The 52,372-nt window shown below is 47.4% G+C and overlaps 1 protein-coding gene across 1 annotated transcript; it reads left to right on the top strand.

Annotated features, from left to right (window-relative positions):
- Window positions 1–16,674: 16,674 nt before the first annotated feature.
- On the top strand, window positions 16,675–38,245 carry Bmf (Bcl2 modifying factor). Its single transcript, XM_051183707.1, has 5 exons — window positions 16,675–16,813; window positions 17,180–17,306; window positions 19,282–19,578; window positions 21,101–21,261; window positions 34,334–38,245. The coding sequence occupies exons 1-5, from the start codon at window positions 16,691–16,693 to the stop codon at window positions 34,433–34,435; spliced, it is 810 nt and encodes a 269-aa protein (XP_051039664.1). The 5' UTR covers window positions 16,675–16,690; the 3' UTR covers window positions 34,436–38,245.
- The last annotated feature ends 14,127 nt before the right edge of the window (window positions 38,246–52,372 follow it).

Raw genomic sequence — 52,372 nt, forward strand, 5'->3', positions numbered from 1 at the left:
TCAGCTTTCTCTATTTTTTATCTTTCCATGTTTTTATAGTACAAAACTTACAAAACTTGCAATGTTATTATTGCTTAGAGCTTTTCCTATTTACAGAATTCTTAAGTAAAAGCCAACAACTGTATCTCTAAATTTGCTGTGACTTTGTCTTTTGACAAGAACTAAGCTGTAGATTTTGCTGCTGTTTTAGTTCCTAAGTAATGTCCTGGAAATGTAAATTGTAATTTCGAGTGAATGATACGTTAATTTCCTTTGCTAAGAAATTATTGGAGAAGTAGTTGACATGTAACTCTTAGCTTGTTTTCATTAGTGTGAGTTCTGAAAGGCACAAACAGTTGTAAGGACACTGGTGGCTCTAGGGTCAGCCGAGGTTGTCCAATTATGTTCCCTTTTTGGGGAAGGAAAGAGAAACTAACTTTGCATCTACACCATTGGCATCATGCAGAACACATCTATATTCCTCATCTCTTTAATCCCTACTTTGAAAAAAAGATTAGAAACTAGGACTCAAAACGTAAGTGACCTGGGCTGACGCTGTAGCTCAGTTGGTAGAGTGCTTGCCTAGCATACAGGAATCCCTAGGCTGGATCCCCCTGGATCCCCCACGCTGCATTAACCAGGCATGGTGGTGCACACCTGTAATCTCAACACTCAGGAAGTGGAGGGCCACAGGGTAAAGAGCATCACTAGTTACATAGTGAGTTTGACACCAGACCAGGAGACATAAGCATCTGTCTTTAAAAAACAAACAACAAGAACAACAAAACATACAAGGTTCAAAGCATGATCTCCATTGCTGCTGAGAGTCCCAAAACCACCTTTCACTGGTTACTATTTTCTTCCTCTGCGTTTTCAACAAGCAGGTGGTCATTCCCTCTAACCAGAAGCAAGGAGGTTAGAAGCAAACATTCAGGTTTCCACGGATTGGGTCTTACTCAATCCATCATGTGGGTACTAGGTGATCTGTCTTCCATTTCACTTCCAGCAAACTATCCCAGACTTTGGAAATACAGGATATACCAGGTGGATAAAGTGTGTGTGTGTGTGCACGTGCGCGTGCACGTGTGCACCACCATGATCTGGGTTCAGGCTCATTCAGTGCATTATTGAGGCTAGGTAATATGGCATCTTTCCTATTTCTCAGATAATTCAACTTGTCTTCTAGGGGGCATTTGCCACTGAGTAATTTAAAATGGACTGTACACTTGGGAGGTGGAGACAAAAGTTCAAGGTTGCTTGGTGGTGGTGACACACTCCTTTAATCCCAGGACTTGGGAGGGAGTAGCAGGTGGATCTCTGAGAGACTGAGGCCAGCCTTCTACAGAGAGAGTTCCTGAACAGGCTCCAAAGCTGCAGAGAGACCCTGCCTCAAAACACACACACACATACACACACACACACACACACACACACACACACACACACACACACTCCTTTAAAACAAAACAAAACAAAAAATCCCTTCAAGGTTGCCTCATATACATAGTGTGCTTCAGGCTATCCTAAGCTATAGGATACTCTGCCTGGAGTGAGGTGAGGGTTAGGGTGTCAAAATTCAAGCACTTGGAGGGTTTCTTTTCAGGGTTGAAAAGCCTTCTGAGAGACAAGAACCCTGGTTCAAGCTGAAGTTGGGTAATGCTCATCCCCTTCCTGGGTCTCTCATCTCTCAGGCTGAGTTTGGAAGGAGGATGGCAAAATGGAAAGGGCACACTATAGGGCCTTTTAGAAACCCGCATTAGAAAATTTATCAATTTTAGAATTAGAATAGTCTATTATTATAAAGCTCTACTTGGCTGGATGGTAGAGTTGCACACCTTAATTCTCAGCATTTGAGAGGCAGAGGCAGGCAGAGCTCTGTGAGTTTGAGGCCAGCCTGGTCTACAGACTGAGTTCCAAGACAGCCAGTTATACACAGAGAAACCCTGTCTCAAAAAAACAAGAACAAAGCCGGGCAGTGGTGGCACACATCTTTAACCCCAGCACTTGGGAAGCAGAGGCAGGCAGATTTCTGTGAGTTTGAGTCCAGCCTGGTTGACAGAGCTAGTTCCAGTACAGGTTCCAAAGCAATACAGAGAACCCCCCCCAACAAAAAAGAGGAACGAATACAAACAAAAAGCTCTACCTAGAGGTATATTTTTTAAATAATTTATTTTTATTTTGTGTCTATTGTTGCTTATGTCTGTGTGAGATCTCTGAAACTGGAGTTACAGACAGTTGTGAGCTGCTGTGTGGGTGCTGGGAATTAAACCTGGGTCCTCGGGAAGAGCAGTCGGTTCTCTGAATCGCTGAGCCATCTCTCTAGTCCCAAGAGATATATTCTTAAACCCTTGATATATATATAAGCTTTAAGAAATTCTATGACAGGTCTCTGTCCCTCAAATGATGACAACTGATCTCAATGGACAGTGGGTAGGTATCTCTCTCTCTCTCTTTAATTTCCCAGGCAATTTTTTTAACCTTATTTTTTTTTTAATTTTTACATGTACTTATATGCATGAGCCCATGCTGGTATATCATGGCATGTGTATGGAGGTCACAGGACAACTTGTGGGAGTCAGTTCTCTCCTACCATGTGTGTTCTGGAGATCAAACTCAGTTCATCAGTCTTGGTGGTAGGTATCCTTAGCTACCAAGCCAGCCACTGGCAATCTCCAGGCAATTATAATGTACAGCTCTTCTGAGAACACATCTTTATCATCAGGCAGGCACAGGAAAACCCTGATTGCTGGGTCCCACCCTCCATATTAACAGTGAGGGGGTCTGGGAGGGAGGTTGAGAATCTACTCTTCTGACATTCCAGGGTGCGGCTTAGAGTAGAGAACTGAAGTTCAGTAGAGTTTGTTCTCAGATAGATAGATAGGATAGGATAGGATAGGATAGGATAGGATAGGATAGGATAGGATAGCATAGGATAGGTATGTAGATAGGTAGGTAGGTAGGTAAGCAGGTAGGTAGATACTACAGCTACTGTGCTGCTAATTTTATGTAAACATGATACAAGCTAGAGTTAATTGTAAGGAGGGAACCTCAATTGAGAAAATGCCTCCACAAGATCCCTCTGTAGGACCTTTTCTTAATTAATGATTTGTGTGAAAGGGCCCAGCCTGTAGTGGGTAGTGACATCCTATACTGGTGGTCCTGGGTTCTCTAAGAAAGCAGCCTGAGCAAGCCATGATGAGAAGGCAGTAGGCAGCACTCCTCCATGGCTCTGCACCAGCTCCTGCCTCCAGGTTCCTGGACTGTTTGAATTCTTGTTCTGACTTCCTTCGAGATGAACAGGGATACAGAAGTATAAGCCAGATAAACCCTTATGTACAAAAGCAATCTGCATAGGTACTTGGCATTTACTTATACTTATTTGTATTTGTATATTAACTTATGAGAGTTTATACTCCAACATTAGGCAAGGACCCTGTCTTAGTTAGGATTTCTGTTGCTGTAAAGAGACACCATGAGCATAGTGATTCTTGTAAAGGGAAACATTTAATTGGGGCTGGCTTACAGGTCAGAGGTTTAACACGTCAGGGAACATAGGCAGACATGGTGCTAGAGAGGTAGCTGGTAGTTCTCTGTCTTGATCTGCAGATAGCAGAAGAAAAACATTGGCCGTAGCTTGAGCATGTGAGATCTCAGAGCCCACCTCCATAGTGACACACCTCCTCCAACAAGGCCACACCTCCTAATAATGCCACTCCTCTGTAGGCCAAGCACTCACACATATGAGTCTATGGGGGCCACACCTGTTCAAGCCACCACAGAAGCCGTCTGATAGGTGATGTGACAAAACTTAGAGACTACCATATAACAGGTGCAAGGCATGAATCTCCATGTGCCAGACTTTTAAGCCAGCTCTTACCCTTTTATATTGGCTATTGGCTCTTTTTTTTTTTTTTTTTTTTTTTTAAGGCTTCCTTTTTGGGACAGAGTCTCTGTCACTGTAGTCTTGGATGACCTATAATTTACTAGGTAAATCTTGTGGCAATCACCCTGCTTTAGCCTCCCAAGTGAGAGGATGAGAGGCATGGGCCACCACATCTAGTTAAACTAACTGCTCTACTAGATAAGAGCACTGTCCACACAGTAAGTACTGTCTGTGCCTAGCACATTAAATCTCCAGGGATCCCAGGCTTCCCCTATGGCTGCCAGGCATGACTGAAATAGAAGAGACACTCACCCAGTTGCCTTCCTAGTTGTACCTGAGTGTCTTGAAGCACAAAGCCTGTGCTTAACAAATACTGTAAAGGTTTCTTTTTAGAGAAGAAGTGATAATTATCTCAGTTAAACCCATTGGGATTGTGTGAAACTAGGAAGTAACCTTATTGCCAACGACAAAGTGAAACAAGGTTCTCAAAATAAAACACAAAAACTTTAAACTAGGTGTGGTGACACATTCCTGTAATTCTAGCTCTGGTAAAGCTGAGACAAGGCAACTGTAAGTCTGAGGCCATCCTGGGCTATATGGTGAGACTGTCCACCCAAAAATACCTAATTTTTTTGGTTAGCATGATTTGTATTTGTTCTTTGAAAATTTCATACATATGTACAGTGTACTTTGATCATATCTACTCCCTCACCTCCAACTTCCCCTGGACGTCCCCAGACATGTGCCCTCCTCATTTCATATCCTCCTCTTCTTTTAAAAAGACAAACAGCCCACTCAGTGCAATCACACATGGGGGCAGAGGGACCCACCCACTGGAGCATGGGTACCCAACAGTAGCCACACCTCTGAACAAAGACTCTTCCTCAAGCTCCCATCAAATGCTAATGGCTCCTCAGCTGGGAGTAGAGACACATGAACTCCCCTTATGCAAGCTGGGATTTTGCCTGGCTTGGTCTTGTGCAGTAACTACAGCTGCTGTGAGTTAATCAGTGTGTGACAGGCCTGTCATGCCCCGAGGATAGCCTTTCACAGCCTTTTACAGCAGCCCTTTCCTTCTTCCTGCTCTTTACATTCTTTCTGCACCCCCTGCCCTGAGCCTGAGGCCTGAAAACTCACAGCCTCTTAGTCTCAGCACTTTGACCAGAAGTCTCTGTGTTAACTGAGAGGCCCACTGCAAAAACAGGCTTCTCTGACCAAAGTTGAGATTAGTGCAAATCTAGGTGCATACATACACTTAAACATTCAGAACGGAGTTTGACAACATGATCATTTAACAAAACATTGTAGGCTCCCTCTAGTGTTTATCACGTCTTCAGACAGCTTTATAGTACTAGACACGAATTCCCTCCTGTAGAGCAAGCCTTAGGTCTGGTCAGATAGCAGTTGGTTGCCCCACGACCGTCATGCCACTATTGTACCAGTGGGATGTGGATGAAGGTTCCCGGAGAAAAGTTACACCTTCCATTACATCTTCTACAAGGCCAATCAACTGATTAAAAATTGAATGACTTTAGAGAGGCTGGAATGTGGCAGGTCCAGAGCCGAATTACAGTTTATCTTGGGCTGTCTTTAGCCCCCTAAGCAGCCATCCCTTGTCCACCTTTGACTTAAAACCTTTTAGGATGTAACTAACTTAATAAAACCCAGTTTCTACCAATCCAAAAAAGAAACTAAGAGCATCATCAGTTAGCATTTGAGGCCTGTTGCTGAGATTTCTCCACTTTGCTGCAATCACTTACTATTCCCACCAGTGTTTTTGGAAAGCACCTTGATTTATGACTTCTTTGTTCTTTTACTATGAAAAATCATGAAATTTGGGGTAATATAAATCTGTGGTCATTCATATTTGGCGTCAGAATAATCTCATCCTGTTTGGGGTGACAGTTATGTTGATAGGGAACATTTTGAAAAACTAAACTTTCTTTTCTTGTTTTTTGTTTCTTTCTTTCTTTCTTTCTTTTTTTTTTTTTAAGACATAGTTTCTCTGTGTAGCCCTAGCTGGCCTAGCAGTCACTCTGTAGTCCAGGCTGGTCTCAGACTCAGAGATCCATCTGCCTCTGCCTCCTGAGTGCTGGGATTAAAGGTATGTGCCACCACTACCTGGTGAAAAGACTTAGTTTAAAAAAAAAATAAATAAAAAACCTCAAAATAATTTTTCAGAATAAGTAAATATTCTTATTTATTCATTATGATGATGTGTGTGATGTGTATCCCATGGTCCATGTGCAGTTGGTACTCTCCTTCCCTACGTGCCAGGACTGACCTGAGGTTGCTGTGCTTTCCTGGCAAGCATCCCTACCCAGGGAGCCATCTCCTGGACTCTAAGACTTTCTTCTAAGTGGCAATGAAATATAGCTGGGATGAAGTATCTGAGTGGTAAAGCACTCGCTTAGCATTTGAAGGGTTCTATTCCTTCCTAGAACTGTAAAGACAACAGCAAGTACCCCCAAAACCAAAGAAATGAAGTAGGAAGCATTCTACTTACAGGGAATATTTAAGCAATAAACACTAAAGCAAAAACATCCTTCCCATAGCTAAGAAAACTAACAAACATCAGGGACACTTACCAAGGAACTGGACTCCAAAACAAGATTCTTATCTCTGAAAAGTTGCCTAGTCCAAAAACACAGTTAGGGACATTCTTACATCTGGTGGATACTGGAGAAGTCAATAGGAATTTATACTAAGAATTTATACAGGGGTCAGAACTAGACCACTCCGTGGGTAGAAACAAAGTTTTTTTGTTGTTGTTTTGTTTGTTTTTGTTTTTGTTTTTTTAATCAAACAGCCAAGACTATCTCTGGGTGGATGCGTGAGTGCTGCAAAATGGCAGAAAAGCAAGCCAACTTTATATGACAATCAGTAGGGTGGGGGCTTTGAACTGATAAAGGTTGTTTGAGTTGATCTGGAACCAGATGCCCTTGTCTGAGATAGTTGACCTTTGGGGTGTATTAAGAGAGGTTCCTGGTAAACAGAAACCCCCCTTGTGAGATTCATGAGGGATGCTGAATTTAGGCTTCTGTTATCCAGTAACAATCCTACTGTTTCCCCATCAGAGTTCTGTTGAGGGCATTATCACTAGCACTGACATTTGGGGAGCCCAGTTTGGACCAGCAGTCTTACATACTTCATAACCTCATTGTAGGAGAGGCCAGAGCTGAAAAACAATTCCACTTTAAAACATTTGTGATGTTTTTCTTCAGGTGTGAAATCCAGGATTGATCCTAGTGTTTAGTTTCTTTATCAAAAGTCACATGGCTGCTGGTAATGACGTTTGAAGCAGCCTCAGAGCCTTGTCTGATCTGGGGGAGTAATTCAGATTCCTGGTATAGTTACATCTGGAAAGGACTTGACTATCTCAAAGCCTAAAATGACCTTATCGCTGTTCAGCTTCATTGTAGACTGACATTTCTTTAGACCAGTGATTCTCAAAATGTGGGTCACAACCCCTTGACAAACCTCTATCTCTAAAAACATTTACATTCCGATCCATGACAGTAGCAAAATTACAACTATGAAGTAGCAACAAAAATAATTTTATGGTTGGGGGTCACCACACATGAGGAACTGTATTAAGCATTAAGAAGGTTGAGAACCACAGCTTTAGATAAAATAATACAATAATGGCAATTGTCCAAAAGCTTGTCCAAAAAGATGCTTTTGTACTATTTCAAAAACTGAACCAGGCTAGGTGTGGTGATATACACCTTTAATTCCAGAACTTGGAAGGCAGATCTCTGTGAATTCAAAGCCAGGCTGGTCTCAATAAATTAATAAATTAAATTAAATACCGAACCAGATAACCTTAACACTCACCATAGATTAAGTCAACTTGGGCATGCAAGAATTGGGGGACTGGCAGAGCTGTCACCAGTGGAGAGTGGCACTCTTGGGAAAGATTGTGATAACTCCATTTAAAGTGTCACTTGGGCTGGGTATGGTAATGTACCTCTAATGCTAGCACTGAGGTGATGAAGATAGGAGGAGCCTAGCGCTTGTCAGCCAGCCAGTCTACATGAATGTGTGGACTCCACGTTTAGAGACTCTGTCTCAAAAATATGAGGTGGAAAATGATAGAAAAAAAAAAAAACCACACCCAGTCCCTACCTGTGACCTCCACACATGTATACAAAGGTGCACATACCCAAACATATACACACATGCATATAACACACATTAAGTAACAATAGTAATTAGTGAAACAAAATCTTACCTGGCTGGGTGTGGTAGCATTAAACTGTAAATTCCAAAGTTTGAGAGGAATCAAGATTACCATAAATTTGAGATCAGTTTAAACTATACAGTGAATTGAAGGACAGTCTGTCATATATATATATATATATATATATATATATATATATATATATATATACACACACACACACACACACACAAACAAGAAAATAGCCATTCGGGCATAAGCAAGCCATTTTTTTAAAATTTGTTTTTCTTTTGAAACAGGGTTTCTCTGTGTAGCTTTGGAGCCTGTCCTAGAACTCACTTTGTAGGCCAGGCTAGGCTCAAAGTCATGTAGATCTTCCTGCCTCTGCCTCTCCGAGTGCTGGGATTAAAGGCACTCAGTGCAAACCATTTTCAAATGGAGAAGATAACCTTAAAAGTATTCACTCCAGCACATGCCTAACTCAGATTCTCGCCATGTCTTCTCACAAGACTTTCAGAATCAAGCGATTCCTGGCCAAGAAACAAAAGCAAAATCGTTCAATTCCTCAGTGGATGAAAACCGGTAACAAAATCAGGTATAACTCCAAGAGAAGACACTGGAGGAGAACCAAGCTGGGCCTGTAAGGAAGGATTCACACAATGGCAAGACTGAAAGTTTGTACTGAACCATGGTCAACATGATCTATCTGCCAAATGGATGGAGATCAAGATTATTAACCTACAGATTTGGTCATGTTTAAATTGGGAATGATTTGTTTGCTGGGTGTGGTAGCACAGTCCTATAATCTAGCACTGAGAGGGCTGAGGCAGAAAGATCTTGAATTCAAGATTAGCTTGATCAACAAATGGATTAAAAAAGCAAAAGTCATGGAGTATTTTGAGTTGATGAAGAGCTGACTGCCATTGTGGCTCAAGGTGAGGCACCAGATACAGGAACTAACCAGAAAAGAGATGGGGAGATTAAGTGGTAAAAAGAACTGTGGGAAAAGAGAAAGAAATTTCAGGGTGGGCAGAAAGAACCATCTATCCTCAGTTCCAGAAGATTCTAGAAATATAAAGGGAGACTGCAAAGCCAAATGTGGTTCCTACTGGATACCATCCCAGAGACACCTACCTGTGCTGACAGCTGTCAGTGTTCACCTGATAGCAGGACATGACCCAACATGTTGGCCATTGATCCTTGAAAGGTAAATGTAAGTGGACGGTAACTACCTTAGAGTTCCTTCCCTTTTGTGTCTCTTGTCCACAGAAGGACTTTTCTCCGAGCCCACAGATCCCTAAGTAGCTCTCAGCTAGGAAAGTCTCTTTAGCCAGAGTTTACTCCCCCATCAGGCCATGCTCAGAACAAGACTACTGGTCCTGTACAAATTCCACCCTTTGATGGACCATACAGTACTTACACCCAGTAGCCTGAAACCTTAGAGTCAGGGCAGGGAGTAGGAAACAGGGTGGCAGACAGGAGGATGGAAGTAGGAAGTGAAAATATGCCTCAGAGAGGAGTAGGCTGCTGGGCTGCTTCCTGTGGATGATGCAACAGCTTCTGCCACAGGTGGTGTGGGGGTGACCGTGGGAGTGTCTGCAACTGACAGGCTGGGATTTACCTCACTAGGCTGCCTCAGGCAGGGTTCGCCTATTCTAGACGCAGAGGGGTGGTGTATTCTGGGTGGAGGCAGGGCTTGGGTGCCTTCAAGGTAGTAGATAGAGCCAACAATTTAAACCAGGGTTTCATTGTTCGCCTGCTGCTGGAAAGAGGACCTTAGCTTTCCTAAATGCAAAGCAGCTTAGTCTTGGGTTGTCTTGACACCCATTTTGTAACATCAGGTCTGACTATCTGTAAGTGCTCCACCATGGTGAGGGTTGGCTTAGCTCTACTGAAGGACCTAGGCCGGGCTGATAGGATGTTGTCAGCCTTTGATTTGAACCCCTGCTGTGGCAGACTACTCAGAGGTCAGCCTGACAAGGACTTAAGAGTGGGTGTTGAAGGTCATCCTTTGGCAGAACTCAGATCTGATGTTTGGCATAGGCTTCCTTTTAGTCTCCCTAATAACAGGTGGGCTTGGGGAACACCTAGGAATGGGACATTTGCCTTTCTAGATATCTCCATTCATGCAAAGGCAAAGCCACCAGGGAAGAAGCCCGGCCTCCCTAAGAAGCGTATTGTTCTCTTGCTTGTCTAGTACAGTGTATGGGATTTTTTTCCCCATCACCTGCTCCTGTCCCTAGTGTCTCTTTGATCCTGTGTGTAGTGTATAAAATGTCATAAGTTATATACATCCAGGGTACCCAGGGATTGATTACACCTGTACCTTTAGTACCCCTAGATCCTGGCTTGGAGCTTAGCACTAAGCATCATTACTTGTTTGATAAACTCTCATCTCTCCCTCATTGCTTGAGACCTCTACCTACTTCAGCACAGTGGGGGCAAAGGGTTGGCTGGGAAGCAGATGTTCTGTCTAACTTGACTTCTCAACCCTCCTGAGTATGGCATTCAAAATCTAAATGTCACTGGACTAGTTATTTTTCTGTTGCTATGATAAAACACCATGGTCAAAATCAATGTATGGAAGGAAGAGTTTACTTGACTTATGCTTACAGAGGGATAAGAGCCCATCGTGGTGGGCAAGCATGGAAACATCAGGCAGCTTGGCGGCAGGGACATACAGCTGAGAGCACCTTTCTCCAACAGCAAATGCGAAAGACAGTAACCCGAGAATGGCTCCAGGATTTTAGTTCCAAAGCCTCCTGGGAAGCACTGTGAGAACCAAAATTATGTTTTTGAGTTTTAATTGCTGTGCCTAATAGATCCATAAAGCAAAAATGCCTCTGACCTGTAAGCCTCTTACTCAAGGACAGATACTTCCTGAAATGCTGGAGGCTATTGTTTGTTTTCATTCTCTTAAACAAGTTTGTTTGACCCAACTACCCTGAATGTGATTGATCACATGTATATGGGAGGTACACAGGCAGGCAAGGCACTATGTCAGGATGTATCCTGATCCCATTGGACCTGATGGAAAATACAGTGGCCTTGTTAGGTTGCCCTTTTCTGCCCCTGCAAAACCGAACTCATCTCCATTTTCTAGCAACCCAGGAATGGACTTGGCCAGTATTTAATTAAAGCTTGCTTCAAATTTGGTTCAAATTTATAGTAGTGTTTTAGTTGTTTGGGTTTTTGTTTTGTTTTGTTTTGTTTTGTTTTTTTTGTTTATTTGTTCGTTTTCCTTTTTGGAGACAGGGTTTCTCTGTATAGCTTTGAAACCTGTCCTGAAACTTGCTCTGTAGACCAAGCTGGGCTTGAACTCACAGAGATCTATGGGCCTGCCTCTGTCTTCCAATTGCTAGAATCAAAGTCATGTGCCACCATCATCCAACTATGTGGTCTTATTCTCACCTGGTGGGGTTAATGGTACTTCCTTAGCAAGGCTGTACCCCAGACCCTCACCAGATGGAACCACCAACTGGGGACCAAGCATCCAAATGCCTGCAACTATGGGGGATATTCTTGTTCAAAATATCATAGACATTGTCAGGAGGGATTGATTGGTCCCTACCCCTTCCCAGTGTCAGGATTCCTTGATTGCCGTCCATGTCTTTGGTCTTCTCTGAAACTTCTTTGCTAATCCCAAAGAAAAGTATGTAATGACACATACCAACACACTTTTGTCCAAAAGAGGCTGCCCCTTTTGGCATTAGTGAAGCAGAAGGAATATACTTTGATTGGCTCTCTCTGGCCCTTGGGAACATAAGGCCAGCTCTTTCCCTTGGGTCTGGGTGGCAGGTGGGAGAGCAGGCCAGAACACTGCCCTGGTACTTGGCCTGAGATATTATTCAGTAAACTGTCCGCTTGGACAGGGGACAATTGACATCATCTCTGTTGCCTTGAGGGGTTCCCTTTGCTGATGAGAACATAAGGAAGGCCAGGTGTTTCAAAGCCAAACACAATTTAGACAAGACTTAGTGAAAATTGCCCAAGGCTGCTTTTCTCTAACTTTGAAACACTTGTTTCTGTTTCTTTTAAAATGGGAAGGTGCACTTGTATTCACTCTGAAAATACTAAAGCAAGACTGAACGCACAGGACCTGAACTCCGCACCATCTTTGAGGTTGTCCTGGATCTAGTGTACCTTAGTTCTTGCTTTCGGAACTCCCAGATGCTGCCTCTTCAGCCCATAATAGTGAGTAGTGAGCACAGTTTGCAGAAGCCAAATTGTTCTGATGTAGTCTTTGAACACGGCAATCCTCCTGCCAGTGCTGCAATGGGATGCAATGGGATTAAAGGTATTGCTTCAACATTTGTCTAGTATATTACTTTTTTCTGTCTGTGTTTGTCAGTTTCTCTCTCACACACTGCAACTCAGAAAAAAAGAGGTGTGTGTGTGTGTGTGTGTGTGTGTGTGTGTGTGTGTGTGTACAGACAGAATGATCCATAGAGAGAAAATCTGTCTAGGCAAAGGAGAGGACCCCTAACGTTGGAGGTCCCTAGTCTCCTACTTGCCCCACCCTCTTCCTGCAGGGAGCCAAGAGGAAAGCACCACAGACTTCCCCAGCCAGACCCTGACTTACATAAATCAGTTTCCCATCTATTCCTTTTCTGGAGGTTACTACAAACCTCATTAACCCCAGGACAGCTTGCCTACTAACTCCTAATAGCTTTAAAAACCACACTCCCCAGTGATCCAGTTCCTGGAGCTTCAGAGCCCACCCATCTCATTCCGCTTTCCAGGTGCAACAATGTTGAGGGCTCCTGCCTGCCCCCTGCAGAAGGCTGGTGCTTTTCTTTGCATCTTCCCACACTGTCCAGAGGCTCCTCCTCCCTCTCAGCCTCCTGGATAGCCCTTTTCTCTGGGGACCCTCTTTGCAGTGCCAGCATCAGTCAGCAGAGAATAAATTGGAGTGGGGAGTGGGAAGGTAAGGACAAAATTGTCCAAAAGGGAGACTGTGACTCATATTTGCTCAGAGTCAGATGCCTCTGCTCCTATGCTGCTGCTGCTGCTGTATCGCTGGAGTCTCAACCCAGATCCCCAGTTGGTAGGTCCTGACACTTGCTCTGTCTCTGAGCTGCAGAAGGAGAAAGGGTCAAGAGGGGGAGGGGGTCCGCTTTGACAATGGTGAGTGGGGGGAGTGAGGCTCCTGACCTCTCCGGCCTCTTTATCCCAGACATCCCTTCTCTGGTCCCTGCAGCTGGGAGGCTGGGCCTCCTGCTCTTTGACCCTAAAGGTTGAGAGTACCAGAAACCAAGTCACCAGTGTCCTTCAGAAGTAGCTTGAGGGAGAAGGCTGGGGAGAGGTCTGAGCTTCCTACAGTCTAACAAGTTCCCAGGCTCACTAAGACTGTCATCTGGGTCTCCAGCAACATTCCCCTACAAGGGTGATGTTTAACTTTTTGTCCTTGAGTTCGGGTCTCCCTGAATAGCCCTGGCTGGCCTCAAACTCTTGATCTTTTGCTATAGTCTCCCTAGTGCTGGGATTACAGGTGAACATCACCATGACTTTTAACCCTTTGAAGGAAGCAGATTCCTTTGCTTGCGACCACCAACACCATTTAGACACTTGGGTGGTGGGTTCACAACTCTAACAGAGCTCAGGTGTAAATCCTGGCTTTTTTCTTGGCTTCCCAGCCTTATGACCCAATTCTGATATGCATGCCTGGGGTAAAGTAGCTGACTTTAGTGAGAAAGCTAGGATAATCCTTACTTCTCAGGGTCTACAGGGGATTCAGAATGCTGCTTTGTCCTTCAGTTCTATTTAAGACCATGCAGTGGCTTGAAGAAGAATGGTCCCTGCGGGCTCATATATTTGAATGCTTATTCACCAGGGAGTAGAACTGTTCTAGAAGGATTAGGAAGTGTGGCTTGTTGGTGGAAGTATGTCGCTGGGAGTGGGCTTTGAGGCTTCAAAAGCTCATGCCAGAGCCAGTCTTGTTTTCTCTACTATGGTTTTTATCACCATGATTGCCATCCTCCCTGATATGATGATAATGGACTTAGCCTCTGAAACTGTAGACAAGCCCCCAATTAAATGCTTTCTCTTATAAGGGTTGCCATGGCCATAGTGTTTCTTCATAGCAATAGAATAGTGACAAAGACTTAGCTAGCCAGAGGCATAGGCCCCAGTAGGATGTCGGTGATGAAGATGAATGTAAGGAGGAGGAGGGGTCCAGTATGTGGGAAGAAGGGTGGATTCCTCATATTTTTCTGAGCCACTGGTCCTTCATCTCCCTGTATGTGGTGTGGGTCCCAGGTCATTCTGACCCCCTGACAATCTCATTTGGCCAAGCTTCCTGGTGAAATAATGTACCTCCTTTTGGCTATAGCATCTCTTGCTGAACATCTATCAGTTCCTGGTAGGATTGGGGTACTGGTCAACCTTGACTCTCTTCTGCTTTCCCCTCATCTCTGTTGCCTGGGATTAGGATTTTCTTATATCATGGACCACAGCCCTCTGTATACCTGCTTCATCCTTCAAGTCTTTCAGATGGATTTAGAGGAAACAAAGGAAATAGTAGATAGTAAAGGCATAAGGAGCCTGGTATGGTGGTGCATGCCTGCAATCCCAGCTTTTGGAAGATGGAGGCAGGAAGATCAGGAGGTTATCTTTGACTATATACAGAGTGTGAAGTCAGCCTGCTACACATAAGGCACTATTAAAAAAAAAAAAAAAAAGGAAAAGAAAAGAAAAAGAAAGAAGAAAAAAGAAGCTGGCCAGTAGAGGCACACGTTTTTAATACCAGCACTAGGAAGGCAGAGGTAGTTGGATCTCTGTGAGTCCGTGTCCAGGCTTGTCTACAGAGTGAGTTCCAGGACAGACAGGGCTACACAGAGAAACCCTGTCTTGAACCCCTAAAGAGAAAAGAAAGCTCTGCAGTTAAGAGAACTTGATCATGCAGAGGACCAGCATCTACGTGGTCATTTGCATTGTCTTTAACTCCAGTTCCAGGGGATTCCATCCCCTCTTCAGGCATCAGGCACACACATGGTACACCGATATATATGCAAGCAAGAACACCCACCCACATAACACAAAAGTAAACAATCTTTAAAAAAGGAATAAAGAAAGAAACAAAGCAAATAAGTAAAAATTTAAAAACAAAAATGGTCAAAGACACTTAAGTCTGGGAGCACTAGCTCCATCTACCTTAAAGCAGACTGGCAGGTAGAGGCTACTTAGGCCAGCTGCTCTGGTTGGCCCATGCCTACCTCTGTGACAGCTCTTATAGCAGGAATTTGTTCCTTTCATTGACTTCTGCTCCCTCCTCCCTCCTTGCTCCCATCTCTTCCTCTCAGTTTTGCCCTAAATTCTCTTCTGCAAAACCTTTGCTGCCAGCCCTCTATAAAATACAGATTCCTCAGTTTGGTTTTCCAGGTGCACCTCTGCAATCTGACCTGAACCCAACTGCCCACACTTACATACCTAAATCAAGGTGAGGATACTAGGTAGTTTGGTAGAGGGGTCTGTCCCTGCTTCCTCCGACAAGCTTTCTAGCTGAGTACTTTATTCTAGCTTCCTGCCCTCTTTTGGGCCTGGGCTGTTTTATTTGGATTTTACTTAATGAAAAATTTCTCATTCTTAATCATGGCGGTGGTGGCCCATGCCTTTAATTCCAGTACTCGGGAGGCAGAGGCAGGCGGATCTCTGTGAGTTCAAGACCAGTTAGGTCTACAAGAGCTAGTTCCAGGCCAGCCTCCAAAGCCACAGAGAAACCCTATCTCGAAAAACAAAACAAAACAAAAAATTCTCATTCTTCTAAGCCTGACTCAAAATCTCTGTATTCTGATTTTTTTCTCCACCTATCAGCCATCATTATCCCTAAACTGAACACCATTCATGTTGCTTTCCATTAATCGCAGGTAGGTAGAAGTTCACTGAGGTCAGGCACCAGAAGTCTGGCACTAAGTCCAGTACCTAACACATAGTAGGTGTTCAAGAAATGTGCAGTCATCCTTGTATTGACCATAGTATGTGAACTGCGTTTTGCTTTCCCAGTGGCCCATGCAGTCTTACGGTGCGACCATCAACAGGGTGTGTCAGCTGCCTAAGCTGCTTCCTTGATCTCTCTTCTGCCGGAATCTTTTTCTCAGCACATGTTCTTGAACAGTCCTGAAGAGAGGACGTGGGCTTCTTATTGCACTTGCTGGATCCAAATGTCATTTGGTTACAGACCCGCCCAAGCAGGCGAGAGGGAAGCTTCCCCCTCACCTCCACCAGACCCCCGGGCCTTTATTAGGGACCGACAACTCTTTTTTTCCCCCTACAGGTTGCAAGATGCTGAAAGCTCCAGTCTCCTTCTGAGCCGCCTTTCTGGAAACCCCGCAATAATTCAGTCAATTTCCTAGTAGACAAAAGTCACTTTGGCGCCCTGTCCTCCCTCCTAGTGGAGAACTGAGGGACTCTCTTGCGCTTTTGGGGCCTGCCTAAGAACCGTGTCCTCTTCTGAAAACAGCGCTCCAATTGCGCTTCTGGCGAAGGTCAGAAATGCGCTCGGCCCCTTATAGTGTTTCCAAGGGAAGGTTTGTACATTAGTGACCGTCCCTGGCAGCTGCCCAGCCTGGGACTTGGAGCTCCACTTGTCATTGGTCAATGGTTGGAGTGACGCGAGGAGGGGCGGGGCCTCATCAGCTGTTTGCGGGATGCCCGGAGCGGGCGTATTTTGGAAACAATACCGCGCGGTGCGCTGTGGCCTCCTCCCGCGCCAGCTAGCACCCTTAGCAGCCGCTGCTCCAGCTCGCGCCACCGCCTCCTGCCGCAGCCCGGTGAGCGCCCGGGCGGCCGGGGGCCAGGCGGAGTTGGATCGTATCTCCTCCGGGAAGTGGGGAGAGGAGTCGCGCGGCGCGTGGGGGCCCGGGAAGGGTTTAGATTGCGGACATCTGGGGTGACCATGAGGAATTGGGGTGCTGGGATGTGGGAACTGGGTGCAAAGCACAAATTTGGGCGCGCTATTCCAAGCGGGGCTTTCGGGAAACATTTGGGACTTGGAGTTGAGAGTAGGTGGGCAAGTGACCCTGGGGTGCACTGCCAAACGCTCAGAACGTTCTGGCCTCCGGGTCTGACTCTGGGGTGGGGCAGTGAGTTGTGCATTTTGCCTCCCTGCGAAGTCTGAAGGGTCCTCTTCTTAACAGCTGGAGTTTGCCCCTTCCTTCCCAATCGAGTGGCGCCAAGCCCCCCGTGTGCTCGTCACCCTGGACCCTGGCGCAGAGCCCTGGCATCACGACTCGGAGGCTGAGACTCTGTCCTGGAGTCACCCAGGTGTGTGTGCGCTCGAGTGTGCGCGCGTGTGTTTTGAGATCTTAGCCACTATCGAGGTTCAAGGTGTCTGGCTAGTGCCATCTCCTAAGAAGAGGAGGAGTTTTAATTGAGCATCCCAGTTGGAGCTCCGAGGCTCTGGGATGGCTCCAGCGGACTTTAATCCCTTTGCTGGGAATAAAGCGTTCTCGGGCTGTGCTCTCAGGAAGTGCCCTCTTCCTACCAGTCTGGACATTACCACTTTAGCTTAGGGAAGCTGAAGGTCTCTACTTTCCCCCATTTTACGTTTGTCTTTGCCCAGAACCCCTCGGAGGCGGAGGCTCACACCAACCGGAGAACCACCTGCAGTTCTTGTGCTGAGTGGGGGGGGGGGTCTCCGCGTTTTCAGAGTCACACCCTCTGGCTGCACCTCCCCCACTGTCCAGTCTAGGAAAGAGTTGAACTTTGGGGCTTTGCTGGGAGGGGGAGGGGAGTGATAGGCATCAAAAGAAACACCAAGACAATGACTCCTACTCGTGATTGGCTCTGGAGGGTCCCTACTTTGGATGGGATTGCCAGCCTGCAGAGAAGGGTTTGAAGGACCGAAGAACCCTTTCTAGATGACAGTTCTTGGTCCTTTTATGTGGGAACTTGATTTTTCTGTTGCTGATAAGCTGGAGTTTCCCCCTTACCAATTGGAACAATATCCAAAGGTATCTGCTTTGCCATCCTAGCAGGCATGGTATTAGTCTCCAGCGAAGAGAGCAGAGACTAGACTACAAAGAGCTCTGGGATGTGATGAGGGACGGCTGAGGCAAGAAACCCGTAGAACTCACATTTGGGAAAGGAAGGTTTCTGAACTTGAGATTTCTGTAAAGACAAAAAAAAAAAAAAAAAAAAAAAGATTTCTTTAAAAACCCACAAACCACTTGGCTTGGCTTATCTTTCAAAGGCAAGACACAGGGGGTCAGAAGAGTCTGAAGATTATCAAATTTGAGTTTGCATTGCCTTGACCATTCAGGTGCTTGCCGATGCTTCTGGTTGCCCCCCGGGCATGCTTGGAAGCGCAAGCTGCTGGGTGACTCCAAGTGCAGAATTTCTTGAGCCGTCAGGTGGAGCGAGAGGAACTTAACACTAAGAAACAGCCCCCACAGTGTAGGCAGCGAGAGAGAGCACAGCAAGAGGGCTGAATTTCACTTCCTTCTGTGAGGCACATTGCACCTATCTCAGGTTCAGCTCCGACAGGAGTGGGAGGCTGCGTGGATGAAAACTTGAAGTCATGGAGATTAGCGGGTAGAATTAGCAGGACATTTTGCTAGAGGCTGATTCAACTCTCAAGATTAACCTGTGGTGGGCAGACAGCTGAGTGCTGAGAGCTGAGCCAGGCAGCTGAAGTGACTAACTTAGAGTCCTCTGTTCCAGGATACTCTCAGCACACCACAGAGCCTGTTTGTTGTGTTGTGCAAGGGGGGGGGGGGTTGGAGATGTGCAGTAGGGCGGGGCTTAGCAGGTTAGGAGGGAACCTGGCTGCTCTACAATTGCTGGCTTTTGTTTTTGCTGCTGAGCCTGGAGTTCAGCTCAGACTTAGGGGAAAGCCTGGAGGTTCTTCCTCTGTGTGTGTGTGTGTGTGTGTGTGTACAGTCACTTACAGAGGTTAGTCTTGCTTATATTTTCCCAGGTACCTTGTGGGTAGCACCTCATCCTACCCATTGCTTACAACCCTCAGTGTCAAACTTTGTGGCCAGCCTAGGCCAGAGGGGGTGGAGGAAAGGTGGGTGCAGGGAGGAGTATGGAAGGAGCCGACCATTGGGGTGGCCCACACTTTATGGGTATTCACCCATAAAGTCATCCTTGGCAGTGTTTAATTACCAGATTGTGTATCATCAGAAGCTGACTCGGTTCCCTCAAATAAGAAGAATGGGAAAGGAAGGAGGGAGGGGAATCCTTGGTCTGGCCTCAGTAGGACAGCATCCCAGATGCCTCCATTGTTCTCTGACAGGAGAGATGGAACCACCTCAGTGTGTGGAGGAGCTGGAAGATGATGTGTTCCAGCCAGAGGATGGGGAGCCAGGGACACAACCTGGGAGCTTGCTCTCTGCTGACCTGTTTGCCCAGAGCCAGCTGGATTGTCCCCTCAGTCGGCTTCAGCTGTTTCCTCTCACTCACTGCTGTGGTCCTGGGCTCCGGCCCATAAGCCAGGAAGACAAGGCCACCCAGACCCTCAGCCCAGCCTCCCCAAGCCAGGGTGTTATGCTGCCTTGTGGGGTGACAGAGGAACCCCAGAGACTCTTTTACGGTGAGTGTTCTTAGCTTTAGAGATTTGGGGGAAATGAGGGGACTTTCCCTTCCCAAACCTGCTCAGCACTATTTCCTTCCCCAAACCGAACAACAGCCAGGGCTATCGATCGATTCATCAACTTTCCACCTTCTTCACCCATGCTTGGGGCCCCCAAAGGCCAGATGGCTTTGTTCTTTCTGCTTCTTCCTGGAGGGACCCTCGGGTCCATGCAAGAGATCGTCTTTCACATCCCATGTCTTCTCAGTGGCTCTGCCTTTGGGGCCCGGGTGCTGATTTGTCTTTCCCAAAGTGGATGGGAATGTTAAACTGTGTGTCACTGTTGACACTCAAGAAAAAGCCCAGCCAGCTCTTATACGGAAGGTTCCTAAAGACAGAAGGTGGCTTTGAGTTGTCATTTGGGACTTTCTGGGCTTGGAAGGGGAACTGGAGAAAAGAGGTTGGGCCTGCCTGGGCTCAGTGCCAGCAGAGGGGCTGTTTCCAAGGCTAAATCAGACAAGACCCCTTCATTTGTGGGCTTAAATGGTTTGTTTTATGAGAAATATGCCCTCCTCTGGCAAAAGGGCAGGATTAGACACTTGGTCTGTTTTCTTCTTTTAGCACACTGGCCTGTGGAGGGAGGGTAAAGGCTCAGAGGTCATCCTGCTGTGTCTGCGGGAGCAGACTGAGAAGCTGCTGCGCTTAATCTCAGAGGGAACTGCCCATAGGGCACTTCTGGGAAAAGCAGTTCTGGCGGGAGTCTAAGAAGCTGGAGGAGGCCTGCTTCAGGCTGGAAGAGGGAGGAGGCAGGAGGGGCTGGCGCCCCCAGCGGCCACTCTGGTGCCAGCACGCGGTGAGCCGATTTGGCTGCTCTGTGGGCCTTCAGGACTTTTCTCACTTTTCTGCTGTTGCTCTGGTCTTGGAGTGCTGAGCCCAGCTTTCCCTAACTGTACTAGAAAAACGAAGACAATTTGGGTTTGTTTGTTTGTTTGTTTGTTTTGCTTTTCTCTGCTTTGCTCAACCCAGGAACTCTTGAGAGTTTTCCCAAAGAGCTTCAGAATAATAACACTTAGGTGAAATATAGCGTGATAAATGACAGGAGATTGGTGTGTTCATCATACACATTAGCACCTTGTGCTATGCCATGGTACTGAGTGGAGAAGAAGGCAGGGTCTATATTCTTTTCTGTTTTTCCAGGATGTGTGTGTGTGTGTGTGTGTGTGTGTGTGTGTGAGAGAGAGAGAGAGAGAGAGAGAGTGTGTGTGTGTGTGTGTGTGTGTGTGTGTGTAATTGAACCTAAACCCTCATTTGCTAAATATTCAGCTACTTCTAAGCTACACTCTCAGCCCTTGTACAAGCTTTCATATTCTTGGGCAGCTCTCCAAGACTGGCAGAATGCCCTGGTAAAGGCAGGCAGGCTGCTTCCTCTTCCTTCTGCCCTAAGATTTACCAGTAACTCCAGGTCTTGGCCAGAAAGGATTGACATGGAGAAGATGGGGTAGGGGTAGAAAATGTTGAGACGTGGACCCCTCTATCTTTGCAGGCAATGCTGGCTACAGGCTTCCTCTCCCTGCCAGTTTCCCTGCAGGCTTGCCCCTTGGGGAGCAGCCCCCTGAAGGACAGTGGCAACATCGAGCAGAGGTACAGATCGCCAGAAAGCTCCAGTGCATTGCTGACCAGTTCCATCGGCTTCACATTCAACAAGTAGGCACGAGGGTTGGGAGGTGGGATGGGGTGGGCGGCTTGAGGCTGGTGGGGCAGGGAAGCCAGGGCCTGCCTTTGTCCTCTTGTCTGTAACCCAGGAGTTGTCAGGCCTCAGGATGTGCTTCAGAGTTTTGGCCTTGGCTACTGTCGTTATGTTGGACTGGGTAGGCACAATTAGATGAGTAGTCATGTCCTTGAGAGCTCCAGCTGCCTACTTAGCTTCACCAGAGGTGGGAGATACTTCTATCCCTCCCTGCCAATGGGATGGCTTCCTGTAGTCTGGTTGGACAAACTTCCCAGACCCAAGTTGGGGGCTTGTCTCTTTAGAATGCCGAAGTGAAACTGAGCAGTTGGGGGTGTGCCTGGCGGAGGAACAGTGGGAAACCGGTAATCAGTCCTGAGATGGGGCCTGAGTGGGGGAAAGTGGTAGAACCGGTTGAAACCTGACACTTTCCAGCTGGGGAGCCACTCCTCACTGTCTGTGTCTGGGAACCTGGGTTTAGTACTCTGGAGATTGTACCTCCGAGTCTCTCCAGACCTGCGACCGGCGGCGGGGTGCTCGCCTGGCGTTTGGCCGGCAGCCTGGCACCAGCCCCGCCAGGGCGGAGCATCGCGTGTCAGTCGAGCATGTGGCAGAGTCCATCAACAAAGGCGGCGGCTGGCAGGCTCGTGCTGGAGCCCGTTGTGCCATGGATGGGAGGCTATCCTGCTCCACAGCCCAGCCACCGTCTGTGCTGGGCCCCCAGGTGCTTAACCCTTCCCAGACTGGCTGGCTTTTGGATGGCTGCCAAAGCAGGGGAGGAGCCTGAAGCTGGATCCTTGCTGGTATAGATACTACCTAGCAAAGCCACAACACAGGGAAATGAACACAGACTCTACCTACAGGACTGTGTACCTATCCCAGCAGAGAGAGAGAGGGAGGGAGGGAGGGAGGGAGGGAAGGAGAAAGAGAAAGAGAGAGAGAGAGAGAGAGAGAGAGAGAGAGAGAGAGAGAGAGAGAGTATGTGTATCACAGGAACAAATATTATCAGGACTGGGCTCAACCTGGGAAACTTCAGATGACCAGAGCAGTTATTGGTAGTAATAACTTTGACTTGGGAACAAACCATTGCCAGCAGCAATGGGTGGAGGAGTTGACCTTGAGTTTTCTGGGAACAGGCCACAGGGTGTTATTGGTATACATCTCTGCCACGGAGTTGGAGAGAGATTTGGGGCCACAACTATTTCTGATGGGTTTTCCCAGCCCTTACATTATTTGGAAAGAGGGTGGCCCTGTGCGTAGGTTATAAGGCAGCCTGGCTAATTGCTGTGGCCCAGCCACAGTCCCCATTCCCTCTATGATTATACTGTACAAACTTGGCTTAGCGAGTCCTCTGCTGTCCATGTATAGGCACCTTCTGATTCTTACTTTCAGCCTCTTGGCCTCCTTCCTGCCCATCTAATCCACCTTGGTTGTACAGGTCCATGGCTCAACCCAGCTCTTGGCGTTTGGTCCTGATACTGACAAGGGTGGGAAGACACAGTGGCTGTAGTCTCTAGCCTCATCTAGAACATATCTGGAAGACATTCTTTCTTCATTCACAATAATCTGGTCTCTCTCAGCAGCTGCTTCCCAGGATAGTCTGCTTTCCATTAGTGAGCCCTGACATATTGGACAGCAGGCTAGAGGCCTCCTTGCTGCTGGACCTCGGTTCCAGAGGAGGAGACCCTATTCTGAGGTCTCCTGTAGCAGGCTTTCTTGGACTGCCAGCCCTCAAATCATGATATGGAGACATTATTAATAATGAATGCTTGGTTTTAGCTTTAGGTTTGTTTCTAGCTAGCTTTTTAAAACTTAAATTAACCCATTTATATTAATTTATATGCTACCCCAAGACTTGTTTACCTCATCTGCATACTGTCTATCCTGCTTTCCTGCTTCCTCCATGTCCAAGTCTGGCTGGCTGGGCCCCAGCTGGATGCCCTCCCCCCTCCCTTTTTCTCTCTGCCCAACAGTCCTGCCTATCCTTCCTCTGCCTAGCTATTGGCTGCCCAACTTTTTATTAAACCAATCAGGTGCCTTAGGCAGGCAAGGTGAAACAGCAACACATTTTTACATAAACAAATACAGCATATCTTTATATATAGTTAAATAATTATTATGCCACACACCTTTACATAGTTAAACTAATATTCTATTCCACAACAGTGTTTCTTGCTCTTTGCTGACTGAGACCTTTCTCCCAGTTTAGGGTTGCTTCTTTGAAGGGCACAGGTCAGTTCTAGATGAGGTGCTAGCATCTCATGCATAGCGCCCCCAAGGGGTTGGAAGGAGAATTGCAGAAGAGTGTTAGTTGCCCTTTAGTCCTTGTAATAGACTTCAGTGATGATGATGATGATGATGATGATGATGATGATGATGATGATGTAGAATCTCAGCCCAGGCTGGCCATGAACTCACTACATAACCGAGAATGGCCTTTAACTTGTGACCTACCTCTTAAGTACTGAGATTGAAGATTTGTACCACTGTGCTCCATTTATGTGGAGCTTCCTGTATTCTAGGCAAGCATCCAAGCCAACTGAGTTCTCCCTCCAGTTCTCCAGTTGTTGTTGTTGTTACTCTTTCTCTGCACAGGGAGATGTGGGACTTGACAAAGAGGTAGGATGGCATGCTGGCAGATTGGGTATATCCGTTGAGGCCCAGGGGCGCAGGTTTCAAACTGTCCTGGGTGTCGATTCATGTTGCCCACATTCCTTACACTTAACCTCTATGCTGTTTGCTACCTCACCATGTTCCCTGAGGAGTGTGGTGAAGAGGAAGACTAGGCTGGTTCCCCAAGGGGCTGGTTCAGGGTGACTTCTGGATTCATGAGCAATGAATCTATGCAGAAGTCATCAGTCATCAGGTACTGTTCACCGCTCGGTCCTTGGGTTTGAAAAGCAGTGAGAAAGTTGGAGGTGACGTGAAGTGAGTGGAAGTAAAATGTTCCCTCCCTCCCTCCCTTCCTTATGGGGTTGGGTTGGTGCCACAGGGTCTAGCTATATAGTGTAAACTGGCTCCAGTCTCCCTGAGTTCGGAGATTACAGGCATATACCACTGTGTCCAGTTTAAGGAAAAGCGTTTTCAAACTTCCCTGTGTATTCTACCTTTTTCTGCTGGGTCAGCGGGAGGTTCCTCTCCTGTTCCTTTTGGCTGGCAGGGTGCAGCAGGGATCTTTAATACCTTGCTGACAGGGATGTCCTTAGAGTTGGGTTCTGAAAGGGTGGCCCCTCCAGTTTTTCCTGCAGAGAGGGAGGATCAGAGTCAGTTCCTGACAGACTCACAGCTGCCCTGCTCAGAAGGTCAGAGCCTCTGTTTCTCAGTGCTTTCTGTGAATGGCTCCTCCAGTCAATGTGGGCCGAGGGACAGTCAGTACCTTGTTTTCTTCCCTGTGGAAAAGTCTGCTGTGGCCAAGTCTGAAGGGATATTTCTAGACAGTGTTGAGAAGCTCAAAAAAAAAAAAAAAAAAAAAAAAAAAGTAGCTGCAGTAGGCCCTTGAGTAAGTGAAAAGAGGGTTAGTGTCATTCATGTTGGAATTTTCGTTCTTTTACTTGGCCCGGGAGTGGCTCCATTCAGAAACAAATCAGATTTAGAAATTCCCTAGATAGTAATTAGATATTTTGGAAAATGACTTCTAAAGAAACTTTCAACCTGTTGTTCGAAACCACCTTCACTTGTAATATCAAAGGAAGGATGGTAGACTTATAAACAGGTCTGAGAAGGCTCTCCTTTCTGTCACTTACACAATCTGTGTTTGTGACCAAATTATTTTCCTGGTCCAGCCCTCAGGTTCCAAGGTTAACTTTGCAGGGTTGCTGTGAAAGGCCTTTGGGAATTGTAATAAAAGCACTATTGGCATTGGCTTGAGCTCAGGTGAGTATTAGAGGCTTGCCTAGCATGCTGGAGGCTTTGATGCTCAGGGTTGCAAAAAATAAGAAACTATGATAGCTTGGAGAGTTGAACACATGCTGTTAGCAAGGCTGGAGCAGGGCAGGAGGATCGCAAGTTCAAGGACCACCAGGGCAATTTAGTAAGACCCTGCCTCAAAAAGGGAACAAGGACATAGCTCAGTGGTAGAAAACTTGCCTGCTGTGTGTGTGCACACATACACCATGAATTTGTGATTTTGCTTGGATCTGACTTTATAATTCTTAGGCAGCTCTTTTGGAAGTTGTATCCAGATTGGCATTTGCATGGTTCATCACCTAGCAGTCTTTCTGCCCAGCATCCTGGATTCTTTGTTCTTGGAGTCCCTGATTACTTTCTGAGTATTAGGATGCCCCCACGTTGGTAAATGGTTTTCTGGAGCAGAGACCATGGCTAATGAGGTCACTCAGGCTCCAGAAAGAACAGCTCTGAGCAGGGGCCCCAGAGGTTTGTCCTAGAGTGAAAAGTGCCCCTAGGAAGCCACCTTCTGTCCCAGGAGTAAGAGGTCTATGCAGGACACTGCTAAGGGAAGAATGGGGTTGGGGGAGGGGTCGCTAAAAGCTCAGTGTTCGTGAGAGCCTGTGCTGGGGCTTGGGGGCCCTGTGTTTGCTCTGTGGCTGGCTCTGTTTATATCACTCGCTATATTTAGCTTCTGAGTCATCAGCGTGGCAGACTGGAGGCCGAGTTCCCCACACACTCTGCACCTGACTGTTCTTTCTTCCAAGAGAAGCCCTTCTAGTTCCGGGCAGTTCATCCCTCTCTGCCCACCAAGACAGGCCATGGGGTTGGGAGCTAGCTTTGGTGTGTTTTTAGGGTTGGGGGGTAGGTGGTGGGAAGACAGGATTGGAGAAAGCACAAAGAAAAATATTTAAAAGTGCTTGGTTTGCCTTTTGATCCATGCCTGGCAAGTTAAGAGGGCACATTCCATGACCAAAGCAAGAACAGTATGCCGAGGGGCTTGCAAGCCTCATCCTTGCCCACTCTGCCTTGTCCTGTCCAGCAGACTGACCCCATACAGAAAAAGAACAGCCAGCTGCGAAGGCTCCAAGTTGAGAATGAGCTCTCGGGGTTCGGTCTTTATAGCTGTGCACTCTCTCAACCTGCCATCCTGCCCCTCTTGGTCTCCTCCTTCCCTCCCTCCTCATTGACTGAGACACAGCCATATCTCTCCAGAGCTCTTCAGAACTTACACCATGGTCTCACTGGAGCTGGGCTGAGGTAGAAGGAAACTGAGACACCCCAAGGGAGCTGGGTAAGCGTGTCAGTCAGTAGTTTCTACCTCCAGGCTATGGAGGTGGGGGCATGGATAGTGTTCCACAGTACCATCTCTTGCCTAGCCACTTGGCCCCCAGTGGCCGGATCCAGTGACTTCCAGTTATGTCAGAGGAAACCCTGACACCCCCAGCCAAGAAGTGGCTGTTCTAGGCTGCCCTTTCTTCCTTGGAGAAGTGTAGGCTTGGCTTTGGCAGCACTGACATCCTGTTAGTACTGATGCCTGTGTTGAGAAAGCCCTTGGCAAGTATTTCTTTCCTTTTCCATTTTGCTATGTTGCTAATCATGGGGTGTCTGGGCAGGGCCTCACTGGGTCCCTGGATGACCCTCTGGGTGTCAGACCCCAAGTTAGCTTGAAAGTCTTGAAACCTGAGCCCAACTGCCTCTGGCTACTGTGAGCGGTCGGTCTCAGAATAGGAAGGCTGGCCTGTCCTAAGGACTGCCTGAGTTTGGACAGGAGCTGGTGCTTGGGGGTCAGAGGCAGGCTCTCCAGCAGAATGTGTCCAAGCTGCTAGGTGCTGCCACCAGGCCTGAGGGCGAATATATAGTTTCTCATTTTTTAATCAGCATAGCCAACTTCCAGCCCCGTTGTTCCTATTTTATAGAACACAGGCTCCTAGAAGCAAAGCACCACGCCTGAGTTACTCTGTAAATGGCTGCCCTCAGAGTTGTAAAGTTTAGGTTGCTCCTAAAACTTTGATCTTTCCACCTCACCATCCCTGCTTCTTGGCAAGCACATGCCAGAGGGCAAGGATATAACGGAGCCATCATCCACCACCCTAACCAATCTGACTCCTGACACTTTACTCTGTTCTCTTGGTTTCTTCCTCATTAGACTGTAAAATAAGTGAGAACAAGATTATTCTGAACTGCCTTTATATCCCTCATAGCTCTATGGGCTGCAGAGAACCTCAGCGGCTTTAGCAAAACACCTTCCCAACTTGTGCAGAATGGAATTTTCCTAAGGTTGCCTTATCATTGTCCCTGCCCCACGCCACAGCCTCTTTCCTTCAGCCTTGGCCTGGGTAGTTTTACAGTGTGACAGGAGAATGTGAAGGGGCAGTGTGCAGATCCCTCTGTGTTGTAGGGTCAGGCAGTTCTGCACGATGGAGTAAATGAGGGTGGTTTCAAGACCGGGTCTGAAGTTCTCATTCTAGCCAGTCTTTAGTTCTGTTTGCTCTCCAGTTAGCTCCACCTCTGAAAGGGTTCTTGTTTTCTGCCCCACATCATCTTTTCTCAACAGCTAATGGTCTGGAAACAATGTCTTTAAGCAGACCCAGGAACAGTTCAGGGATGGTCCTCTTTGCCCAGGTAATACTATTTGCACAATGTGAGTAAACACTGCAGTTTCGTTCCAAGACAGGGTTTCCCCGTGTAGCTCTGGTTGTCCTGGAACTAACTAGACTAGGCTGGCCTTCCCTGTGTAGTCCTTCCCTGTGTAACCCTGGTTGTTCCAGAACTAGCTCTGTAGACTAGGCTCTCCCTGAATGTAGAAATCAAAGGTTTACACCACCATGCCCAGCTGATACTGCAGTGTGTGTGTGTGTGTGTGTGTGTGTGTGTGTGTGTGTGTGTACACACAGCCCTGACACTACATTTATTAAGGAAAAAAAAGTGTTGTAGGACCCGAGAGGCAACTCAGAGGTAGAGCACTTGCCTAATGTGCCCAAGGCACTATGTTTGATCCCTAGCAGTGTAAATAAATAAATGGGTTTCTTGTATCAACTTGTATAGGTGTTTTGCCTACATGTGTCTATACTCTACATCTGTGCATGCCTGCTGCCCCCAAAAACCAGAAGAGGGCATCAGATCCCCTAGAGCTGGTTATGAGCTGGTTATGTAGGTAGGTGCTGGGAATTGAACCCAGGTCTTCTGCAAGAATAAGTGCTTTTAACCTCTCCAGGCCTTTCCCCTCCCTCCCTCCCTTCCTCTCTTCCTCCCTCCCTTTTTTAAAAGAGTAGCATGGGATTGAGAAGTCAGGAGTTTGAATAACTCATCAAACTTGCTTAGGATGATTTTTTTTGGAGACCTTGCTTCCCCATCTGTAAGACAAGCTTGGTAATATCCACTTGTCCTGTGACCCGCTGAAGAGGTATGGAAACACTTGGTGATGGTACAGATTGCTGTTTGGTAAATGTGCTTTTCAAGTGTTAGGTCTCTGGAAGCCTCTTCTGGCCCTCCGGGTGACTTCAGCTCTGCAGGAGCTCCTGGAACACTGGTGACACATGAAGCCCCCAGAGGGCAGGAATTGAATCTGAACTGAGAGAGGCGAAGGGAGATTTTATCCAGGGAGGGCCAGGAGCATGCTTTGTGCTTAATGCAGAGGACCTGTGGGACCAAACAGTGTGATTTGTGTAATCTAACTGTATCACTCTTTCTCTCTTTACTGTTTGGCCTCTACCAGTTAAGAGGCTCAATCTACCACATAAGGGACGTCTCTTCCCTTGGGCAGACCAGGTATTCCTGGGCTTAGACAGGTGTATCACCTTTCAGGTCTGTCACTTCTGCCATCAGTCCCATGTGCACAGGTTGGGAACCTACACTGTGCCTTCTAGCCTCTCCACCACACAGTGGGGTTTAAATATTTGTCCATGCTGTCTGCCCTTCCCCGACTGTAGCAGGGAAGAGAGATCGACCCCTTCTTGGGCTCTGGAGTTATTCATGTCTCTCAGCTTTCTTTTTTCTTTTTTAAACATTTGGTCTTTTGCTTATGTGTGCAATGGAGGTCAGTGAAAACCTGCAGGAGTCTCTCCTTCCACTACATGGAGTCTAGGTCTTTTTGTTTGTTTTGAGTCAGCCCTGGCTGGCCTGGAACTAGCTATGTAAACCAGGCATGCAGAGATCCACCTGTCTGTCTCCTGAGTGCTGGGGTTAAAGCCCTGAGCTGTCATGCTCCATGGGTTCTAGGGATTGAACTCAGACTATCAGGCTTGGCAGCAAGCACCTTTATCCACTGCGTCATTTAGTCAGCCCCCCCCCCAACATTTTCTATTTGTTCACTGCTGTTTGGGTTTAAATCTTGATGAGTGGGAGGGCTTTGGAGTGTTTCATCCCCTATTCCCAATCTTTGGGTCACTCCATTGTGGTTTCTAGGAGCTCCCAGCCTGAGGCACACATTCCTCGCCTGGGAGAGCTGGGCCCTGTTCCAGGGGTTTGCCCTCAGTGATTGATTGTATGCTGGGTGCTGGGCCAGGTGCCCAAGACTCAGAGGCCCCCAGACTCTTTCCTGGTTCCCCTTTCCTTCTCCCTCCTTTGGAAGGACTCGTGCTCTCTGCTGTTTTTGGTGTCTTTGTATCCTTCATCCTGTTTGGTAGAGGCAGATTTCCTTCCTTAGAAGTTTCTCTCTGGCTTCCTTTCAAGTTCTTTTTCTTTCCTTTCTCATTAGTCTCTTTTGTTTGACTTGTAGAAATATTTTGTTTATTGTTATTCCTTGTAATCAGGGTATTCTTTGCCTCTTGGTGTGTGGGAGCTTGCTTTCCATTTTGGGGTGTGCAGGAGAGACTTAAGTGCAGTATTCCTGGCTTGGTTTATGCTCTGGGGGTGCTCAGGGCCCCGGGGATGGGTTCCCAGCCCTCCCTAGGCATCATCCAGGCCTGCCCCAGTACTACTGGGGTGGCTGACAGGCCTGAGTCCTTGGCACTGTGCTATATTCCTGAAGGCAATTGTGGTCATAAACTTCTTGGGGTTGGAAAGTACCTCAGTGGTTTCCAAAAGCCTGTCTGTGGCCTGGCTGTTGCAGAAGCACCTGGGTAGTCTGTACCTCTGGTTTGGCCACCAGGGCAAGACATTGGTTTAATGGAAAGAGGTTAAAAGGCACTGAAGAAGGTGCCAAACTATGAAGTGTTTTCTTCTAGACTGTAGGATCACTAGCAGCTTTTATATTCTCCTCTGTAATTTCTTATATTTTATGATGGCTTTACAATGAATATGTATTGCTTTTATTATTATTTAAGTTATAATAAATTTTGCTTCTGATATCCCTCCGTCCCTCTTCCCTCCCTCCCTCTGTCCCTCTCTTCTTCCCTCCTTCTTATTTTTGTGACACTGGGGATTGGACCCAGGGCCTTCATGTGTGCTAGAAGTGGTCTACCATTGAGCTACATTCCCAGCCCCCTTCTGATAAAAATATTTTATATGTATATATATAATTTTTATCTTAGTTAGGATTTTATTGTTATGAAGAGACACTATGACCATAGCAACTCAGCATAGAGGACGGGGGTGTTGGTGGTGCACGCCTTTAATCCCAGTACTCGGGAGGCAGAGGCAGGTAGATCTCTGTGAGTTCGAGACCAGCCTGGTCTACAAGAGTTAGTTCCAGTTAGCCTCTAAAGGAAGGAAGAGGATTCCACTATCATCATGGTGGGGGGTATGCCAGTGTGCAGGCAGATGTGGTGCTGGCTACATCTTACAGACAGAGCTTCTTTCCTGCCTGGTCCTGCCACCCTTCAGCCCCAAATAAACACACAGAGACTTGTATTAATTATAAACTGTTTGGATGATGGCTCAGGCTTCTTACTGGCTAGATCTCTCTTCATTATTAACCTCTGTATTTCAACATAGCCTTATCTTACCAAAGAAGGCTCCAACATGTTATCCCTTCAGCAACTACATGGTGTCTCTCTTGCACCCTCTCTCTGCATCCTCTCCCCAGAATTCTTCTCATCTTGTAGCCCTGCCTATACCTCCTGCCTGGCTACTGGCCAATCAGTGTTTTATTCATCAACCAATAAGAGAAACATATATACAGAAGGGCATTCCCCCTTCAACATCTTGACCAGAAGGCAGCAGGAAGTAGACTGACAGTCACACTGGGGGAAGCTTGAGCAAAGGAGACCTCAAAGCCCGCCCCTGTAGTGACACACTTCCTCCAACAAGGCCTCACCTCCCAATAGTACCAGTCTCTTTGGGGGCCGTTTTCTATCAAACCACCACAATGTGTTGATGTCTCTGTGGGGTTATGTGTATGTAGGTACAGGTGCCCTTGGAGACCAGAGCATCAGATCCCCTGGAGCTGGAGTTACAGGTGTTTGTGAGCCACTGATGTGGGTGCTGGGAACAAAACTTTGCTCCTCCACAAGAGCTGTACACACTCTTGACCACCAAGAGATCCAGCCTGTCTGCCTTTTTTGGTTTTTAAACTTAATAGTTTAAATACTCTTGGAGTTTGCTCAGTATGTAAATTCCTGGGTCCCTTCCCTGGACATTCTGACCCTGTTGGCATGGGTAGGGCTGGGACACTCTTTCTTGTGACACAGTTGGGTTTAGAAGGTATAGATCTCTACAACACTAGTGTGAATTTTCACAAACAGGTTAGTGGGAGATCCAGCCTAAAGTCAGCCTCTGATTCCTGATCTAAGGATCTAAGTACCTCCCTTAGTGCCTTCTTGCTAGGTCATGAGCCCTGTAAACTCACAGCAAAGTCATGGTGCTAGCTTCTGCTCCAAGGCCAGCCTGTGTGCACCACCACCTGTCCCCATGTTTGGCCCCGCCCCTCGCAAGTCTTCATCCATCCCGACTGACCACTCAGCAGCTCACAGACACTTCTCTGACTCCAAATGATGGAGTGAGATTGCTTCCTCCTCTCACTCCCAAAGGACCTGGGGACCCAGGAAGTTTCCTCTGAGCAAATGACCTCCATTAATGGAATTTGGCAGAAGCCAAGGCATATGGAGATAGGATTGGTGCAGGCATTGGATCATAGAATCATGACCTCCTTCCTTGGCCATCATGCTATTTTGAGATGATGTAGTAAAGAGAAGAGCAGCAGATCTTCTTTGGCACAATGGAAAACGACTGGTGGTACATGATGCACAGTGACCATAAGTGGGGATATCGCTCTGGGTTCTAGCCAGTCCCTGCCACTTACTAGCTACAGACCCATTTCAGAGGGTTTAGGGAGGTGATGGAGTTTTAACATAAATAGAAGAATGCTTTTTATCCTACGTTGTCCCTCCAGCCTCAGAATTCTGGGGATCTTGTTGAAAATTCACATTCTGATTCAGTGAGTTAGCATTTCTAGTGAGCTTCCCTGGTGCTGCTGAGGCTGCTGCTGTGGGGACCACACCTTAAGAAGCAGGACAGTATGGAAGCACCATGACCTGTTTCTATTAGTGTTGAAAATCATAGTTTATGGCTCCTTGGCTTTTTCAGACAGGTACCTGAGGAGATTCACAATGCCAGCAGCCTGGCCTCTCCAGGGACCTGTCTGTTCCCGGGGTCTCCTGTTCCACTCATGACCTTTGCACCTGTTGTGGGCAGCAGCTGGGGAGGCATGGTGGCAGGAGTTCCCCCAGCTGCAGGCCTGGGTCACCAGCTTTGCAGCTGAAGTTCAGGCTGCTCTACTGGAACCAGACTTTGTTAAGCAGCGTGTGTTTCCTCTTTTTACTCATCTTTGTTTACAAAACATGAGGAAGCCATCAGTCTCCCCAGCAGCGCCTTCTGCCAGGCTTCTCTGTGGCACACCCGCTTCCCTTAACCCGCTTGGCAGGCACTGTGCCTCCGACTCACTCTCCTCCACACTCCCCTCCATCATTGCCATGGACCCTTTCTCTTTGTGGCTGAGGGCTGTGAGGAGGGGACCCACAGCCTGCTTGGTTCCCTGGGGAAACCTGGGGCTGGATGGAACTTCAAAGCTCCAGGAGTCCAGGAAACCTGGGCTTACAACATGCTTGTTTTACTAACTTTCTCTACCCTTTTCCCATGTAAGTAGGAGTTGCCTGGTAGGGGCTGATGGCTGTGGTTAAAGACAGCCTGAGAGGGTCCCCATCCCCCCTGCCTGATACCTCACATAAACTAGCTTGCTGACTGGGCCACTGAAGGAATCCAAATCCAGCCTGTGCTGGCCCCTCTCTGCACACTAGGTTTTTATTCCCCTGTCCACTAAGAACCCTGTGGAGAGGCCCCAGCCTGTCCTCCTCCCCTGGCAGACAAGGAGAGAACAAAGACCGCCTCTTCCAGCATTCCCTGGTCCCCTTTAGGCCTCTGCTGGTCTCTGGGAAATGGTACCTGTATGGACAGGACAGCAGCCAGAAACCTTTGTGCTTCTGACCTCTGAACTTTGCCCCCTAGCTTCCCAGCCTGACAGTAGGACCTGGGATAACCTCCAGAGCTGGTGTGCATTCTTTGTTTTTGTTTTGTTTTCAAGTGTGTTCTTGCTTAACGTTTAATTGGCTCCAGTCGGTAGGAAAGTGCTCCAAGAGGGATTATTTATGGCTTACTGTCAAAAGTAGCTATAAAAAGGGCAGCCCAGAACTGGGGATGCTGGGGAAGGGGGAGAGGGCTGGCTCTCTCACACAAGTGTGTGTGTATCTGTGTGTGTGTGTGTGTGTGTGTGTGTGTGTGTGTTTGTACTGGATGAAATCAGATTTTTGCTGCCTCAGCAGTGTGGTTTAAATTGAAGATTAACCCTTTGACCTTCACAGTGTCAAATCACTTGCAGATGGAGGCTCCCCTCCCCTTCCCTCTCTTGTTCTCTGTGTTCCTTTGGAATAGCGGAGCGGGAGGGACTTCTTGTCTTTCTCGCTCAAGCAAGATTGTTGCTCCTGCAGCTGAGGTTGGGGGTGCTCAGGAGCCAATCTGATTAAAAGCAGTACTTGGCTAAACTCTGGAAAAATCCTGCGAGCAGGGGAGAAAGTCTGATCCTCCTGTCGCAGTCCACACGGCCCAGCCTACTGTTTTTAAATGGCCAAACTGCAGCCGTCTTTGGGGGTTTTGTCCCCTGCCCCCTTAGTTTGCTGGATGGCACGACGGTGCTAATCTGTGATCTGGCAAGGGGAGCTTGCTTAGGAACACAAGGAGCCTGTAGCCTAGTGGTGCCTGGCACCTAACACTCATCTCTTTCCCTTACAGCACCAGCAGAACCGAGACCGTGCGTGGTGGCAGGTCTTCCTCTTCCTGCAAAACCTGGCCTTGAACAGAGAAGAAAACAGGGAAGGGGTGGGGCCCTGGTGAGGCTGGTGGCCCTTGTTGGACGGAGCACCAGGAATGCAGTCTGGAACAGGACAGACATCGGGGAGGACAGACACTGTCTTGTCAAGTTTTGTTATTTTTAATTTTTTTTTTCCTGTGTGTACATATAACAAACCCCAATGGGATCTTCCTTCCTGCTCAGAACTTGCACTGGGAATGGGGGCCTTTGTCAAACACTGTTGAAGGAGAGATGGCCGTGTTGGCTGGTGGAATTCCTAAGGCTCTGACAGTGACCAGTTGGTGATGTCCTTCCAGGAAATGGACTGAGGCTTTCCTACTGGAACTGGTTAAGAAATGAGAGGCCAGGTCAGATTCCCAGGATCACCAAATATGTCAGCCTCCCCTTACACCTGATGGAAACACAACTCTAACCCACCAGGACCTTGGCCCGGGGCTTCCTGGCTAAGAACAGCATTGCCTTGGCTAGCCAGCCCTGCATCTGGGTTCCCTCTAGGCACAGCCAGTGCCCACCACATGGGCTCAGGGATTCTTATCCAGACCCTGTCACCTCCAGAAGACCTCAGAGAGGTTTGGACTTCTCCAAGAACCTCTCAAAGGTGCCTCAAAATGGAATCAAGCTTGATAGGCCCCAAGTGTGACTTGGTCCCACATGGAAACCCCTTGAATGGTTCCAAGGTGCAAACTACTGCCACCTTTGCTGCCTGGGTGTCAACCATGTGTGAGCCAAGTAGCCAGTCACCATCGTGTTGTACCCAGCAGCCTGTGCCTTTATCAGCTCTGTTTTCAAAAGACCCTGCCAACTCCTGGACTGGATTGGACTACACCCACCTCAACAGCAGCACGTCGAGACGGGGTGGGTTCGCAGGGGGCATGGGAATGGAGCAGCCATCCCACTGATCAGTCAGTCCCAGGGGATGCTAGACCTCTTGGTTTCCTTGGAAACATGTACCTCCTCCCCCTTATCCCCATTCCTTTTTTGTACCTAGTGAGATACAGGAAGAAGCTAGGACTTTTGAAGTAACAGACAATGCTTAGAACATGCAACTGGCAGAGCTGGGTACACACTTCCTATCTTCCTTCAGCTTCCGGCTAGCCCCGAAGGGAGAGTTCTTGAACCCAGTGGTATCTCAGCTGCCTCTGAACGTCTTCTTTCTCTCCCTGCCACAGCACTCAGGGAGGGGACTCAAGGCGGCTGACCTTAGTCACAGGGTGACCCGACACCTGGAAATCAAATCGTAATTTTTATATGTATGTAAGGAAAGACATTGGTGCTAAAGATGAAACCCAAAGAAAAGATGGCTTCCCCGAGCAAAGACAACTCCAGGGTCATTCAAGGAATTTGGAGGAGGAACTCAGAGGAGACTCAAACTGAACGAGCTCAATGACTCATTTCTGTTGTGCAGAGGGTCTTCAGTCCTGTAGAAGGGCAATTGACCTCCTGGGTATACAGTTGGGCAGGTTTTATACTGCACAGCATATGAGGGGATCGCGGAGGCTGACATCCAGCCTGTGCTCTGCTCTCTGGGCTGCATGTCCTGATGTGGGGCTAGATCTGCTCAGAGTTAGGGATGTCTTTCCTAATGTACACAAAGGCACTGGGTGCACTCAAAACGGTCCCAAGAAGGACCTCGAAGTATGTGTATAAGCCTTTGTGTTTTTCTGCTTAGATGATCTGGAGATATTACCTCTTCTTGGCCACAGTCATTTTCTCAGGGTGTATACCATTGTTTGTCTGCTAAGAAGCTGGGTTCCTGCTTGCAAGGAGAAGGGACCTGATTAATGAATATGATGACTGGTTCTGGGGGCACACTAACCACTGTGAAGCCTAGCCTTCCTGTATGTCTCCCAGACAGTTTAGATGTGCGTGGGACATATGTGCTCTTCCACTTCCCTGATTTCAAGGCTTTGGCAGGCAGGCTTCTGGTATGTGCTTGGCACATGTGCTGTGGTACATGTGTGCCCCCCCCCCATACAGAACCATGTATACCAGTCATCTTTGAAACCTCTTAGCAGACTTTACATCTGTGCCAGGACATAGCTCTCAGCTTCAGAGACCTTGCCAGGCACAGGCTGGGTGCCCTGTGGTCTGTCCTGAGAACTGAGCCCAGAGATTGACCTGAACATTGAGTCTGGGATCAGGTGGAAGCTGGTCGGAATGCACTGTCTCTACTTTGGGCCTAGGCAGGCTCAAACTCACCAACTTGGGTAAGCCAGGGTGAAACTGAAACCCTCTCTTATTTTCCTTCAACCTGAATCCAGGCTGGGGTTGAAGCTCAGTGATGGAGTTCTTGCCTAGCAGTCAAAAGACCCTTGGATGCATCCCCAGGACTGTAAAATATAAATAAAAACACAGCCTCCCTCCCTCCCCACTCCTCCACCACAAGCCCTAGGAGGTAGCTGGCAGCCCAGCCCCAGGAGGCAGAGGTTCCCCCTGGCTGGTTGCTTTAATTGGCCAGCGATCTATGCCTGGTGAATTGGCTTTATAGTCTTCCAGCCCAACTCCAGGACAGCCAGCCCCTCCCCATTGCCTCTCTCCAACTCCAGGAGCCTGTCTGTCTCTAGTGAGGAGTGGAGATTCAGATTTAGAGGGAGGGAAAGTCTGACCTGTGTGATGACCTGTAACCAGCTGAAGGCAGCGGGTTTTTGTGGCGTGCTGAGGATGGGGGTGGGAGAGGGGTGGGAAAACCCGGTATAGAAATGCCCTAGAGGGAGAGAAGCCCAATATTCAGGGGCCAAACTGCTCTTCTAGTTCACAATTCCCAGCAGGCATTTCTAGAAGCCAGTGAACAGATCTGAAAAGGAGTGTCCCAGTCCAGTTACCAACTCCCCAGTGAGGCGGGGGTGGGGGGGGCAGCTCTGCCTGGCTCTGTCTCTGTGTTTCAAAGTCTGGCTATGCTATGCAGTTGTCCCCAGTGGCCTTGTCTTGCTCAATCAGAGGTGGAAAAAGATCACCTCCCGGTGACCTCCCTCAGGCCCCAAGGGATGGGCTGTGTCCAGAGCTATGTGGCAGAGCTTGTTTCCAGAGCCTAGAGAGGCCCAGCTGGCCTGCCTTGCAGCCCCAGCCACAAACCCAAGCCCGACCCTAGGCATGGCCGGGAGTGGGTATTTGGGACAGTCTAGCCAGGGCCCCTGTCTGCCCCAAGCTTTCCAGGAACTAGGCAGCGAAGTCACTGACCATCCCGGTCAGCAAGATCAGTGCTGGGAACTTTCCTTTTGGGGGACCTGATAGGAAGTCGGGTACATGTGCCTGGAGTGGCCAAAGCCGACAGTCCTCACGGCTTTGCAGGACGTTTGAGGAATCAGTACTGTGGCCACCGTCCTCCTGGTGGAGCAAACTGTGGCTCTTTGAAGATGAGGACCTTTGGAGACACGCTATCTTGGCCTGATACCCTGGTGGGGCAGGGTGGACCCAAAGGTGTTCAGAGTTTCCTGGGGTTCCTATGAGCTGCAGGTCTGGGGGACATTGCCTCAAGGGGACAGCAGAACAAAGCTGGGCTCTAAAGTGTATGCCCAGCTTTGGCCAAGGTGCTATGAGGTATGCAGCCCCAGGCTTGCACTGCCCCTCTTTCTACAGGTGTCTCATGGTCCACCCCACCTCTGGGTCTACAGGAACTGGCAGGGGTAGACCCAGTGAGATGTAGCATTTCATTCACCCCCAGTTTGGTTGCCCTGGGGTCTGGGCATTCTGCCTTAAGGAGAGTAATGGGGACCATTATTTTTTAATCTGTACATAATATTTGGCTTTTTTGTTTGTTCTTGACATGTATACATGTGTAAATATCCTCTCCCTCACCAACTGGTACAATTTTTAATAAAACCATTTAAAGTAAATCTGTTCTTTATTTTTCTAAGATGTGGCAAAAATACTCACAAGGGGGCATCAACCCCTCTTAACATGCTCCTCCCTGACATCCTGAGGCCTTAGGCTCTTCCCATACTGCCTTTCTCTTCTCGGAGTTGGGAAGAACAGTCTTGCTTCATGGTAACAGGCTACAGAAGCCCAGTGTCATGGGACAAAGGGGCTTTGGAGGGGTCAGCCTGGGTTTGGGTTCAGCCTCTGGCCTCTACCTGCTGAACGACCTTGACAGTGATGGAATGTGGGACAGTCCTACCACCTCTGGCACCCAGCACTAGCAGTCTGTGGTGGAGAGGAACCTTCTGCCTTTCTGCACATAACCTTTCCCCCTGGAAAGCCAAACCTTGGGTTCCTTTTACCAGGTAACCAACACCAGGTAACATCTCAGGCCTGGCTTGGTAACTTAAGACTGTGGTCCCAGCTGCTTGGGAGACTGAGGCAGGAGGATCACAAATCCAAGGCTGGCCTGGGCTATAGAGTTCAAGACCCTGTTGTAAAAGCAAAGAGGACTGGAGTTATCACTTGGTGGTAGAGCACATTCCAAGCAGGTGTGATGCCTCAGGTTCAATCCCCAGCTCATGAAGGTAGGGGTGGAGTGAAGGGAGAGGGCTCAGTGGATACAAGTGTATGCACTTAAGGGTGGATCTTGAAGGGCTCATTCAAAAGTCCAGGAGTAGAGGCACACTCTAATCCTAGAGGCAGCTACAGGGAGATCCCAGGGGCTTGCCTGGTCAGCCACTAGTAAATGAATTCACAAGCTCCAGGTTAAGTGACAGACACAAAAGAATTAGCTCAAGGGGCTAGAGAGATGACTCAGTAGTTAATGCTTGCTGCTCTTCCAGAGGGCCTGAGTTTGGTACAACTGCCTATGATTCTTCTCCAGAGGATCCAATGCCTCTAGCCTCCTACCCACACTTAGGTGCACATGCCCACATATGCACTCAATTAAAGATAACACGAAATATTTTAAAGATGTATAATATAAGAATATATATATATATATATATATATATATATATATAGAGAGAGAGAGAGAGAGAGAGAGAGAGAGAGTGTGTGTGTAATAGAGGACAATCCAACCTCAACCTCCAGCCTGCACATATGTCTCCCCCGTTCAGGCCCACATACACCACACATACAAAATTGTTTGAAAAGAGCTGGGCAGTGGTGGTGCATGCCTTTAACCCCACCCAGCACTTGCAAGGCAGGAGCCAGCCTCATCTACACAGAGAGTTCTAGGCCAGCCAAAGCTACATAGTGAGACTCTACTTATAAATGAATGAATGAATGAATGAATGAATGAATGAATGAAAAGGTAGCCTGTGAGGGGTCATGTGTGCTGGGTGTATAGAGACCCTCCTGGTTGACTTTTTCTTATGAATATGTGAACCAACAATACATGAGACTCCAAAGGGTTCTTTCCAGCTCTTGACCAAGTTCTGTAAGTCCTTAGGGAAAAGCTGTTGTGGGTCCTGCTTAGCCCTGTGCTGAGAACAGAGGGCTGGCTGGCCTTCCTGTATCACACTGCTGTGAAGCCAGCAGCTCGTCACTACTCTGTAGAACGTGGTCACTTGGACCATCTTACCTCCCGCTTTGCAGATCCGTTAACTGAGGCCCACGTGGGCACTCCACTTTTCTGTGGACACTCGTTAAATAGCTGAGTCAGGTTGGATGTGTGTGAGTGTCACACTCTGTGTTTCCATTTGAAAATCACATTGCTAATGCCCAGCTATTTGAGGAAACCAACACTTGCCTATTTTTAATGCCAAATAACTGCCTCTTCTGTAAAGCATGGCACCAGTAACTACTCTATGTTTGAATAGTAAGGTTTGTTTTTACTGGAGTGCGGTGGGAGTGGGACTTGGTGCCATGTCCAGATGTTATTCTACACATTATATGCTAAGTTGTAGTTGAGTCCATTAAGCAGTTCCTGTGATCTACACAGAGAACCTGCAGGTGCCTAGTGATAGTAATGTCTTGCCACCACTGCCCAGTGTGCTCATGGTTTCTATGGGTCAGGGATTCTAGATCAACAACCCAAGGTGGCAGCAGGATTAGACTGAGGTGCTGGCATAAAGTGGGGTTAGTTGAAAGGCTCTTTTAGTTTGCATCAGGTCAGTGGTGTAGTTAGCTGAGGAGGGTTGGAGGGAGGGGCTCATAGCATGCGGGGCATACAGTGAGGTGTTGGTGCATAGTGGCATAGTACAGCTCTCTTGCTCTTCTACCCCATGTGCCGGTGGTGCTCTGTGTGCATGCATGAGAGAGAGAGAGAGATGGAGCATGCACAGACCCTTCCCTGGTCATAGCACATCAGATTCTGATCATACACAGATATGCCTCTCTGCTTCAGAATTCTAAATGCCAGCCAGTGCTTTCCTCTGCTGCTCAACTGAGGCTGGCTGGGCTTTCCTGAGAAGTGATCCTGTCTGCTTGTTGAACTTCATGGCCGTCTTAAAGAGTTTTCAGGGACAATTTTTACTTGTGTGATATTTTGCCCCCTCACTGGAGGTCTTGGAACTGATCCCTTTGTAAAAGGGAGTCTTTTGGACCGCTAAACCCAACCACCCTTAATCCCTCGATTCCTAGGAGAACTGTTTGCCTAACTGAATTTAACTAGAATTAGAAATGCCACTTGGGCTAGGCAGTGGTGGTGCACACCTTTAATCCCAGTACTTAGGAGGAAGGGGCAGGTGGATCTCTAAAAGTTTGAGGCCATCCTGGTCTACAGAGTAAGTTTCAGGACATCCAAGGCCACACAGAGAAACCCTGTTTCAAAAAACAAAACAAAACACACACAAAAAAAGAAATGACACTTGGGAAGGTGAGAAGGAGCCATGTTAACTATATCCTGTCAGCCACTGACATGTAAAACTTCCCTGGCTCCCTGCCACCCTGCATTTGAGTAACACTAACAGTGCCTGAGAGGGTGAGGCCCACTGATGAGCCAGTGACCACAGAGACAAGGAACCACCACCCTAAGCCCAGGGCACAGATCCAAAACAAGCCACACAGTTCCTGTCCTGAAGATCATACCCTGCAAGAAATCCAGGTGGTGTGGACCGTTGGAAACCTACCCAGCCTGGACTGAGGAGATGTGATTCCTAAGATGTCTCTATCACTAACTGGTGAAGTGACTTGGGACAGGACCTCTTTAGTCTTGATCATACTCATCTGTTAGTAGGACAGGAGTGGGTTTATCTGCCCCATGTTTTGTCCTTTGGTTTCTTTGCTGGGAATGGGGGTAGGGGATTTTGTTTGTACTGAAACAAAATATTGATTATCTCCCCAGGAAAAAAGGCACACACACACACAGTGTGTCTAAACTCAAGGATTTCTGTATACAATTTCAGGTAATTGGTGGGACATGGCTGGCACATTCCTGTAATCCCAGCACTGGGGAGGCTGAGGCAAAAAGATTGAGAGAGCATATAGTGAAACATATTCTCTCTCTCTCTCTCTCTCTCTCTCTCTCTCTCTCTCTCTCTCTCTCTCTCTCACTCTCTCTCACTCTCTCTCTCACACACACAAAACAACACAGAGGTTGGTGTGTGTGTGTGTGCTTGTTTTGAGATGGGTCTTGCTATAGAGTCCAGGCTGGCTTCAAACTCACAGAGATCCATCTGTCTCTGCCTCCTGAGTGCTGGAATTAAAGGTGTGCACCACCATGTATTAAGACTGACTTATTGCAAAGCAACAAGCTGAAGAACGAACACCACAGAGGCCGAGAAACCTAAGTGAGCCTCTTAATTCCAGCCCTCACTTTATCCACAGTGAGAGACATTGCCTCTGCACCCTCTCTGTTCCATGAAGGAGAATTGCGAAATCACAGGAGACTTGTGTTTATCAGACTGCATTCCTGATGTCAGGGACCCACATTTCCTGTCCACACACTCAGAGACCAAAGCTGTGACAATGGCTGGTTCTTTTGGAAGCCACTACTCCAGTCCAGACACGGTATTTGTGGCCAGTCTTTATAGCACTCTTAGCCAGTTCAAAGGGGGGTGCCTTTCCACAAACACAGAAAGGCACTTCTGATCATGGAGTCTCAAGGTTCATCCTGAATTAGTGTCTGAAAACTAATCAGACATGAAAGTATAGGACAACCTGGCCTGAGGCTATGGGAGACCCAGAGCAGGTACAGGCAGAGGCCAGGACATCTGTATGACCCTGACATAAGTTTCTTGTTTGTCACCCGAGTGAGCCCAGGGTTATGCCTCATGATTCTGACTTTGAAGTGGAGAGGGTTCAATGCCCAGTGGTTACCTCATTTCTAACACATATTTACTAAGTGCCCCTGAGCCCCAGGCACCAATTTCAGAGGCTCTGAAAATGTGAATAGATTCAAGTGAACTGGATACTGTTCTGAACAGAGCCACAGAAACACTCTCCAGTCACTGAGTTTGGGAGGAGCAAAGTTGTGAACCTCTTTGCTGACACCGGGGCTCTTCAGAGTCAGTGTCCCACAGCTGTCCATGCTAAACATGACATTTCGATGTTTCCTTCCTGGAGTCTAGTGTAGAGAAGAGTGATGGCTCATCCTCTCTCTCTCTCTCTCTCTCTCTCTCTCTCTCTCTCTCTCTCTCATTAGTTTCTTTTATCCTCAGTGTGTGAGTGTTCGCTTGAATGTATGTGCACCATGTGCATGCCTGGTATCCATAGGAGCCAGAAGAGACACTAGACCCTTTGGAACAAGAGTTTCACGTAGGCCCTTTAGAACTGAGTTTCATGGAGGTGCTGGGAAAGGAACCTGGGTCACCTGCAAAAGCAGCACGTGCTCCCAATCACTAAGCCATCTCTTTAACATCTGGCACCATTTTCTTTTGCAGGGGAGTTTAAGACAGGGTCTCATTATATAGCTCTAGGGGTCTCAAACTCAGAGAGATCCATCTGCCTCAGCCTCCCCAGTTCTTCAATTAAAGGCGTGGGTCACTGTGCCTGGCTAGATGTCATTGTCTTGATCATCAATGGATGTGATTGAGTGAGTGGCTCTGGACATGCCTAGATAGACTGGAGGTAGCTGGTGGGGCCTGAAGGGGCCAGTGGTTATTGGTCAGGCTCATTCCCTGCCATGTCTCCATCACCTAGGAAGGAACTTGATTCTGACAAGGAGCTCAGAAATCTCTGGAAGAAGAGAGTGAAGAATCATGACGAGAGGAGTGATGAGTGCTAATGGTATGGTGTTCAACCAGACCTTCAATAACCACCATCTGAATCCCTGAGAAGTCCATGAGACTGAGCTTTGTATGGCAAAACAGCATTTCCTTTCTTCCTGGTGCCAAAGTGTGGAAGTCAGATCTGGAGACTTTCAGGAAATTTGTCTCACTTCAGTAAGGGCACGCCAGCCAAGGGGCAGGTAAGCTGTAAGCAGCACAAGATGACGGGCCACCTGCCTTTGTGTGGGTGTGGTGGGGGCATGAGCAGAACCCGTGCTTGCCAAGTTTCCATGGGTCCTTAGTGAAGGCTGGTGCACATGGCTGCCCGGCCTGAGGGTGCAGCCAGGGTAGGCTGAGTCAGCAGACTGCCCGTTTTCCTCCAGCAGTGGCCTGCCAACACCCTTCCACTCCTGGGAAGAATCAAGGTTGCTGAGTGGCTAGGATTGTGCAGTCTTCCTCGGGCCTCTCAGCCAGGCAGTAGCAGAGGATGAACTGAGGGAGTGAGCTGAGAAGTTTAGATGTGAAAACAAGGAATGCTGTCTTACTCTTATCAAAAGCCCCGGGACGTTGTTCTAACGGCTTTGGGCTGCCTCTTAGCTGGGTATAGGAATAATACTGTGTTCCTTCGCAAGCTCATTCCTTCACCCGGTGTCTCTGTCGCCTCATGCCCTCCCCCCCCGTGCCCCGCCCCCAAGAAATGCTGCTTGGCTCCTCAAGAAAGCCTGGGGACTTGCAATAAAGAGTTAACCTGCCCCTAGTGGTACCCTACCAGACCCTTGGAACCAGCTTCGGCCTTCTGTGCTGCGGGGCCCCTGTGTGTAGCCTCAGGACTGCCACTCACTTGCACTTGCTGGCTTTGCTGGTGAACACAAAGACTCCCTTGTTTCTGGCCCCGCTGAAGTCACATGCTTTCACTCTTAACCAGAGCTTTAAAACGAAAGACCCACCCTCTTTGGCCCCAGATGACCCTGTTTACGTCTGCAGAGCCAATTCCAAACAGCTACAGTAGTGAAAACTGCTTTCGAGGGCGACTTCTCCACTGTTGTTGGTGTAGAGAGAACAGATCTCCACTTTGTGTAATGAAGGACTTTAAGGAGTTTTGGGAAACGGCTTGGGGGGGGGGTACTAGGAAGCCAGTAACTGGCCCCAACTTCTCTATTTTCTAAAGTATCTCTTACCCGGGACCCCAGGGGCCAAAGATAATGCTCGAAAGAAACAAAAGGATGAGCAGCAGAGTTTTAAGGGCTTAGAGGCAGAATATTCTAGATATTCCTAGTCAGATCCTATTTTATTTAATTCCTGAAGGAAGTGATGTTTTATTTCTTTCTAAGATAAAGAGGTTTTGTTTTGTTTGAGTGTGTGTGTGTGTGTGTGTGTGTGTGTGTGTTTAATGAGTTAGTGAGCAATACACTTTCTTTGGCGTTACTAAGAGTAGGAAAGAAAGTTCCCTAGCATAGGGGAGTGACCTACTGAACTATGTAAGCTTCTAGAAATGTTTGGGTTCAGATCTGTTTTGTTTTGTTTTTCTGTTTGTACCCTAAAGATTCCTTTCTTTCACTTTGTGAGTAGTGACCCACGTTCACTGTGAAGGAAGTCAAGTTTCCTTTGATTGTTCTTATTCTGATCAAAGTGGTAAATGCTGAAGGGAAAACACCAAAGCCTGGGAGTGCTGGCAACACTAGAGTCCCCAGATGATGAACCTCTTGTGAGCCACACAGATGACAGAAGGGTCAGAGGCAGGCTGGCCTCTTTTGTGCATCTCTGTGCACCATTGAACAGTGGAGTAACAGGGATGGAGCCAGAAGGCAGCTCCATGTCCTTGGGCTGTGGCTCTCAACCTTCATAACCCCGTGACCCTTTCATACAACTCCTCATCTTATGGTGACCCCCCCAACCATAACATTGTTTCCATTGCTATTTCATAACTGTAATTTTGCTACTGTTATGAATAGCAACATAAATATCTGATATGCAGGCCATCTGATATGTGAAAGGGTTGTTTGGACCTTGAAGGGGTTGAGACCCACAGGAGGGGAATCATAATTATAGGAGCTGGAGAAGTTCTTCAGGCAAGTGAGTTTCCTGGCCAGTGATGATGCAGGAAAGGACTCTGATGCTGTGTCTTGGCTTAGGAGAAAAAGAGTGCATGGCCAACCAGCAGTGTGTGCATGCACGCATGCAGCAGTAATTGCTATCTCTGGCCCAGGGAGTCTCAGAAAGTTGCATTAGCACACTATGGGAAGGTAAGTAGAAAGTAGGCAGTCACAGAGAGGAAACAGTAAACAGGATGGCAGAGGTCATGGTAATTATGGCAGAGACAATGGTGCTCACTCAACACTGTAGTCCTGAATTAGGTGGACCATGAAACCTAAGCAGAAGTGAAGTTTCACCTTTGAACTGAGGCAGAGAATAATTATAGGCCATTCTGTACTCTGTCTTCCCAGTCCTTGTTTCAAAGGGCCTCATGTTCTGGTAGTGTGCTCACAAAATGGAGCAACCTCTGTCACCATGGTTACTTGTGCAGAACACAGCCTCTGGCCAAACTGAATGCGTAGCCAGTGTGTGTGTGTCTGTCATTGGAACACAGTGCACCCAAGTTCATCCTGACCATGCCGTCCCCCTTTTCATTTTCTACCCATTCTTTTTAGGGTCTCACTATATAGCTCTGGCTGGCTTGTGACTTGGTGTGTAGATCAGGCTGGGCTTGATCACATTCACAGAGATCCACCTGCCTCTACCTCCTGAGTTCTGGGATTAAAGGTATATGCCACTATACCTGGTTTATCCATGTAGTCTTGCTATATAGGCCAATTGAGCTGGAGTTATCCATCTTCCTGCCTCAGTTCCCTAAATGCAGGGATTATAGATATGCATCACTATGCTAGGCTTTGCCCATACTTGAAACTGTTATTTTAAAAAATGATGGTTGGGTATGGTGGTAAACCCAGCCTCTAGGAAGGTGTAGGTGGGGTGGTCAGGGGTTCAAGGCCTTTTTACAGTGCATAGTGAGACCCTGTCTCACACAAGTAAGCAAGCAAAAGCATAAGAGAAACCTTGGCAATTTAGTCATGCATCAAAAGATTTTTTAAGAAGGAAACAAACAAACAAACCAGATTACCCTCTGATCATAATTAACAAAATATGTACATGCTTTATTGCAAAGTGTTTGTACAAACGGTCAGCTTCTATACTCATTAAGTATGAGGCTTATAAACTTACCGATCAGTTTCTTTTGTTCAGGTTCTTTTTTTTTTTGAAACAGGGTTTCTCTGTATAGCCCTGGCTTTCCTGAAACTCACTCTGAAGACCACTAGGCTGGTCTCAAACTCACAGAGATCCATCTGCTTCTGCCTCCTGAGTGCTGGGATTAAAAGCATATTCCACCATACCCGGCATCTGATTATTTCTTTAGAAAATATGCCTAAGTTCAATGTCTGGGTAATAAATGTAAAGGATACTAAATGCTAGAATAGATAAAGCTCCCATTTTCAAAGACATCACACAAGAGTTTATTTCTCACTTACACATGTATCTAATGTGTGTGGACTATGACCTTTATAGTTGTCCAAGGACTCATGTTCCATCTAGCTTATTATGCTGTTACCATCAACAAGTTCTTTTAAAAGCCACCAAGTCTGGAAACACACAGGGTGGAGAACATACTCCAGGTTTCTCAACTTGGAAGGGAATGCATGCCACCCCCCACTCACTTTGCATCAGGGAGGGAGGGTTGGTTACACTGGATTGAACTTACCTCAAGGAAAACTGAGGAATACAGTTGCTGGCTGGGTAGCTAATTCTCAGAACACTTGTTATCTGAGGTTTCTCTGAGGAGAATGAACAAATGTCTATTCACCGCAGATAGGGAACCAAGGATAGATGACTCTACTTAAGTGTTGCTTGAACCAATGGGTTTATTGGACTCACTTACAGGAACATGAGTTACTTACAGGAAGAATGGGTATCCACAAGCAGCCACATCATCAAAAACAGCATGGATGATGATTTCCCCATAGCCACATAGATGGCATGCCCCCTATGAACCTCCTACTTTCCTTATTCTCTGGCAACTTCCAAGATCACATGAAGCTGGGGAGGAATTATGTGTAGCTTGGAGGAGAGGGTGGCCAGAATCTCAGGTAAGGATCTAATGACTCTCTCTCCTAGTTTAAAGGGTCTGAAATTGAGGCGGGCTTGTGGGCAACCACAACTGCCCTTGATTAAGATGATAATAGCTGTCACACTCTGAGGAGACTGTTCCTCGGCACCTGTGTACTGTGGAAAGACACTTGATTGTAGACAGACGTTATCTCTGGTCACAATAGTATGAGTTTCTCGAAAGCTTTGATGCCTGTGTCAAAATTGCCTTTCATTAAGTCTTTATACTGTTAGTTCTAGTATACCACAGTCCTACCTGGATTTTCCAAAATGGAATGCAGTACTATAATCTGAAACATTTTTATTTTGCTAATTTTGAATGAGAGGGGGGGACATTTCATTGCTTAATATATTATTTATTTTCTAAAAGAGTGAGGCATATGTGTATACTTAATTGGCATAGCGTCTTCTGTTAATTATCTCTTGGCATTAGTTCTTTGGAGGGGGAAGTGGGTAGATAGGATCTGAATATATAGCCCAGGCTAGCCCTGAACTTGCAAGCCTTCCACCCCAGTCTTTCGAGTGCTAAGGTTACAGGTGTTTTGTTTACCGCCATGCCCAGAAGTATTTAACTCCTTTGGCTTATGGCACTAGTATTTTATTGTCCATTTATAAGAGTTCTTTATAAATTGTTGTTTGATATATATATATGTATGTATGTATGTATGTATGTTTGGTTTTTCCAAAACAGGGTTTATCTGTAGCTTTAGAGGCTGTCCTAGAACTTGCTCAGTAGACCAGGCTGGACTTCAACTCACAGAGATCCACTTGCCTTTGCCTCCTGAGTGCTGGGATTAAAGGCGATGTTCTAACATTTTTAATATACTAAAATCACTCATACTTTTCCTTTATGACTTCTGCTGCTTTTATGCTTCTAAAGTGTTTTCTATAAAAATAAAGCTTTAAGAAGAAAGAAATTCAAATGTTGGTTGAGGAGGGGATGTTGTTCAGTGGTAGGGCACGTGTTTAGGATGCACGAGGCCCTGAGTTCAATTCCTAGCATCAGTTGATAGCAGCAGCAGCAGCAGCAAAACACAAAACTACCTACAAAAGCTTCTAATTCTTTCCGGTGCTTCACTTCTGCTGGGTTTGGGGACACCTGTCCATAATTCCAGCACACATTCAGGGGGGCCAAGGCAGAAGGATCTTACAGGTTCGGCCAGCCTGGGCTACAGAATGATGGAAGAAGATCTCATCTCAAAAAGTAAGCAAGCAAATAATGAAACATTGCTTCACTTCAAAAGACAGTCATTTATTTATTTTTTATTTTTGGTTTTTCAAGACAGGGCTTCTCTCTGGTTTTGGAGCCTGTCTTGGAACTTGCTCTTGTAGACCAAGCTGGCCTCAAATTCACAGAGATCCACCTGCCTCTGCCTCCCGAGTGCTGGGACTAACGGTGTGTGCCACCACCGCCCAGTTGACAGTCATTTATTCTAACTGACATTCTTTCTGGCATATGTGTGTGAGCTAGAAAACTACAGTGTGATTTTCTCCCGTGGGTAAGCAGTTCCCTGTAACACTTTTCTGTTGCTGCCAATTGCCGGAAGACCTACAATACAAATGCTGTCAGTCAGGATTGACTGTCAGCCAGGAGCAATCCAATGGCCCTTCAGTTACATGGACACAGTCATTCACTGTCCCCCAGCCCTTTCTCTTTCTCACTTAGCACTCCCCTTCGATACAACATGCATTTCTAAGTCCATGTGAACTAACTCTGAGACACTGGTGGGTCACACAACTGGCTAAAATGACTAAAATCCATATAAGTCCTTTTCTTCTCTTATTGTTAGACTCAAGGTAAATCACTTGGATCCAGTGGTGTTATGTTCCCACCCCAAGAAGCAGTCTCTCCTTCAACTTTTACCCAGCATCCTGCCAATCTTTGATGGTGGAAATTCCCCATACTCCCTCTTCTTCCCTTTTGGGGCATAAGAAGTCATTCTGCTGACTCATTTGTCCTCTGCCCCACAGTCCAGAGCCCCTTTCTCTGAAGTCAAGATAAGTACTCCTGTGTTTTCTGAGTCTTGTCTACAAGGTTTACTCCTATGACTTCTCTAGAAACCAGTGCCTTTGTTTCCTGGAGTGTAGATCTTCTGAGTGTGCTATTGAAATTCTGGACTCACCATTCCCTGGATCTCCTGGACTGCCTATCTATTTACAGCCATCTCCGGAGAGGGTGGGCTTCTTCGGAAAGGGTGGGCTTAGAGCTCTGTTTCTCCCCGGACCTAGAAAATGATTGCTCCAGAAGGATGTAGGGCAAGTGGATATTTCTTCTACCCACAGATCCTCTTCAGTGGAGGAGCAAAGACAGGGGGGAGGGCCAGGATGGCGGGGATCGTTCACTGAGCCAGCATGTATCCTTGAGCACTGTGTAGGTTGTTAGAGTGAACTAGTCTGATTACTGCCTTGGAGAAGCAGACCCTCCCATCTGAGTTATAGCCTTGACTGACAGCCAGAAATGACTCCACATTCCCCTCTGAGAGGCCTAGGATCAAAAGCTTTTCCCTGTGAAGGGGCCCAGTGGTTAAACTTCCTCAAAAAGGAGGCAGCTTGTGAGTCAAATTCTCATGTCACGGGCTGCAGAGAAGTGCAGCCTGGAGAACCAAGTTTTTGAACAATCCATGAACTTTTCCTAGGGCTAGTGACTGTGAGTGCTGTGAGCTTAGTGACCAGAGACCCTGTCCCTCCCCCAAACTCCATCTTACAGGGGGCCCTGGTAGATTTCCCACTTACCTGCTTCAGATGACCCTGTGTGCTCTTAGGATACTCCTGTGACCTGCTGCAGAGAGGGAGGGAGAGGAAAGGGCAGTTTCCTCGAGAGACCAGGGCAGAGGAGCAGCAGGGAAAGCTGCTTGTCTGCAGAGGAAACTAGAGAGGAAGGCTGAGACTCTCTGAACTGCTCCCACAAGCTGACAGGAAAGTTGCACAAACACCATCAGGCCTTGGCAGGATGTGAAGGGAGAAGCCAGGATGAGTAAGTAGCTCCTTTGAAGGCTTCCCACTCTGACTAAGGGTAAGGAATGAGAATCAAACCTGCCCATCACCTGACAGCCATCCTGGAAGCAGGCTGCTCTGTGGTCAGTGTCATCATCTGTCCTGTCCCATCCGTCCCCTTACCCCTCCCATGCAAGAGCAGCCGCAGAAGACAGGAATGTAAGTCACCAATGGGAGGTCCCAGGGGAGGCTGGCAGGAGCTACCTGAGAAGGGCAGCCTGGGTCCTGGCTGGATAGCAATGATGAGGTCTAGCCATGGTTCAGAAGACTTGAGAAGATCAGCAATGGCCTCAGGCAAGGCTATGAGCTGAGCCAGCTACCTGTCCTGTGGGGCCTAGAATGGAAGGAAAGTGTAGGCTCCTTGTTAAAAGAAAAAGAAAACAAAGATGAGTTTTAAGCTGCTAATTAAACCAAGCTCGGACTCCTTTTGAGCATTAGGCCCTGCGCAATTGACAGCATTAGGTTGGAGTGTGAGGTTAAGTAGCGAGAAGAGGCCAAAGAGAAGGGGGCATAGGACAAATGATTCTGGACTAGATGAGAAGGGGGGTGGGAAGGAGTCATTTAGTGCTCAAGAACACTGGAGACACATAGACTCTATTAACAACGCAGTTTTAACTTTCAGACAGGACTTTACATGTCTGAAACCATATAACAAAGGTGACAATTTTATGAGCCAAGTTATGCGTAGCACATTTTATGTTCCTAAACGACCTAAGTGATTTTTGTAGGTCCTTCAAGGACACTAAAAAACTAAATGTTGGGGCTGGAGAGATGGCTCAGTGGTTACAAGAACTCGATACTCTTCCATAGCACTCAGGTTCAATTCCCAACCCCATATCAGGGGGCTCACAACTACCTATAACTCCAGCTTCAGGGGCATCCAATGCCTCTTCTGGCTTCTGAGGGCGCGCTCGCATGTGCGCGCGCACGCACACACACACACACACACACACATACACACACACACAAAATAAATCATAAAAAATTTTATTTCATTTCTTAGTTTGGCATGGTGGCTCATGGTTGTAAACCCACTGAGAGGTTGAAGCAGGATTATTGCCTGGAATTGGCCTACAGTATCTCAAAAACAAAACAAAAAACCAACCAACCAAACAAACAAACCAAAGAAAGAAGGAAAGAAAAAGGAGAAGCAGGGGAGAAGTAGTAAAGTGTCTTTCTTGCAAGTACAGGACCCGAGTTCAGATTCCCCAGAACCCACATAAAAAGCTGGGCATGGTCCCCATGTGCCAGCCACCTCCAGCAGATCGTGAAGGAGTGACAAAGACAGGTAGACCCTTGAAGCACATTAGCCGGCAGCCTTGTCAAATCAGAAAGCTTTAGGTTCAGTGAGAGACCTTGTCTCTGAATGGAACAATGGAGGGCTGGAGAGGTGACTCAGAGGTTGAGAGCGCCCACATCAGGAGGCTCACAACCACCTGTAGCTCAAGTTCCAGAGGTCTGGCTCTGAAGGCACACACACATTAAACAAACTAAGGTGGAGAATGAGCAAAGGACACCAAATGGTTACCTCTGGCCTCCACAGGCATACAGGCACACACGTATGGGCACCCACACTTACAGGTGCACACATAACACTAACACAGAAACAAAATCCTGCCCTCCAACCTGTCCAAATGTACGGACATCGCCCATCCCTAGTTTTACTTGCCACTGTCTTATTTTCTGTTTGCAGACAATCATTGGTCATTTGGTGGCTTGGTGGCTCGTCCACCCTCGCACTGGGGAGGATCTGGCACCAGAGCCTAAAGGAAAAGGTTGAAAAGATCAAAAAGGAAA

The sequence above is a fragment of the Phodopus roborovskii genome, unplaced genomic scaffold (assembly GCF_943737965.1).
Source record: "Phodopus roborovskii unplaced genomic scaffold, PHOROB, whole genome shotgun sequence".
NCBI classification, from domain to species: Eukaryota; Metazoa; Chordata; class Mammalia; order Rodentia; family Cricetidae; genus Phodopus; species Phodopus roborovskii.

Coding starts and splice junctions, on each gene's coding strand:
- Bmf (XM_051183707.1), top strand. CDS start 16,691: ATGCCCGGAGCGGGCGTATTTTGGAAACAATACCGCGCGGTGCGCTGT. Junction 17,307..19,281: donor TCTGTCCTGGAGTCACCCAG/GTGTGTGTGCGC, acceptor GTTCTCTGACAG/GAGAGATGGAACCACCTCAG. Junction 21,262..34,333: donor ATCGGCTTCACATTCAACAA/GTAGGCACGAGG, acceptor TTTCCCTTACAG/CACCAGCAGAACCGAGACCG.